The sequence below is a fragment of the Alnus glutinosa genome, chromosome 7, assembly GCF_958979055.1.
Source record: "Alnus glutinosa chromosome 7, dhAlnGlut1.1, whole genome shotgun sequence".
Classification (NCBI taxonomy): Eukaryota; Viridiplantae; Streptophyta; class Magnoliopsida; order Fagales; family Betulaceae; genus Alnus; species Alnus glutinosa.
In genome coordinates this window covers 23193901-23265305 of record NC_084892.1, presented here as the reverse complement: position 1 = coordinate 23265305, position 71405 = coordinate 23193901, and the positions used below count along the sequence as shown (strand labels likewise).

The 71405-nt window shown below is 35.7% G+C and overlaps 5 protein-coding genes and 1 long non-coding RNA gene across 8 annotated transcripts; 4 read left to right on the top strand and 2 right to left on the bottom strand.

Annotated features, from left to right (window-relative positions):
• The first annotated feature begins 15944 nt into the window (after positions 1-15944).
• On the top strand, positions 15945-17336 carry LOC133874224 (uncharacterized). The gene is made up of 3 exons (XR_009901224.1): positions 15945-16248; positions 16849-16978; positions 17090-17336. It is a non-coding gene; the product is annotated as an uncharacterized LOC133874224 (long non-coding RNA).
• Positions 17337-21948: 4612 nt separating this feature from the next.
• Positions 21949-31306, top strand: LOC133872539 (serine/arginine-rich splicing factor RS2Z32-like). 3 transcript variants are annotated; one of them, XM_062310085.1, is made up of 7 exons: positions 21949-22038; positions 28236-28355; positions 29054-29093; positions 29229-29324; positions 30147-30337; positions 30464-30559; positions 30690-31306. In XM_062310085.1, the coding sequence occupies exons 2-7, from the start codon at positions 28243-28245 to the stop codon at positions 31090-31092; spliced, it is 939 nt and encodes a 312-aa protein (XP_062166069.1). In that variant the 5' UTR covers positions 21949-22038; positions 28236-28242; the 3' UTR covers positions 31093-31306. The 3 variants fall into 3 exon arrangements, with proteins under 3 accessions (XP_062166069.1, XP_062166070.1, XP_062166068.1); XM_062310086.1 differs by having other exon boundaries at positions 21958-22038; positions 28233-28355; positions 30150-30337; XM_062310084.1 differs by having other exon boundaries at positions 21958-22038; positions 28233-28355.
• Positions 31307-33062: 1756 nt separating this feature from the next.
• Positions 33063-41772, top strand: LOC133872934 (uncharacterized). The gene is made up of 5 exons (XM_062310600.1): positions 33063-33438; positions 39455-39533; positions 39635-39722; positions 39859-39986; positions 40080-41772. Exons 1-4 carry the CDS (start codon positions 33199-33201, stop codon positions 39950-39952), a joined length of 501 nt encoding a protein of 166 aa, XP_062166584.1. The 5' UTR covers positions 33063-33198; the 3' UTR covers positions 39953-39986; positions 40080-41772.
• Positions 40905-45296, bottom strand: LOC133872933 (uncharacterized). The gene is made up of 4 exons (XM_062310599.1): positions 45156-45296; positions 44833-45008; positions 42577-42775; positions 40905-42038 (listed from the first exon to the last, which is right to left on the bottom strand). The coding sequence occupies exons 1-4, from the start codon at positions 45232-45234 to the stop codon at positions 41815-41817; spliced, it is 678 nt and encodes a 225-aa protein (XP_062166583.1). The 5' UTR covers positions 45235-45296; the 3' UTR covers positions 40905-41814.
• Positions 45297-48193: 2897 nt separating this feature from the next.
• On the top strand, positions 48194-48847 carry LOC133873335 (pathogenesis-related protein 1C). Its single transcript, XM_062311054.1, has one exon. The coding sequence runs from the start codon at positions 48194-48196 to the stop codon at positions 48845-48847; it is 654 nt and encodes a 217-aa protein (XP_062167038.1).
• A 1829-nt stretch (positions 48848-50676) lies between these two features.
• Positions 50677-53416, bottom strand: LOC133872277 (protein ALUMINUM SENSITIVE 3). Its single transcript, XM_062309754.1, has 3 exons — positions 52985-53416; positions 51362-51607; positions 50677-51238 (listed from the first exon to the last, which is right to left on the bottom strand). The coding sequence occupies exons 1-3, from the start codon at positions 53216-53218 to the stop codon at positions 50924-50926; spliced, it is 795 nt and encodes a 264-aa protein (XP_062165738.1). The 5' UTR covers positions 53219-53416; the 3' UTR covers positions 50677-50923.
• Between the last annotated feature and the right edge of the window lie 17989 nt (positions 53417-71405).

The window sequence follows — 71405 nt, the reverse complement described above, 5'->3', positions numbered from 1 at the left end:
CAATGGTTTATTTTCTGAACCAAACGAAGACTTAATGTTTTAATATTATTAGGTCGAAATAGTAAAATTTTGTGAATTTAGGTTGTTTCATGCATCGAACGGTATGAAAAATGTTACATATTAAAAATATGACATGTTTACAATGAGAATTGAACATATTTTTATTAGGTTCTTACATTTTATATCGTATAAAAGCTCTGAGTAAAAAATTATTTTTTGGTTTACATCGAGGGTTGGCGTATCCAACGAGATCCACGGCAAATCTTTGTCTTTGTTGTCGTCGGTGACATTGCCAAGAACCTACGAGATCCAGACTGGACCTTCGCCCAACTCCTCGTTGACGACATTGTCGAGAACTGGCAAGGGCCAGTGAGTTGAAGGCCTGTTTTGAGCTTCCCCGGGGACGAAAAAAAAAAAAAAAAGCATAGGCTAGACAACGACAATGAGTTTCGTTCTTCATCACCAATGACGAAAAAGAGCTTCTCCAGGTGGTGGCGATCGAGTCGTGCAGCTGGGTAGGAGTGAGTCGTCGTCTTCTGGGAAAAAAAAAAACACAAAAAACAAAAGAAGAAAGATTAGTGAGAGTGAGATAGAGAGAGACGAGAGACGAGAGAGTTGAGAAATTTTTTGGGGGAAATAACGAGTAGAGAGTTTGAGAGAGACGAGAGAGTTGAGAGAGAGAGTCACATGCATTAAATGCATGTGACAGGCCAGGCGACAGGCTTTTAGAAAGAAAAAAAAAAATATGAAAAAATTAATAAAAAAGACATTTGAAATTGGGAGAGATGAGCGCGCGGGACACGAAACACGGCGCCTTTAAAGGCTCTAAGCCTTTTTTGTTTTTTAATATATATATATATATATATATATATTTATATAGGCAAATTGACTACGTGCCAAATCTGCACATCGCCAATTAGTGAAATGCCACATTTGACATGTCATTAAATAGCGACGTGGCAAATATTTCATGTCAATAAATGTTTTTAATTTTGAAAAAGTTTAAATAAATTTTTGGATCCTCAAAAAAATTAGAAATTTTTTTAAAAAAGTAGGGACGTGGTTTATTTGCCACGTTACTAATTGACGACGTGTCAATAATCCTCGTCACAAAATAGAGACACGTCAAATTTACACATCATGATTTACTGACATGGCTTATTGACATGTCACTAATTAGCGATGTGGAGCATTTAGCGACATTCCACTTTTGTACACATCGTTAATTAGCGACGTGGCAATTAAACCATGTCACTAAATTGTGTGACATGCAAATTATACACGTTGTTAAAGTTCATGTTTTTTGTAGTGAGATCCATGCCTCGGTAGAAGGAGGTTGAAATGAGTGTCGGCCAGTGATGACGGAAAGCTGGATTGCCGGTGAATGCAGTACGGTGGAAAGGCGCGCGCGTGAGTGAGTGTGTCCGTCGGAGGAAAATAGATCTAAATTTCAAGAAATCTACAGCTGTCTTTCGCAAGAACCAGATTTCCTTGCTGTTCTTACACGTAATTCATTACCTGTCCAAGCTTTCAAGCTAAGGTTCATGCATATTGACACACCAAAACTGCAAGAACTCTCTGTAATGTATTTTCTTGTTTATAGGATATTTTCTATGATTTTCTATGATAAAGATGAAAATGGATATGAAATTTGGATGGATAATGGTTATTGAATGTAAAAGATAGATGATGAATAAGGTAGGGCGATTCGAGAAGCCCAAGAACTCCGATAGCTGATTCGAGAACAGCTAATCTCCAAGAAACATTTCACTGCATAATTCTTTTGATACCAATACAATCTTTCCTGATGCCTAATATAGATTCAACTAACTATAGGCCTAACTATTATTATTCAGCCCAACTAACTATTCAATTATAAACCCAAGCCCAGAGGCCCTAACTCAATATCCCTTACATCTTGTCAAGTTTGTAAACCAATACCCATGCAATTTCATCCTTCCCTTAGACACGTACGGCCACCTCATTTAATTTCTGCAGCCTCAAAGGATCTCATGGTTATAAGCTACATGTGGTAATTTCAGCACGTTTAATCGTCAAAGGTGTCAAAATTTCAGTAAACATTTCAAAAACATACATGCATGATTCTTTTTAATTTGCAGCTCACGTTGCCTATTAGCTCTATAACATGTACCTGGTTAATTATCAACTCAAAACCACAGCTTATGCTAGTAATTAGTTGTCGCCAAATTTTAGGAGAAACTTTGCTTATTCTCTTCTACTTTCATTATTCTTGTAATTTATTTCTTAAAATTAAAAAACTCTCAATTTAATTTATTAAACTTTCAATTTTTTGTAATATTATACAGTCAAAATTGTTTTAAAATAACCCTTATACCCAAGGGCGGAACTACAATTTGTCTTTGGGGGTGTCGAGGTCAGGGACGGAGGGAGGGGGGGTTGGCAGGGCCATGCCCCCCCCCCCCCCCCCCCCCCCCAAAATTTCCTTAAAAAAAAAAATTTAAGGTGGGAAAAAAAAATCTAAAAAATAAAAAAATATAAGGTAAAAATAAAAATTTAGCTTATTAGGCCCCTACCAAAAAAAATTTCGGCCATTGGCCCCTGCCCATAATAACTTCTAGCTCCGTCCCTGGTCGGGGTCCATGGCAACCCTAATTTTTTTTTTTTTGTGATTGTATAAAATTACTGTAAAATGGTAGATTGTATGAAGTGGACCCCCCAATTGCAACTCCGTTGCTCCCCTCTCATCATAAAGGCTTTGGAGTTGTGTTATTTGCATGCACACACATTGTAAATTAACATGCACTCACAATGGGTGTGAGACCCATTTACGTAGCTAGGTTGGCCCTTCCACACACAAAATCCTAGGTCCGCCCCGTTAACTCCCTTGTAAACCTTTTTTTTAATTTTTTTTTGGAGCTATTGTACCATAATCCATTCACACGGCCATACTTGAGCCTATTATAATGTTATTATTTCAAATCCAGCAACTCCAATGGCCGGCCATATTCGTCAATATTTCTCTTCACTTGAACAAAATTCTAGCATGTGTAATTTATCCTTAATTAATCTTTTAAAAAATTTCCCTTCACTTTAGGTGCTTTTTTCTTCTTCTTTTTTTCCTCGAATTTAAATGGTTTTTTTCTTTTTAAAAAGAAGAAGAAGAAGAAGAAAAAGAGTAGAAGCATTTATGTCTTTTTGGAGAACAAAAAAGTTAAAAAAGTTGCAATTTTGTAACAATTTGGAAAGGAAACATTGCTTCAATTGAAAATTTGAGAGAATATTACAAATTACATGGTAGTTTGAAAGGGAGGATTTGTGTACTTCTTCCAATATATTATCACATCATTTAAAATGAAATATAATGGAAATAATCCTTATATATCTCTATTTATTAGGAGATATGCAACAGTCCATGACAACTTACATAGATTTATTGCCAATTAAATGTTGTCTTAAATGGTAGTTGTTGAATGATATATACATGTCGAAACCAATTTAGTAGACTCTTGAAAAGAAATGAAAGTGATTAATTGGAGGGATATCAACAGAACATGCAGCCCCATAATCAATGCAAAATATAAAGAGCGTTATAATGCATGTGACAAGTATTGTATTTATCGAAGGGATATCAATTACGGATACTACCCGTTAACTCAATTGGAACTTAACACTAAATTAAATGTTATGGGCTGATCTATAAAATCTTATATACACGCCATACTTTGACACAATCAAACCAAACACATAAACACGAATTGTCACTCCTAATATAAATCAATTGAACAGCCCCATAATAAAGAATTAAGGCACATAATTAACTTACCAAAAAAAAAAAAAGGGCATCTCTGTTGTATGTTTCCATCTATATAAAGGGTAACGAAGGAGAGCCTGCTACAATGAGATTGAGAGAAGCACGGAGAGACAACATGGTGTTCACTGCTCGAAAACTCTTATGGGTGGCTTCTATGCTGGTGCTGCTTTTGGGCATTCCCTCCTTCTCTGCAGAGGCTAGAAAACTAGCAACGTTCGGAGAAGAGGTTGTTTTCTCTGCCTCTTCACACTACAAGAACGGTGAGTTGACTGTGTCGGAATACGACAGGAGAATTCCATCTGGGCCCTCTCATAGCCACCCACCGTGGGATCCGCCACCGCGACCAAGGAGTATTGAGAGGGCGATTCCAACCTCTGGGCCCTCTCCAATCGAGCCCACCCCACAATGAGCTGCCACCACCACCACTCCAATAAACTGTCTTTGTCTTTGAGTTGTACGTAGGCTAGCATCATGTATGGCATTTTGAATTTAAGCTTATAAATTAAATAAGGACTGGTGCGTCCAAATCTTGCTAGTCTAAAATATCTACTTGCTATCTATATAAGAAAAAATATGCATATTTACATTGGAGAATAAACGTATAAATGTGAGCAAATGAATCCTATCATCTTATCTTCCGTTTGTTTCGATGTAAAATGCTTTTCATCGTAAAATATTTTCAACAAAAAATTTTTTCAGGAAAAAATGATTTTTCTGAAAATATTTTACGACATTTGGCTTGTACGAAAAAATCACCGGTGACGAGATTCCATCATTAGCCAGTAGGATTCTAACCACTTTCATCGGATTCCGCCTAACGTTGCAGGATTCCGGCGATGAAGGCCGGAATTCGGCGACAATGGCCAAATTCCGGCCAAGGTTGTCAAAATCTAGCAATTTGTGCTGGATTTTAGCCAAATTGGCCAGAATCTGGCACAGTACAGTCGGACTCTGGCTATACTTGCTAGATTCCGACCAATTAAGGTAGAATCTGGTCGCCGAAATCTGGCAACGGTGCCGGATGTCACCAGATTCAGGCGACGGTGCCGAATATCACCAGATTCTGGTGGACTAGTGTTAGATTTCGGCACCAATCAAATTCCAGACTGTTTTGTAGAAATCCAATAGAGGTTGCTGGCACCGAAATCCAACGATCGGATATAACAATACATATACTTTAATTGAAATTAAATCAAAATTAATAAAAAAAAAATTCCACATTATTTCTTTTATTTTTTAGAAAAAAAGAAAACGCAAATACTTGTGGATGGCCATCTATGGGTGGTCGGCCAGCCACACTATTCAAGTAGGTTTTTTAGATTTTAAAAAAAGTTTGAGAAAAAATAAAAAATAATATGAGTAGTTTTGTTTTTTGTTTGTTTTTTTTTTTGGGAAAATAAAGTCTATTCTTAAAGTATTCCTCTTAATTATTTCAACTATTCCAATTAATAGACCCATACTAAATAAAAGAATAACTATTTCATAAGAATAGTGATTATATTTCAATGGTTTATTTTCTGAACCAAACGAAGCCTTAATATTTTAATATTATTAGGTCGAAATAGTAAAATTATGTGAATTTAGGTTGTTTCATGCATCGAACGGTATGAAAAATGTTACATATTAAAAATATGACTTGTTTACAATGAGAATTGAACATATTTTTATTAGGTTCTTACATTTTATATCGTATAAAAGCTCTGAGTAAAAAATTATTTTTTGGTTTACATTGAGGGTTGGCGTATCCAACGAGATCCACGGCAGATCTTTGTCTTTGTCGTCGTCGGCGACATTGTCAAGAACCGACGAGATCCAGACTGGACCTTCGCCCAACTCTTCGTTGACGACATCGTCGAGAACTGGCAAGGGCCAGTGAGTTGAAGGCCTAGTTTGAGCTTCCCTGGGGAACAAAAAAAAAAAAAAAAGCATCGGCTAGACAACGACAATGAGTTTCGTTCTTCATCACCAACGACGAAAAAGAGCTTCTCTAGGTGGTGGCGATCGAGTCATACAGCTGGGTAGGAGTGAGTCGTCGTCTTCTGGGAAAACAAAAAAAAACACAAAAAACAAAAGAAGAAAGATTAGTGAGAGTGAGATAGAGAGAGACGAGAGACGAGAGAGTTGAGAAATTTTTGGGGGGAAATAACGAGTAGAGAGTTTGAGAGAGACGAGAGAGTTGAGAGAGAGAGAGAGTCGCATGCATTAAATGCATGTGACAGGCCAGGCGACAGGCTTTTAGAAAGAAAAAAAAATATGAAAAAATTAATAAAAAAGACATTTGAAATTGGGAGAGGTGAGCGCGCGGGACATGAAACACAATGCCTTTAAAGGCTCTAAGCCTTTTTTGTTTTTTAATATATATATATATAGGCAAATTGACGACGTGCCAAATCTGCACATCGCCAATTAGTGAAATGCCATATTTGACATGTCATTAAATAGCGACGTGGCAAATATTCCATGTCAATAAATGTTTTTAATTTTGAAAAAGTTTAAATAAATTTTTGGATCCTCAAAAAAATTAGAAATTTTTTTTAAAAAGTAGGGATGTGGTTTATTTGTCACGTTACTAATTGACGACGTGTCAATAATCCTCGTCACAAAATAGAGGCGCATCAAATTGACACATCATGATTACTGACATGGCTTATTGACATGTCACTAATTAGCGATGTGGAGCATTTAGCGACATTCCACTTTTGTACACATCGTTAATTAGCGACGTGGCAAATAAACCATGTCACTAAATTGTGTGACATGCAAATTATACACGTTGTTAAAGTTCATGTTTTTTGTAGTGAGATCCATGCCCCGATAGAAGGAGGTTGAAATGAGTGTCGGCCAGTGATGACGGAAAGTTGGATTGCCGGTGAATGCAGTACGGTGGAAAGGCGCGTGCGTGAGTGAGTGTGTCCGTCGGAGGAAAATAGATCTAAATTTCAAGAAATCTACCAGCTGTCTTTCGTAAGAACCAGATTTCCATGCTGTTCTTACACGTAATTCATTACCTGTCCAAGCTTTCAAGCTAAGGTTCATGCATATTGACACACCAGAACTGCAAGAACTCTCGTTGTCAAGTTTGTAAACCAGTACCCATGCAATTTCATCCTTCCCTTAGACACGTACGGCCACCTCATTTCTACAGCCTTAAAGGATCTCTTGGTTGTAAGCTACATGTCGTAATTTTTTCTTGTTTCGTTGTTTAAGTTTTGTTCTCATGAAAATCAATAAAATTGTGTAAATAAAAGTATCTAATTATAGACAATAGAATTATGGAAATAATTTTTTTAATGTGGAAAATGTAAAAGTCTAAGAGATAATGTTATGCATTTTGTATAGCACACATCAAGTAATTTTCTTCAAACAAAATGATATATTGCTAGTGCATTGTAATTCATCTTCTTCTTAAGATTTGAACAGAGCTTCACACCGAGACTGTATTAGGCTGCATTTATATTGGTATTTTTTTTCCACTTTATCTTATTTATGCTATTCCTATAATCCTATGTCTCTTTCATGATAAACAAAAAAAGACAGTGATTCTATGATTGTTTATATTGTTGTTTTATTAACTTTGATCGTCTCTTATGGGGTTATAATTTAACTTAGAAAATTTAGGTTCATTAAACACTTTATATTTCTGTCTTTTTGTACCAGTGACAACATGTTTTTGTTGCTAATATATTAATTTTGGCACAAATTTTTAAACTTTTATAATATATTTTTGTGATACACATTGTGTGACAAATTACTCAATTTCTATTTTAAATTATTTTTATCGGCCCCTCCAATCACAATTATCTGGGTCTGCCACTGCACGGTTCCTTTAAAGGCTCTAAGCCTTTTTTGTTTTTTAATTAATCTTTTTAATATATATCTAGGCAAATCGGCGAGGTGCCAAATCTGCCACCTTTGACATGTCATTAAATAGTGACGTGGCAAATATTCTATGTTACTAAATGTTTTTAATTTTGAAATTGTTTAAATAAATTTTCGAATCCTAAAATAAATTGGAAATTTTTTTTAAATAGTAGGGACGTGGTTTATTTGCAACATCACTAATGGGCGACTTGTCAATAATTCATGTCACAAAATAGAGACGCGTCAACTTGACACATCACGATTTACTGACATGGCTTATTGTCATGTCACTAATTAGCGACATGCCACTTTTGTTCACGTTGTTATTTAGCGACGTGGCAAATAAGCCATGTCACGAAATTGTGTGACATGCAAATTATACATGTTGAAGTTCATGTTTTTTGTAGTGAGATCCATGCGCCGGCACAAGGAGGTCGAAATGAGTGTCGGCCAGTGACAACGAAAAGCTGGAATGCTGATGAATGCAGTACAGTGAAAAGGCGCGTGAGTGGCTGTGTCCGTCAGAGGAAAATAGATCTAAATTTCAATAAATCTACCATCTGTCGTTCGTAAGAACCAGATTTCCATGCGGTTCTCACACGTAATTCATTACCTGTCCAAGCTTTCAAGCTACGGTTCATGCATATTGACACACCAAAACTGCAAGAACTCTCTGTAATGTATTTTCTTGTTTATAGGATATTTTCTATGATTTTCTATAATAAAGATGGAAATGGATATGAAATTTGGATGGATAATGATTATTGAATGTAAAAGATAGATGATGAATAAGGTAGGGCGATTCGAGAAGCCCAAGAACTCCGATAGCTGATTCGAGAACAGCTAATCTCCAAGAAACATTTCACTGCATAATTCTTTTGATACCAATACAATCTTTCCTGATACCTAATATAGACTCAACTAACTATAGGCCTAATTATTATTATTCAGCCCAACTAACTATTCAATTATAAACCCAAACCCAAAGGCCCTAACCAAATATCCCTTACATTTTGTCAAGTTTGTAAACCAATACCCATGCAATTTCATCCTTCCCTTAGACACGTACGGCCACCTCATTTAATTTCTGCAGCCTCAAAGGATCTCATGGTTATAAGCTACATGTGGTAATTTCAGCACGTTTAATCGTCAAAGGTGTCAAAATTTCAGTAAACATTTCAAAAACATACATGCATGATTCTTTTTAATTTGCAGCTCACGTTGCCTATTAGCTCTATAACATGTACCTGGTTAATTATCAACTCAAAACCACAGCTTATGCTAGTAATTAGTTGTCGCCAAATTTTAGGAGAAACTTTGCTTATTCTCTTCTACTTTCATTATTTTTGTAATTTATTTCTTAAAATTAAAAAACTCTCAATTTAATTTATTAAACTTTCAATTTTTTTGTAATATTATACAGTCAAAATTGTTGTAAAATAACCCTTATACCCAAGGGCAGAACTACAGTTTGTATTTGGGGGTGTCGGGGTCAGGGACGAAGGGAGGGGGGGCTGGCAGGGCCATGCCAACCACCCCCCCCCCCCCCCCCCTCCCCACCAAATTTCCTAAAAAAAAAAAAATTTAAGGTGGGAAAAAAAAAATCTAAAAAATAAAAAAATATAAGGTAAAAATAAAAATTTAGCTTACTAGGCCCCTACCAAAAAAAAAAAATCAGCCATTGGCCCTTGCCCATAATAATTTCTGGCTCCGTCCCTTGTCGGGGTCCATGGCAACCCTAATTTTTTTTTTGTGATTGTATAAAATTACTGTGAAATGGTAGATTGTATGAAGTGGACCCCCCAATTGCAACTCCGTTGCTCCCCTCTCATCATAAAGGCTTTGGAGTTGTGTTATTTGCACGCGCTCACATTGTAAATTAACATGCACTCACAATGGGTGTGAGACCCATTTACGTAGCTAGGTTGGCCCTTCCACACACAAAAACCTAGGTCCACCCCGTTTACTTCCTTGTAAACCTTTTTTTTAATTTTTTTTTGGAGCTATTGTACCATAATCCATTCACACGGCCATACTTGAGCCTATTATAATGTTATTATTTCAAATCCAGCAACTCCTATGGCCATATTAATTCGTCAATATTTCCCTTCACTTGAACAAAATTCTAGCATGTGTAATTTATCTTTAATCAATCTTTTAAAAAATTTCCCTTCACTTTAGGTGCTTCTTTTTTTTTATTATTTCTCGAATTAATAAGGTTATTTTTTATTTTTTATTTAAAAAAGAAAAAAAGTAGAAGCATTTATGTCTTTTTGCAGAACAAAAAAGGTCTATTACAATTTGTAATAATTTGGAAAGGAAACATTGCTTCAATTGAAAATTTGAGAGAATATTGCAAATTACATGGTAGTTTGAAAGGGAGGATTTGTGTACTTCTTCCAATATATTATCACATCATTTAAAATGAAATGGAAATATTCCTTATATATCTCTATTTATTAGGAGATATGCATCAGTCCACGACAACTAATTACATAGATTTATTGCCAGTTAAATGTTGTCTTAAATGGTAGTTGTTGAGTGATATATACATGTCGAAACCAATTTAGTAGGCTCTTGAAAAGAAATGAAAGTGATTAATTGGAGGGATATCAACTGAAAATGCAGCCCATAATCAATGCACAATATAAAGAGAGCTAGAATGCGACAAGTATTGTATTTATCGAAGGGATATCAATTACAGCTTTCAATTTTTGATACTACCCGTTAACTCGATAGGAACCTAACACTAAATTAAGTGTTATGGGTTGATCTATATAATTTTATACACACACCATGCTTTAACACGACCAAACCAGATACGTGAATACAAATTATCACTCCTAATATATATCAACTGAACAGCCACATAATAAAGAATTAAGGCACATAATTAACTTACCAAAAAAAAAAGGGGTGGAGGGGAGGGGGCATCTCCTATGCATGTTTCCATCTACAAAGGGTAACAAAGGAGAGCATGCTACAATGAGATTGAGAGAAGTACAGAGAGACAACATGGTGTTCACTGCTCGAAAACTCTTATGCGTGGCCTCTGTGCTATTGCTGCTTTTGGGCATTCCCTCCTTCTCTGTAGAGGCTAGAAAACTAGCAACGTTCGGAGAAGAGGTTGTTTTCTCTGCCTCATCACACTACAAGAACGGCGAGTTGACTGTGTCGGAATACGACAGGAGCAATCCATCGGGCCCTCTCATGGCCACCCACAATACGATCCGCCACCGCGGCCAAGGAGTACTGAGAGGGCGATTCTGAACCTCTGGGCCCTCTCCGATCGAGCCCACCCCAAGATGAGCTGCCACCACCACCACTCCAATAAACTCTCTTCGTCTTGGAGTTGTAGCATCATGTATGGCATGTTTGAATCCAAGCTTATAAATTAAATAAGGACCGGTGCATCCAAATCTCGCAAGACTAAAATATCTACTTGCTATCTATGAAAAAAATATGCAAATTTACATTGGAGTGTAAACGAATGAATGTGAGCGAATGAATCCCATAATCTTATGTTCTGTTTGTTTCGATATTATTTTGGCATATCCTGAAGACATTTGAATTATTTTTTATTCCATACGGAGTGATTTATAATTTAGGCCAACCACATGGAATGATTTTGCATTTATCTTTTTTTTTAAAAAATATATATATAGTTTAGTTTAGTTTAGTTTAGTTTAGTTTTTTATTTTATTAATTTTTTATTTTAGTTTTTAAGAGAATAAGGGTATTATAGGAATATAATAAAAAGTGGCATTTTTGGAACACCTTGATAGTTTGATGTATCACTTTAGCACACTTGTCATTTTATGATGCTATTTAAAAAACGGTTGTTAGTTCATGACGCTTTTTTTTATAATTTTCCCTTGAATTGAAGTGTATATAATTCTTATATACTTATATTTTTTATTGAGTGATGCGTAATATCGCCTTCCCATAGGAAGGTTGTCTTACACCTATTGGGATCATATTTTTTCAAACGAGTTATGAGTTCTTTGGGAAGTTTTGATTTGTTTTAATAGGGCTGTAAGCGAGCAAATTAAGCTACTCGTAAAAATGTTCGAGTTCAGCTCGGATTAGCTCTACTTGGGATCGGTTCATTTATTAAACATAAAAAATTCAGGCTCATATACATTTAGGCTCGGCTCATATAAGCTTAGTTCGACTCGTATAAGCTTGAATAACTTCATTTTTGTAATATTATTTTTAACTTTGTAATGAGAACATGTTAAGTACTTACAAAAAAAAAAAAGGAGAAGAAGAAGAAATGTTATTTGTAATGTAATAAATATAAGTTAAATTATTGTAATTGTGAGTCTAAATATAAATATAAGTGCCTTCGTGTGTATATAAGTGAGCTTGTGTATATAAATATATGTGTTTGTACATATGAATGTATATATATACTATCAAATAAACATATAAAAATAAGATTGGAGTATTTAAGAACTGAGTTAATTTCTCTAATTATTCAAATAATAAATCTTAACCATAATTAAATAACTAATAATTAGTATTAATTTTTTAAAAAAATATTAAAAAATTACTTTATATATGGAATGACTAAATTAATTGAATAACTTGTGAACAAGTTCGAGTTTGTTCAAAAAATAAATGAACAGAGTTTGAACAGATTATCTCATATGTATGTTTCTATCTATATAAAGGGTAATGAAGGAGAGCCTGCTACAATGAGATTGAGAGAAGCACGGAGAGATAACATAGTGTTCACTGCTCGAAAACTCTTATGGGTGGCCTCTATGCTGGGGCTGCTTTTGGGGATTCCCTCCTTCTCTACAAAGGCTAGAAAACTAGCAATGTTTGGAGAAGAGGTTGTTTTCTCTGCTTCGTCACACTACAAGAACGGTGAGTTGACTGTGTCGGAATACGATAGAAGCAATCCATCTGGGCCCTCTCATGGCCAACCACCGTACGATCCGCGACCAAGGAGTATTGAGAGGGCGATTCCGACCTCTAGGCCCTCTCCGATAGAGCCCACCCCACGATGAGCTGCCACCGCCACCAATACTCCAATAAACTCTCTTCGTCTTTGAGTTGTAGCATCATGTATGGCATGTTGAATCCAAGCTAATAAATTAAATAAGGACTGGTGTGTCCAAATCTCACAAGACTAAAATATCTACTTGCTATTTATGAAAAAATATGCAAATTTACATTGGAGTATAAACGTATGAATGTGAGCGAGTGAATCCCATAATCTTATGCTCAGTTTGTTTTGATGTAAAATGTTTTTTGTCATAAAATATTTTCAACGAAATCATTTTTCAAAAAGAATGATTTCCCTGAAAATATTTTCCGGCGTTTGGCTCATATGAAAAAATCACCGATGACGGGATTCTGTCACTAGTCGGCAGGATTCAGGCCACTTTCACCGGATTCAGGCGATGAAGGCCTAAATCTGGCACAGTACAGCTGGATTTCGGCCGTGCTTGCTAGATTTCGGCCAATTTAGGTGGAATTTGGTCACCGGAATCCGACAATGGTGCTGGACGTCGCCAGATTCTAGCATACCAGTGTCAGATTTCGGCACCGACCGAATTCCGGACGGTTTTACTGGAATCCGGCAGCCGTTGTCGGCACCGAAATCCAACAATCGAATACCAAAATTCGGGGGCTTTCGGCAATAGGTTCGGGCTACCAACAAACTCCAATGTCCGGCGGTGGCAAATTCCCACAAACATGCCTGGAAGAATTAAGAGTTTAAATCCAGAAAACGAATTACGGTTTTTAAAACCGTAAATTATTTTTCAAAAATTAAAGAGGCTTTTACGGTCAAACTGAAAATGATTTTCGTTGACCATCATTTTCGATTGCACCAAACACCGAAAAATACATAAAATATTTTCCATAAAATATTTTACGTCTAAACAAACGTAGCATTAATTCGTTGTTGGATTACGTTGACACTAACGAAATCTGTAAAGTGTTTGGACTTTAATAACTAAATTATTATTTTGGCCTATCCTGAAGATATCTGAATAATTTTTTATTCCACACAGAGCGATTTATAATTTAGGCTAACCACATTAAATTATTTTGCATTTATCTTTTTTTTTTTTTAAAAAAAAAAAAATTAGTTTAGTTTTTAAGAGAATAAGGGTATTATAAGAATATAATAAAAAGTGACTTTTTTGGAACACCTTGATAGTTTGATGTATCACTTTAGTACACTTGTCATTTATGGGGCTATTTAAGAAACGGTTGTCAGTTCATGAAGAAATTTGTTTGTTTGTTTTTTTTAATTAATTAATTAATTTTTTTTAAATTCCCTATATAATTCTTATATCCTTATGTTTTTTATTGAGGGCTATCCGGACACATACTTCGTGACATGGCTCATGCATGTTTGTTGCCCGAGGTAACAAGATCAAGTTGGTAAGGATTAAAATATCTCTTCGTTTTTTCTATTCATTTCTATGATCATTGATCATAGAGGCACTAAAAAAAATTTGGCTTTTTGAGCCGTTTTTGTTGGAACCGTTTTAAAAAAGCGGCTCTAATTAATTTTGAACCGTTTTAGTTAAAATGGCTCTAATTTGAGTCGTTTGAACGGCTCAAATTACTTTGAGTCGTTTGAACAAAACGACTCTTATTAGAGCCGTTTTAATAAAAACAGTTCGAAATGGAGCCGGTTTGATCAAAACGGCTCTAATTGTAGCCGTTTAAAAAAAAAAAAAAAAAAAAAGGTCTCAAATTAGAGCCGTTTTTGTTAAAACGATTCCAATTGGAGCAGTTTAAAAAAATAAAAAACGACATATATATATTGTACTTAGGGTTGTAATTAAGACGAGGCGAGCTTTAAGATTTTAAGACTAGCTTATTTATGATTTGAGCTTAATTAAATAGTTGATCTCAAATTAAAGCCGATTATAACAGGGTCGTAGAATCAATAGAAGATCTGATACGAATGTTCTTTCAAACTTGACACAGTGAATATTTGATCTAACGTGTGATTGATCATATCTAATTGATCCAAGTGTATTACTCTGATCGATCGAACATCCAATCAATCCTATTCCATTAGTCTGATCGATCATGATATGATCACATGATCGATAGAAGATCTGATCGATCCAAGTATATTTCTTTGATCGATCGAACATCCAATCAATCTTAGTGCATTAGTTTGATTGATCGTGGTACGATCGATCACATGATCGTACCGCGACCTATCGCATAGATCGTACCACGATCGATCACATAGATTGTACCACGATCGATCACACTTAGATTGTACCACGATTGAATATATTGATCGTACCACGATCAATCATACTTAGATCATACGTACCACGATTGATCACATAGATCGTACCACGACCTATCACACATAATCGTACCACGATCGATCACATAGATCTTACCACGACCTATCACACGTGATCGTACCACGATCGATCACATAGATCGTACCACGATCGACCACATTGATCGTACTACGATTGATCACACTTAGATCGTATCGCGATCCATCACATAGACCGTACCACGATCCATCACAAATATCGTACCATGATCGATCACACATGATCATGTGATGGATCGTGGTATGATCATGTGTGATAGATCGTGGTACGATCATGTGATGGATCGTGGTACGATCTATATGTTCACCTCAAATTACCATTCAATTGTCAATGTCCCCTCCCCCACCAAACTACCAATTGTGCCAATGTTTTCCCTCACACTATCAAAAATTATCAATGTTTCCTCTAATGACAAAACTACCCTTCATAAAATTGTTAAAATTAAAAAAAAATAAAAAAATAACAAAAAAATTATAGAAAAATAAATAAATTGGTTTAATTTTTTTTGTTTGTTTGTTTATTTATATTTATAATTTCTTTTTTTTTTAAAACAAAAATTTGTTTTTTATTTGTTTTTTCCTTTTTTTCTTTAATTTTTTTTTTAAAATATTTTTTATGTTTACTTTTTCCTATAATTAATATGTAATACTATATTTAATTAGCTAGTATACAGACTATATGTTTACTTACCAAAAAATTAATTCCCTTCAAAAAAAAAATTAATTAATTAAAAAAAAAAAGAAGAAGCAATTGGAGCCATTTTTTTTTGCAAAAAGGACTCCAGTTTTGGAGCCGTTTTGGAAGAAAACGACTCCAGTTGGAGTCGTTTTCTTTCAAAACGTCTCTAAATTTTGGGGCCCTGTGGCGGGACCCGAAATCCCGCTCGCGCACAGCCCAAAAAATTCAAGTTTGTGAATTTGAATTTGATTTTTTTTTCCTTTCACACCCCATGATCTCCATCGTCTTCCTTTCTCCCTTTCTTTCTTCCTTCTTGTTCTTCTTCTCCCTTCTCTCTCTCCGACCACCATCGTGGGTCTCAGGAGAACCACCATCGTGGGTCTCAAGAGACCCACATCCACCATCTCTTGAGACCCAGCTGTGGGTTTCTTTGGAGAGGGCCTTTCCTTTGACTCACCAGGTCGAGCTCGACCGGCTCAGATCCCGGGACAGAGCCAGGCACGCCAGGTTCTTGAGAGGCGCGGTGGGCGGCGTTGTTGACTTCTCGGTCCAAGGCTCCTCCGATCCTTACTTTGTTGGGTACGATTGGTAAATTTACCATTCATTCGTGGGTTTTAATTTTTTGTGCTGCTTAGCGTGCTTGCATTGATGGGATTGTTTTGAATTGGTAAAGTTTTTGGGTCTCTGTTAGTCATTGCTGTTGTTCTTTTTCGTGTTAGTATTTTCTATTCACTGTATGTAATATGTATTCGTTAAGTTTTTTCGTCTTGGATTTTGTGATGCTCCTTTTGGCTCTTGAGAAAATGGAAAAGAGAAAGAAATGAAGAGGAATAAGAAAATTAAAGAAAGAATGTGTCTTGCGGGTCCTCTTGGTGTTGATTCTTGAAAATGAGTACATGTTCTCATACCTAGCAACCAAACTAAAACTGACTAATTGAGAATTTGATTGGGTTTGGAGTATTTTTTACCTGATATTGATTGGTTTACAATGCTGACTAGGGATGGATCTTTGGTGTTTTTGATATTTGTCTTCGCTTTGGTTCCCTTCAGTTTTAGGATTTTGTTCTGTTTCATGCTATTTTCATGATTGACTTTGATGGGTCTCTTGTAAATATATCCCCCCCTCCCCCTTTTGGATACGCTTTGATGGTTATTACTTGGGCCCTTGATTTCATGTAGGCTTTATTTTACAAAAGTTAAATTGGGCTCTCCTCCAAGAGAATTCAATGTACAGATTGATACTGGAAGTGACATCTTGTGGGTTACCTGTAATTCTTGCAGTGATTGCCCCCAATCTAGTGGACTTGGAGTAAGATTCTGTCTCTTTTTTAACTTGTTCTTGTCATTATTCTTCATTTTTAGAAGTTTTGTTGAATAAAGAGTTGAATTTCATCATTTTTCCACTTTCATGTTTTTGCAGGTTCAGCTCAATTCTTTCGATGCTGCCAGTTCATCAACTGCTTGGGCTGGTCCCCTGCTTAGATCCAATTTGCAGTCTCTGTTATAAGCTGCTGATGTGGGCTGTTGTAGTTATATTTTTTATGTTTAGTTTTCTGTTTTTGATGCTTTGTTGTTGTGGTATCGGGTGTTTCTGTTGTAAAGGTTTTAGTGTTTTGTGTTGTATACTGCTTTGTTGTTGCAGTAATGTGATAAAATATTTTTTTCTCCTCGTTGGAGGTGCTCCGGTGTTTACTGGAAAAGTTGTAACCATTGTGTTTTTGTTCTATAAAGCTTTTGATTCATCTAAAAAAAAATAAGGTCTTTTTTAATTCTATGAACTATTGTGGATGTGAATGTTTATGAGTTCATATATGTGGACAATATTCTTGTTATCAGGTATTAAAATAATAATAATAATATTTTGGGGTAATTATCTTTTTTCTTCATGAAGTACCAAAAAATGCACGATGCTCCCATGAACTACCAATTCGACCAAAAAAGAGCATCCAATTATTACAGTTACATGTTTTGCCTATTTCTGTCAGCTTAACTTGTGAAAATACTTAAATACTCTCACTCAATTTAAAAAATAACCTAGATGCCCTCAACTTAAACAAACAAAAAAAAAAAAGAAGAAAAAGAAGAAAAAATGGGTGCTGCTGTGCGGCCACCCCCTCCGGCAGCCACCTCCTTTTCTTTTTCTTTTTTCTTTTTTTTTTTTTGCTTTTTTCTTTTTAAATTAAATATATTAGTTTTAATATTTTTTATAAATAAATTTAAACCTAATTAATAAACCAAAATTTTTATTTTTTTTTGATTAATTGAGGGCATTTTTGTCTTTTAATCAAAATTAACGTTCAAAACTAGCATATTTCGTTCATGTTAACGGGTCTGACTGACAGAATGGGGCAAAATATGTAAAGTTAGTAGTTCATGGGGCATCACGAATTTTTTAGTAGTTCATGGGGGAAAAGGTAATTACTCGTAATATTTTATTTTATTCATTTTTTAATTTAGAGCCGTTTTAAAAATTAAAACGACTCCAAACATATATTTAATTTATTTTATATTTTAGAGCCGTTTTAACAATTAAAACGACTCCAAAATTATATATATTTTTTATTTTATAATTTATAGCCGTTTTAAGTATTAAAATGACTCTAAAATTTCTGAGCCGTTTTTATAAAGCGGCTCAAACCGTTTAGAGCCGCTTTATAAAAATGGTACAACACGGTTTGAACCGTTTTAAAAAGCGGCTCAAACCGGTTGGAGGAACTTTTACAAAAGCGGCTCCAACCGGTTTGAGCCACTTTTCATATAGCCAAAAGGGTGTGATAAAAGCTGTCTTGTACTTATTCTTCTTCTGAATTTGGATTTGCCAAAATCCATTTTTCATGTCAAACTTAAAAAAGATAACAGATCTACTTAACCTATTGATTAGGTCTCTTTTGTTTGGGATTGAATATCTAATCCATTCCAAGACTTTGTTAAGGGGCTTATAATTGATGACTAATCTTGGGGCTCCTCTTTATAGTTTAGCATTTTTTTGAACATAAAAAGCTGAGCATGACTAAGAGGACTTACTTTTACGAATTATGCCTTTGCACAATAAAAACGGCTCAAGTTATAACTGTTTTATGGAAAAACGGATCAATCTGAGTCTTTAATACTTGATGTCTTAACCCATTGTCAAAACGATTCAAAAAAAGGGCTCAAAATGTTTATAGTTGTTTTTAAGGCTTAAAACAGCTCAAAACATTTGTTTTTTTGGTAGTGAGGGGTCCCTTTACCATTCTGGATAAATAAGCTATTCTATTTATGCCAATATGGTAGAGGGGTGTAAGGGGGTGTTACAACTATTGGGACCATATTTTTACAAACAAGTTTATGGATTCTTAGGGAAATTTTGATTTGTTTCAATAGGGTTGTAAGCGAGTAGAGTTACTTGTGAAAATGTTGGAGCTCGGCTTGGATTAGCTTTGTTTGAGATCGGTTCGTTTATTAAATGAGCAGAGCTTGAACAAAAAATTCAAGCTCGTATACATTTAGACTCGGCTCATATAAGCCCGGCTCTACTCATATAAGCTCATATAACTTCATTTTTATAATATTATTTTTAACTTTTTAATGAGAACATGTTAAGTACTTACACAAAACAAAACAAAAAGAAAAAAGAAAAAAAAAAATGTTCTTCGTAATGCAACAGATATAAGTTGAATTATTGTAATTGTGAGTCTGTATATAGATTTAAGTGCCTTTGTGTGTATGTAAATATATGTGTTTGTACATATGAATGTATATATATACTATAAGATAAACATACATAAATGAGATTAGAGTATTTAAGAATTGAGTTAATTTATCTAATTATTCAAATAATAAATCTTAACCATAATTAAATAACTAATAATTAGTATTAATTTTTTTAAAATATTAAACAATTCCTTTATATATGGAATGACTAAATTAATTGAATAGTCTGTAAACAAGTTCGAGTTCGTTCAAAAAATCAATGAACAGAGTTTAAACAGATTATTTAGTTCGGGAATAATTAAGCTCGAGTTCGGCTCGTGTTCAAAAAATATTGAACGAACCGAACTTAAACATTCAATACTCAGCCCAACCCGGCTCAATTAAAGCCCTATGTTTTAGCAAGCACATGATGTCCAACTTATAATTGTTATGAACACTGGTTTTTAGAAAACTAAATTGTAACCTAAGACAATAATAACAAAGAGCTTGAAACTATGCACCTCCTTCTTGGAGATTTTTAACCGTTTATGGGAATTCAGGATAATTTTTATCCAATGGGTAATTTTGATACGAGGGGCCAAGAAGAATGCCTCCATATAATCTGAACAATATCGCAACCCAAAAATAAATGTTCAACATATTTGGTTTTGTAGATTTAGATAAAATTTGGTTTGGTTATACGAGGAAGCCAAAACATAATAATTATTAGGGAGAATTTTACTTAAGGGTATCGAATTTTTACTATTTTTTAAAGAAGGTACCTGAAATTCAAAATGTCTTAATTTATGGTATTAATTTATCGGAAAATCTCAATTAAGGGTTATTCGTTAGGATTTTCTGTTAAATCTCATCAAAATTCTCAAAAAATACCCCTAATTTTTTTGAGAAAAAAAGAAAAAAAATTGTTAGGATTTAGGTGTTAGTTATAATTTAATGGAATTTGTAAAAATATCTATGCTTGAATCTTTGAAATTTTTTATAATTTTTTTTAAAAATAAATACAGGGGTATGTTAGGAATTTCGTCCTAACGGAGAACTTCTAATTAAGACTTTTCGAAAAATAAATACCATAAATTGAGACGTTTTGAAGTTCAGGAACATTCTTTCAAAAATGATAAAAGTTCTGTTTAAGTAAAGTTATCTCTAATTTTTACGATTTATCTTGTTTTTATTTTTTTTGTTCTATTTTGTTTGTTTGTTTGTTGTTTCTTCGTTCCCGCACTGCTATTAGCCTATTAACCCAATTCTTTGTTTTGAACCCAACACCAATTGTTTTGCCTGTTTGTTAAGACTACTTTGATCCCAACAACATCATTTGTGTAAAATAAAAAATGCATGATTCGTTTGATAAAACTTTGTTGAGGGTGTTTTTTATTTTTAATTTTTGATTAAAAATATATTTTGATATGACATAAATGTTAAAATAATTTTGCGTTTAAAATTATTTGTCAATGTTTTTACTAAAATAGTATTATTATTTTTTTAAAAAAATATTGTTGTCAAACTAGATTTAAGCCTTGATTAGTTTACAAAATTCGCATTCTATTGAGAAAGGAAGTACTTATAACTAAAAGATAGTTAAAATAGAATAGTTATTCATACTTTTTAGTTTAATGACAATACATATACTTTAATTGGAATTGAATCAAAATTAATAATAAAAAAAATCTCACATTTTTTCTTTTTTCTTTTTTTTTTAAAAAAACTCAATTTTTTGTTTTTTTAAAAAAGAAAATGCGAATACTAGTGGGTGGCCATATGTGGGTAGTCGGCCAGCCACACTATTCACGCAGGTTTTTTTATTTTTAAAAAAAGTTTGAGAAAAAATAAAAAATAATATCAGTAGTTTTTTTTTTAATTTTTTAATTTTTTATTTTTGTGTGTTTTTGGAAAAATGAAGTCTATTTTTAAAGTATTCATCTTAATTATTTCAACTATTCTAATGAATAGACCCCTGCTAAATAAAAGAATAATTATTTCATAAGAACAATGATTATATTTCAAGGGTCTATTATTCGAACCAAACGAGGCCTTAGTGTTTGAATATTGACAAGTCGAAATAGTTAAATTATGTGAATTTAGGTCGTTTCATGCATCGAATGGCATGAAAAATGCTACATATTAAAAATATGAAATGTTTACAATAAGAATTGAGTATATTTTTATTAGGTTTTCACACTTTATGTCGTATAAAAACTTTGGGTAAAAAATTGTCTTTTGATTTAGTAAAGAAGAAACGCTTTTTTAAAAGTAATAAAAAATGTATTTTGAAATAATTTTTTTTTTATTGCCTTAATAACATATTATATCATTCGATATAAAAAAATACATGAACTCATATAATTTGAAAATTTAAAATTTATTTGACATTGTAGAACATCCTAATCGGACAAAAGGGAGACAGTGAGGCAAGCCGAATCCAAAGTAAAAGACGAGGACCACTAACTTTGGTCGACCTCACACGCTTGAAGCCAAGATTTCATTGGCCGGGGAGGCACGCGAACCGCGTGAGCAAATGTCGTTTTTCCATTTGATCTGAACCGTTCGATTAATAGAAAGGAGGCATCCTGGCCGTAGGAAGTGACGGTTCGTTCTATAAATAAAAAATATCCGCAGCAGCCAAGTCTCTGTTCGAAAGCGCTAGGGTTAACGAATTCTTGTTCATCACCTTCTAAGGTACGAATTGTGAAGAATTACATGCCTTGCCTGTCAATTAGCTTTTAAAGGGGTCCTAAAATTTCTTTATTTCTTCTTCTTTTTCTTTTCCTCCATTTGTTATTCAATTTACCTTTGTATTTTTTATACGACACATGTTTGGCATGAAGTACTGTGATGTGAGATTTTTTTGATTTTTTTTCCTGGTTTTGGATGAGATTTTTTTATGCAACCGTGCTTTAAAGCTGTCGATTTTTTTTTTTCCTAGCCAGTACATGGGAGAAAGGTTAGGGAGGTGGATCTTTGCCATTAAAGCTGTTGAATTTATCTCTTTTATCAGGGCTTTATTAATCCTAGTTTTTTTTAGCTGAATTTGATATATGTATGATCGTGTGCGTAACTATGTACATAGAAACTGAGCGATGAGATCATTGGTTTCGGTTATATAGGGTTTGATTTTGATGGTTGTGTAAGAATATGTAGCTTCACTGCTTAAGGCTTTTGAGCAAAGCGATTTGAGGGTGTGCTATCTGGTTTTTGAGCTTTGGTGGTGATGGGTGGAGTTATGTTGTCTTCAACATTAGTGTCTGTTTTATCTATGTGATATCATGTGGGCAGAAATTTGAGTTTGTGTAGATTCCCACCCTCCCACCAAAAAATCGTCCACATAATTCATGGAGAACCTCATTTTTTTTAATGGGCAATTAGCAAACAAACAACAACAAACAGAAAGCAAGAAAAAAAAAACAAACAACAAAGCAAAGAAAACAAAGGAAAAGGGAGGAGAGCGGGGGATAAGGGAGCTTGCGGTCACTCAGAGGTACAACAGGGGGCAGGGACTCTATGGTAATGCTTCTACTTTGACAAGTGAAGGTGGCCCATATAGCAAGGTTATCTGCATGCTAATTAGCATTGTGATAAGTTTTACGGAAGGACCAGACAAGAATAGCATGTAGAAGCTACTGAGCTTCAGAGATAAAAGGGCCCAGTTGCTAGTCCAACGGTTGCTTGTGGTTGAGGAATGCCAAGATCACCACGTGTGAGTCACCATGTACTATGATATATTGACCCCTTCCTCCACAATAGATCTAATGGCAAGTAAAGCATCTCTAGCTTCACACATGATTGGATCTCCAGGATGGAATTAGTGTAATATTCAAGGGGAGGTACCCAGTTTTCAATCTTTACACCCTTGTTTGGGACTAAGCTCTAGGCTGCCAAGTGTTCTCTATGAAGTTTCTTTGCTTGCTCTCTCAAGAGGATCGAGTTGGGGGTTGTAGCACCATGGATCACATTATAACTTAGCATCCAAGTTAGATCCAGGCTATTGCTGCAAACAACATAAAGGAGTGAGGATCTCTATGAGTAAGACTTAACAAAGAATGAGGGAAAATAATCTCTCTTACCCACTCTGCTATATTGAAAGATGCAAAGAGGTTAGAATTAAGCGGCCATGGGGATTCTCTCTAGGGAACTCTTGAGAAGTGGCAATCAAGGAATAGATGTCTCTCTCTCTCTAAAAATATGCTCTCTTCTCTCTCCTCTACTCTCTGTTCTCATTTCCTCTTTCTACTGTAGCGGTGGCACATGTAGGCACGTCATGCTAGGGTTCTGCTTAGTTTTATCATATCGATGCTCGGCCGATTTGCGGGGTTTGAGCTTTTGTAGTGGAGGAGCGTCTTTGGTCCGTTTTGTTTAGATTGTGAAGGTTTCTTTGCCGCTGGGATTGGATCTGGGTGTTCATCTTCTCCGGCAATGAAACGTTATTCTTCTGTGTAGGCCGTGTGAGGTTTGGTTGGAGAACTGCTTCATTGTGGAGGCCAATTCTTTCTCCTATTCGTTGGAAATAGGTAAGCCGGAGCTCTGGCTTGAGGAAAGGAGGAAAGGTTTTGCTGGGGTTTTCTCCTTGGGCCCGAGGTGTGTGGCCTAGTTGATTGAGACAATTGAAGATGTGTTGCGGAGTTTTGGAGTCGAAGAGTTCATTGGAACAACTCGGGAGGCTTCTAATGCTGTCACCGTCAAGAGGGGAGGCAACAAGTCCGAGAGATTTTTGGAGGTGGCAACTCAAGTTGTGGGATGTTGGAGAGGGTTCATTTTGTTGCCAGAAGGTCGTGAAAGGCGAGGATGGAGTAGATACTTTAGGGAGCTGAGCAAGGTTATGGCTTTCTTCTTCCTCCTTCCATTCCTGGTCCTTGGCTGGGGATGTTTCTCCGCTCTGTATCTTAACTTGGATGAAATGCAATCTACTTCAATGTGCCTTGGTCCTCTCATGGAACACAAGATTGGAGGCAATGTGTGGAGCAACTTGATTATCATAAGATAGTGGAATAGGAGTAGGTGTTTGAAAGTTCATCTTTTGAAGGAAGTGTTTGTATTCAAGTTAGCTCACTAGCAGTATGAGCCATTGCTCTATACTCGGCTTCTGCACTCAATCAGACAACTACATTTTGCTTCTTACTTTTCCATGGTACAAGATTTCCCCTTTTGTTCGATGGTGATTCTGCCCAGATTGCATTAGTTAACCATTCTTCTTAGACAATATGCCTTGGCCTAGGGCTTTCTTCATGTATTGAATAATATGAATAACAACATCCCAATGTGAGTCTTGGAGCCTCTTAGAACTAACTCACCACACTAATTCTTTATGAGATATTTGACCTTTTGATAGTGAGATAATTAATTAAGTTTCCCAACTAGTTGACCGTTTCTGCTAGGATCTTGAAACAAGCCTTCATCATCTTTCAAGAGTTTTTTTATTTGGATCCATGTGAGTATTAACAAGTTGAGCACCCAGAAATCCAGTATGCTTAAGGATGTCAAGTACATATCTCCTCTAAGATAACTTGAGGGGGCGCTTTGCACGGGTTCGGGTTTGCCCAACAGGTTATGTACAAGAAATGGGGTTATGTACAAGAAAGTCCCTTGTCTTGGAGGGGTTTCCCGTAAATAAAAATAAAAATTGATATAGATCTTGCGACCTCAATTGCAAGAAGTATCGAAGTTTACCCAAATCTTTGGTGTGAAAGCGCTAATGTAAAAACTACTTTAATGTAGTGATTCATCTAGAATCACTTCTAGTAATTACAATTTCATTTACATAAACAACCAGTTGGATTTATTGAACAACAATATGCGAGTGAAAAACCGATTGATATGTTTGACAACGATGAAGGCCAAATTCCATTTCAACTTTGAAGAATTTCCTTAACCATGCTCTCAGTAATTGCTTGAACCTATATATTGCCTTCGTCAATTTTCAAACATTACCTTGATACTCCCCATGAGCAACAAACCCAGGTGGTTGATGTATATAGACCTCCTCAAGTACATCACCATGAAAGTAGGCATTCTTAACATCCAATTGATAGTGAGGCCAATCATGTGGTGATGAAGAGAAGTCAATACATGAATAGAAGAGATCTTGGCTACAGGAGAGGATGTTTAGTTAATGCCATAAGTTTGTGTGTAGCCCTTTGCAACCAACTGAGCCTTGAGGCAATTAACATAATCATCATGATGAAACTTGCCAGTAAAAACCTATTTACTACAAACAAGATGTTTGCCAGCTGGTAAGGGAACAAGATCCCAAGTCCCACTCTGATGTAAAGCTCACATTTCCAATTCCATGGATCTCCATAAGCATGGGTTAGACTTCACAGAGTACATCCTAGATGGTCTTTGGAAGGGAAACACCAAAAAGGGTTGAAATATAACAGGACAAGGACGGATACAAAGATTGACAAGAGACAAGTTTCCAATGGGATGCTAAGTAACAAAGAAGTGAGTACCTTTTCGGAGAGCAATGAGAAGGGAATCAAAAGCAATATATGGTGCAAGATTTGTAGATGACAAGGATGATGGAGGAGACACGGGAGTGGTCGGCTGTGGACTTTTGGAATATACTTCTATCAGAGTTGGGGCTTTTGGAGTAAAGGGACGGTGTAAGGTACATGAATAGAGGAGGAAGGGTTTAAGGACTAGGGGTTGGACAAGTTTCCAATGGGATGCTAAGTAACAAAGAAGTGAGTACCTTTTCGGAGAGCAATGAGAAGGGAATCAAAAGCAATATATGGTGCAAGATTTGTAGATGACAAGGATGATGGAGGAGACATGGGAGTGGTCGGCCGTGGACTTTTGGAATATACTTCTATTAGAGTTGGGGATGTTGGAGTAAAGGGACGGTGTATGGTACATGAATAGAGGAGGAAGGGTTTAAGGACTAGGGGTTGGAAACAAGATAGAATAGGTTGGAAATTCAAACCCATATTCCTCGGAAGAACCTACAAAAGGAAAATATGACTTAGACTCATCAAAGTTATCTACACTTGTAAAGTAGACTGCAAGGTCTTAGACTAGCATTGATATCCCTTCTGAGTCTGCGAATAACCAAGGAAGACACTTGGTGGAACCAGGATCAAGTTTATCAAAACTTGGGCCAAGATTATTGCCATAACAAACACACAAAAACTAGTCAAATGGAACAGAATCGGTACACCTTTAGTGTTTCTAATATTTTAAGAGCGAGATGTCTAAATTTGAAAATTTTTCGGCACACCAAAATTCGATTCACTAACTTACGATGCAGAACGTGAGTGCGAGTCTGATTGGAAGAAACCTTGAACATATAACTTTTATCAACAAATTTTTATGTGTCAAACGGAACAGAATCAGTACACGCTCGGTGTTTTCTAATATTTTAAGATCAAGAGATTTGAATTAGAAATCTTTTGGTACACCAAAATTCGATTCACTAACGTACGATGCAGAACGTGAGTGTGAGTCCGATCGGAAGAAACCTTGAAGATACAACTTTTATCAACTAGCAAATAGAAGACTAGAGAAGAAGGGAATAAGGTGGAGTAAGGTGACACTCCATCAAGAATAGAGGAGGGCATTATGTTGATGAGGTAGCATGTAGTAAGTAATTGTATCACTCCAAAAACGTTTTAGTACATACATATGGAAACAAGAGGGCCTAGACAACATCATGTAGGTCGACTCTTTCGTTCTGCAACACCAATATGTTATGGTGTGTGTGAGGACAAGTGGTCTGGTGTATAATGTCTTTGTTAGATAGATTGGATGTAAATGAATGTGAAACGTATTCTTTGGCATTATCAGACCTCAACATTTGAATTTTCTAACCAAATTCAATTTGATTTCCTTACGAAAACCCTAAAAGATTGACATCAACTCTGAACAATTTTTCATTAAAAATAACCAAGTTATGTGGGAGTAGTCATCAACAAAGTATTGAAATTTATTGGAGTGGATTAACTCAAACGGATTAAGAACTCGACCAACAACCATGACAGGAAAGACACGACAGTGTTTACTGAATTGACATGTTTCACAAGCAAAGAGGATATATGACCAAGTCTACCTACTTGATGTTTTAAAATGGAAAGAGATGGATGACCAAGTTGATAATGCGGCCATGAGAATATATTTTTCATCATGAAATCAAGAACCATGCAGCCATGAACTTGGTTCTGCTAGTCTACCACAGGACCTCCAAGGACAACATTGGTGATGGAGACAACAAGAAGAAAGGGAGAAGGGGAGAGAAAAAGCCCCCAGCAGTCAGGACGTAGGAAGTAAACATGGTCCTTATTCTGGCCCAGAAGAGCAGCACGCAATACCTTTGGGCTGTGGACAGTGACTTCCCTTGTATTAAGTTTCTTAGGATTATTCCACTTTTATAGGGTTTGATAATGTTTGTCCGCTTAGGCATTTTTTTCAAATCCTACTACTGTGATTGTTTATTGCAAAATGATAGAAATGAGAAGCGAGAAATTTACTTGTTTCATTGTATTTATTGGAATTGTTCAAAACTTGAGTGTATTCACTTCATTGTTAGTTATTAAAAACAATCTTGAACTTCATTTTTGTCTCTGTGGAAAGTAGCCATACTGTTTTATCTTATTGCCTTATGTGGACAATATGCAGAGAAAGAGGAAAAATGATTGCCACGTTTAATGGCATCAAGTTGTCTATTCTGGAGCTTATATTTTTATTTTTGTAGTAATTGTACGAGTGTGTGCTCATTTTGACGGTTTTCATATCCCTTCGGTTGTAGACTTATTGTTTTTGCTTGAACCTTGCGGTGTATTTTTTAAGGGACTCCCTATGTATAGGTTTCAGCTCTAATAATATATATTTTTTTTGCATTATTTGGGTTTGTTGTGGTTGCTAATGTTATGCTTTTCTTGTAGTAGTGTGAAAATGCCTCGTTATGATGATCGATATGGTGGTAGTAAGACACGTCTGTATGTCGGTCGCTTGTCTTCCCGGACACGTTCACGTGATCTGGAACGCCTTTTCAGCAGATATGGGAGGTAATTACTTTTCAGCCATGCTTAGTCTCTCTCTTATCACTCTTTCAAAATTTATGTCCATTTTATGATCAATGTAGATAATAATCTTGCCTTATTTTGGTAATGATGCTATCAACGTAGTTTGACTCATATATATAATGTTATTTAAGAATGTGTTATGAAGGTGGCTGTGTTTTGGATGATGAAGTCATAATTCGTGCTATATATTTGAAAGAACAATAATTACTCCTATCTATTTATTATCCTTAATATCAGGTTAAGTTGTTATGTGAATTGCATAGTAAGTCCTTAAACTAGCAAGCGATTGGTGTGAGATGTGGAGTATGTCTTCGAAGTGTAGGGGAAATTTAGGTCTTTGCCAAGTTTTTTTTTTGCGTGTGGATGACCTTTAACTATTCATCATGTTCTGTGTGGGAACAATTTCCCCCAGGTGTCCTTGTAATTTAACTTGAATGATCTTGTTGAAGGTTTCTGGGGGTTTTGCCCTAACCAGGAGGGTCTTTTGGTGGGAGGGTGGCCTTGGTGGAAATTCTTGTCTAAGGAACTTGGCGATTCTTTCTGTTATGTTATAGCATGTTTTTATGCAAATGGCAACAATCTCAAACTGGTGTTTAGTTCGTCTGTGAGGGGCGAAGTATCATACACTTGCAGTAGTTAAGTAATGATGGCCTTACTGTTTCTGGCAACCATTTCCGCAGAGTACGAGATGTGGATATGAAGCGCGATTATGCCTTTGTTGTAAGTTCTACTCATTCCATTTTCTATATTAGTCAAGGCAGTGCTTTGCTCTTATTTTCTTGTGAGAACTCAATTATAGATTTCACAAATATGGATGTCCCTTTGTTGGTTTCTGCTCTCACTTCTTGTTAACAGGAATTTAGTGATCCCCGAGATGCTGATGATGCTCAATATAGCCTAAATGGACGGGATTTTGATGGAAGCCGTGTTATTGTGGAATTTGCAAAGGGGGTGAGCTCTTTGAACCTCATGATTCTCATGAGTCAAACATTTTATCAAACTTTAATGCATATTTGCAATCATATGGTGTGCCTGGCCAAAGCATCTGTTTACTGTACCAGCATAGACAGCTGAACTACTCATGGCCTGAACAAGACAATTTTTTGACATTACAAGTTTATTGCATGTAGAATGCTATAGCTTTTGCAAAAATTAGTTCCTTACATTTTACAAAATTAAATAATTGTTTGGCTGCTTATTATCATCTGATAGATTTAATGTATCTCCTCTGTTTTTACTCTCTCATCCTTTTCATGACTACTTTAGTGCCTGGCTAATTGGGAACCTTGGGGTCTAATTTTTAAAGATCCTTATCTCCTATACGGAAGTCTTAAATTATGCATTAGTTGTGTTATTCTGCCTAATTTCATATGGATTTTGTTCATTTATATTAGCTTATGATTGCATGATTTATCATTTTTAGGTTTCCCATGTTAAAGTTTTTCATGATCCTAACCCCAAGGGTGAAGGTCTTGGACTTGGTAGCATTCCCATTAGATTTTAAGGTTTGAATCCCCTTGGTTGCAAATAATTCATTAAGGTCACGAAGCCGAGTTTTACCAGATCTGCGTTGGGGGGACGCCTTGCACGGTTCTGGGTTTTGTCCTTTAGGGGTGGGTATACGAAGTGGCCTTGCCCTGCTTTGGGGAGTTTCCCGTCAAAAAATTGTTCTCTCTGTCTCATTCTTTCTTATTTTGGGTTAAACTGGGTTCTATATACAAAATCTTATTGAGTTTTTTTTTTTTTTCCCTCTTTTGTTGCTTTGACATGTAGCAGGGGCCACGTGGATCCCGAGAACTTTTGGGTAGAGGTCCCCCTCCTGGATCTGGACGCTGCTTTAATTGTGGCATTGATGGCCATTGGGCCCGTGATTGCAAAGCTGGAGACTGGAAGAACAAGTGTTATCGTTGTGGAGAAAGAGGTCATATAGAAAAGAACTGCAAGAACAGTCCCAAGAAGATAAAGTAAAACTTTTTTTTGCTAAGACTCGCTGACTTCATTGCTTCTGCTTGCACATGTGTTCCTGTGTAAACTGCCTATTGCAAAAACATGGAGCACATTCCATTTCTTATGGTCTACTTTTATTGCAGGCGTGGAAGAAGTTATTCATTATCACCGGGTAGATCACTCTCCCCTCGTCGTGGCAGAAGCCGTAGCCGAAGTTACAGCAGAGGCCGCAGCTACAGGTGAGCTATGGATTGTTCATTTTCTTGATGTGGGTAAATACTAAATAGTTCGAACATACCTCAAGCCCGTATGAAAATGATGAGGTGGGCAGATTTCAGCGAATTAACTTGGTAATTGTATTCTTGCCAGCCGGTCAAGATCCCCATTAAGGAGAGAGAGAAGCCTCGAGCGTGAAGAGCGATCACGGAGCCCTCGCAACAGAAGCCCTGAGCCGAGGAAAAGTCCACCTCCCTCAAAGGGGAGAAAACGGAGCCTAAGTCCTGATGAAGGTAGCCCCCAGGAGGCGAGACGCACCCCATCTCCAAAAAATGGTAGATTGGCTGCTGAGCAAGATGGGTCCATTTACAGTGAGAGCCCTAGGAGAAAGAGCAGAAGTCCTTTTAGCCCTGAAGGAGAGTCTCCTGTCGGCAGGAGCTATCCAAGTCCTGAAGCTAATGGCCATGGCCGCAGTGTCAGCCCTAATGATGATAGGAGCCCTATTGATGAAGATGGTGACAACCGCCGGTCTCCGAGAGCCAGTATGTCACCCTGAAATATGTTTGCTGGAGAAAGTTAAAGTCTCTTTGCATATACATGGGGATCTATTAGAAGAACAAATACCTGCTTGTATTCATGTGCATTTGCCATAGTAATTCAACTTCAAACTGGGTAAACATTATTGGGATGAATGAGCAAGTTGAAATTTGTGATGCTGAGATTTGGGTTTTCGTCAATTCTAAGAATCTTTCTTTTTCTTTTTCTTTTTCTTTTTCGTTTTTCCCCTTTATGGGAGTGGAAGTAATTAATGGAAATGCCTAGCGACTTTGCTGTTAGATATTCTCTTCTTATCTATTTTTATACTACTAAGATTTAATTTTTTCATTGAATTTTTAGGATTTACGTTGAATTTCACAAATTTAATAATGAATTATTATTAAATTTTTTTTCAATTTTTAAGATTTATATTGAATTCTATAAATTTAATGATGAATTATTATTATTTTTTTTTTAAAAAAGAGAGATGAATAGTAAATGAATTTGTATAATTTTCTATATGAGATCTTCGCTACATTACTATTTTCGTAATCGTGTATTTAATGGTCCTCGATTTGATCAAAATCTTTAATTAAGTTAAGGGGATTCATTTCAGAACTGAAATTTTGTTTTATTCAATCAATGTCTTTTAAAAATTTTGAATGATATAACAATATATTAACTATATTAAATTTAATTTTAACTATAAAATAGAAAGGATTCTAATTCGTTTTTTGATACTACAACAATCAAGGGTAACTTTTGTGGTGGGCGTAGTTATATATGCAAGACTTTTATTCTTTTTTTATTCTCATAAATGTGGCATGACTTTTAAAAGTTCACATTTTTGAGTTTTGAATGTGGAACAAGAGTTTTGCCTATATCATTATTCATATATATATATATATAAAATAAAATTTAAGGAATAAGATAAAGAAAGAAAATGTTACAACTTTCACTGAAATTGGATGGTCAGAGATGAATTTAGTTGAAAATGAAAAGGGTTTAAATGATTTGCAATTAGCTTATTGGAGTTTAAAAAGTGACTTAAAACTTATTGTAGTAAGTATAAACGACAAATAACTCTCCAGTTTGAACTTTTGTTTAAAATTTTGATGAAAAACCGTCAAAATGTCACATTGGCACTAATAATGATGCGATGTGTCCCTAAAACAAACATAAAAAGTAAAAAAAATTAACAAATATAAATATATAAGAGAAAACTTTACTTATAACCCATGATCTTTCATCACTTTTGTAATTAACTATTTAAAACTTAAAAAATTGTCAATTTAGGGTGTTTATCTTTCATTTTTTTTTTCAATTTCAATCCCCTGTTAAAATTTTTCGTTAAATCCTATCAAATTTTCATAACACCCGTTTTTTTTTTTTTTTAAAAAAAAATTATAAAAAATTTCAAAAAAGATTCAAGCATGGGTATTTTTGCAAATTCCTTTAAATTATGACCGACACCTAAATCCTTGTAATTTTTTTGGAGGGGCATTTTGAAAATTTTGATAGAATTTAACAGAAAATTCTAATAGAGGATTGAAATTGAAAAAAAAAAAAAATGAAAGATGAATATTCTAAATTGACACTTTTTAAAGTTTGAGTACTTAATTGTAAAAATGATGAAAATTCAGAGATTATAAGTAAGATTTATTCAATATATAAATATTAAAAAAAAAATTCTAGGTGGCTTGACCACCCCAAAATTGGCCACATAGAGTAGCCAAAACATCCGCAATGCCTTGGGGTTGGTTCGCCTGCGGTTTCCATTAAAATTTCAAACACAAGTTTAATATCATTTTTGTTTACCACATGAAGTTTTGTTTACACAGAGTCTTATTTCAACATTTCTCTCCTAAGTTTACTCTTGAATTTTGAATTCAAACAGTAATTTTCAGTAGCACTGTAAACAGTACACTTCAAGAATATATAAAAGTAATAGTGTGTGCAGCAGATTTTTCCCTTTTAAGTGCAGTCTTGAGTCTTCCTACAAGAGATAGAGAAAACCTTAAACATCATAATATCCCAGTTCCGCTAAAAGCTTACAATAAACTAGCAAAGAAAAACATATCTTTAAAACGACCACCAAACTATTCGGTCCTCACCCAAGGCCAGAATGGCTAACGCTATATCACTGTCCCCTTGGAGCACCGTGTGCTTGGTGGCACGCCGAACACAGAAGACGGCGAGGACGAAAGCCGAGGCAAAGCAAAGCCCGAGCAGTGTCGGCTTCGGCCGCCGCAGGAACGAGCCGTTGTGGCGATGCGTGGAGGGCTGTGGGGCCTGCTGCAAACTGGACAAAGGTCCCTCCTTTATCACCCCTGAAGAAGTATTCAGTGACCCTCGTGACATTGAGGTAAGTTGGTTTTGCTCTGAATATATCTGACATAATGAAAATATGAACCCGGCTTATTGATAGGAAGTGGTTCTGTGAATGTAGATTTACTGAAGTTAGAATTCTAGTTTTCCGCAAATGTATGAGATATTTTGTTTAACAACATACATATTCGACTAATTTAAACATTGTACGTTTCTTCGTTTCGAATCGAGAGGTCTCCCGAATGATCGATTGAGATACTGACATGTGCTTTCCGCCTTAACTTTTAACTGCATTCAGTCAATACTATTATGACCCTTTTCTTTCTCTTTTTTTATTTTAATGTCAGAATTTCATGATATTACTAAAAAAGAGAGCCAAGTATTTGATAGGAACTCTTGATAATTTGAACAGAATTAAAGATATTTGATAGATAATTCGGCTTATTAGTCTTGTAAGTGGTGTGTACAAGATCATTGCCAAAGTTCTTGCTAATAGGCTCAGAAAGGTTGTGGAGAAGATTATTTCGAATCTCCAAAATGCTTTTGTGAAAGGAAGGCAAATTCTTGATTCTGTTCTTATAGCTAATGAGTGCCTGGATAGTCGCATCAAATCTGGTGAACCAGGGTTGCTCTGTAAACTGGATATTGAGAAGGCTTATGATCATGTTAATTGGGATTTCTTATTGTATATGTTGAGAAGATGTGGTTTCGGGGAGAGATGGTGTTCTTGGATAGCGCATTGTATTTCTTCGGTGCGCTTCTCGGTTTTGGTGAATGGCACCCCTGCTGGTTTTTTTGGCAGCTCTCGTGGTCTTAGACAGGGTGATCCTCTGTCGCCTCTTTTGTTTGTCATTGTGATGGAGGCCTTCAGCAAGTTGTTCTTTGTTACTGTTCAAAGGGGCTTTCTCTCTGGGTTCTCTGTGGGCTCTAGTAGCAATGGAGTGATTAATATTTCTCATTTGCTTTTTGCAGACGATGCTTTAGTCTTTTGCGGGGCTAGTCCTGAACATCTTCTCTATCTTCGTATGTTTTTACTGTCCTTTGAAGCTGTTTCAGGATTGAAGATTAATTTGGATAAGTCAGTTTTGGTTCCTGTGGGTCTTGTGGATAACATGGATGAACTTGCTGGCATTTTGGGTTGTGGAGTTTCTTCTCTTCCGTTAAAGTTCCTTGGTCTTCCGTTGGGGGCCCCTTTTAAGAATAAGTCTAGCTGGGATGAGGTAGTTGGCAAGATTGAGAGGCGGTTGGCTAGCTAGAAGCGGTTGTATTTGTCAAAGGGTGGCAAAGTAACTTTTATAAAAAGCACTCTTTCTAATCTTCCTACGTACTTTCTATCCCTTTTCCCTATTCCTTCCAGTGTTGCTAATCGTATTGAGAAGTTGCATCGGGATTTCTTGTGGGGTGGCATAGGTGAAGAATTTAAGTTTCATTTGGTTAATTGGGCCAAGGTTTGCTCTCCTATTTCTAGTGGTGGTCTGGGTATCAGAAATTTGAGGATTTTCAATATGGCTCTGTTAGGGAAGTGGCTGTGGCGCTATGCCCATGAGAGAGAGGCTTGGTGGAAATCTGTTGTGGATGCAAAGTTCGGATCTACTTGGGATGGTTGGTGTTCTTTAGACCCCCCTGGGTCTCATGGAGTGGGGTTATGGAAGAATATTAGGAAGGGGTGGAAGTTGTTTTGCAGCTATTCTAGACTTATTATGGGAAATGGATATAGGATTCGTTTTTGGGATGATGTGTGGTGTGGTGAGGTGCCTCTTAAGGAAGCCTTCCCAGTTTTGTACGACATTGCGTGTGACAAGGACGCACATGTTGCAGACCATTTAGTTGTGGTGAGCGGGTCCTATCAGTGGGACGTTAGCTTCTTCCGAGCGGCCCACGACTGGGAGGTGGATGTTTTGGCTTCTTTTTTCTCCTTGTTGTACTCAACCAGAGTGAATTGTGATGGGGTAGATTAGCTCTGGTGGGCTCCTTTTCACAAATGGAATTTTGATGTTAGATCTTTCTATAAGGCTCTTGTTTGCAAAGAGGCTATTCATTTTTCCTGGAAAAGTATTTGGCGGACCAAGGTTCCCTTGAAAGTGGCTTTCTTTGCTTGGATGGCAGTGCAAGGGAAGATCCTCACTTTGGACAATCTCAGAAAGAAGCGTGTCATTGTGATTGATAGATGTTGCATATGCAAAATGAATGGGGAGTCGGTGGATCACCTTCTTCTCCATTGCGAGGTTGCACGCGCTCTATGGAATGCCATCTTTAGTCGCTTCAGTTTGTCTTGGGTTATGCCTCTTCGGGTGGTAGATTTATTCGCTTGCTGGTGGACGGGTGGTCGTTCTCAGAGTGCAGCTGTGTGGAAGATGGTCCCTTGTTGCCTTTTGTGGTGCTTGTGGAGGGAACGCAATGATAGGCAGTTTGAGGACAAAGAAAGATCTATTGAGGAACTCATTTCCTTTTTCTTTCATTCTTTGTACTCTTGGGCGGCGGCGTTCCTCGCACCTTTATCGTTTAGTTTTAATGATTTCCTTGTATTGTTTTCTTTTTCTTCCTAGATGCCTTTCTTGTATACTTCCTGTGTACTTGATTGCGCTTTGCGCTTTTTAATGATATTTCTCTTACTTATCAAAAAATATATATATATATATATAATGAACTCCTTTCGGGTAGGAGAGACCACAAATGAATCCACTTAGGGTTGGATACAAACCACAAATGACAAATGTCAATACAATATTCAATTCTCCATTCTCTACAATCTAGACCTTGTTTTATACTAGAGCTACTAACACACGACCACTATATGAAATATAACTACCCATTAAGTTAATGCATGTAACTGCCCATTACTACTGAATATAACTTATACTACAATATAACTTCTATTAACCCACTAACACTAACTTTCCTCAACCTCCTCCACGTGAAGATCATGGGCCATGGGCCGCTTTGCTGCCACTACTAATAGCAGTTGAGACAAGTTGCTGCCACTACAACAATCAACTACGTGGGTTAGCTTGGGACTCCATCATTCGCCCTCCCTTGAGGAGGAACTTTGTCCTCAAGGTTCATGTGTGGAAATTGATGAGGGGAATTTAAGAGCTTTATATTAGAGAAATATCTCTCTCTCCATTTACGAATGCCCCTGTAAAGAAGCCTTTAAAGTAAGCAATCTTAGAAGCTTCTGGATCCACAACATATCTTCTACGGTTGGCTCAGTGATGCAATGGGTGGGGGGCTCATGGTTTTCGGTACAACCCACTCTTCTTTGTCTTCTCGTATGTTGACCCAATGACTTCTTCTCAAACCAATTTTCTTTTGTTTTCTTTGAACCACAAGACAAACTCCTTTGAACGGGGTTGCTGAGAACATGCTCTTTGGAACTGGGTCGCGGAGAAGAAACAATTCTTTTGTTTGTTTGCTCTTGATTTAAGGGTTGAGAAAATCTACGCTGGAATTCACAGAACCTTTCTTCTAGCTTATCAAAGAACGCTTCAATTTCTTCGTACATGGCCATGGGCTGGTTGCGTTGGTTTTGATACCAAGTTGATAGGAACTCTTGATAATTTGAACAGAATTAAAGATATTTGATAGATAATGAACTCCTTTCGGGTAAGAGAGACCACAAATGAATCCACTTAGGGTTGGATACAAACCACAAATGACAAATGTCAATACAATATTCAATTCTCTATTCTCTACAATCTAGACCTTGTTTTATACTAGAGCTACTAACACACGACCACTATATGAAATATAATTACCCATTAAGTTAATGCATGTAACTGCCCATTACTACTGAATATAACTTATACTAACCTATTACAATATAACTTCTATTAACCCACTAACACTAACTTTCCTCAACCTCCTCCACGTGAAGATCATGGGCCATGGGCTGCTTTGCTGCCACTACTAATAGCAGTTGAGACAAGTTGCTGCCACTACAACAATCAAGTACGTGGGTTAGCTTGGGACTCCATCAGTATTCGAACAGGACCACATAGATAGACAGACATTGGTACTGTGTTGGTTAAATGATTGTTCAAAGCTAAAGCCCTCCAGGCAGAAAGAAGGGGGGTACAATTATGTATATCGAGCTTACACGCTAATACATTTATCCAAATCTGTACTTAGTTCAGTGTTGACATTGAGTGTGTAACAGCATAACTACAATGCTATTGGTTAATCCTATAGTACAATGTTAGAATCCTGATAGTTTCAGGATTAGAAATTCTAATGCATATTTTGGTAGGATTATGAGTAATTCGTTCTTTATTGTAAATCTTAGTTTTCATAGGAGAGGATTATCTTTGCCTATAAATAAGCTTATGTCAACAGGTTTACATACACATATGGTATCCTAGAGGTAGTTTGAGATTTCATAAGAAGAGAGAGGAAGGAAGGCTCATTGTATTTTTCCTTGATACTAGTGATAAAGAAACATCATTGTTGCTGCTTGTGGACTTCGGCAATCTTGCCAAACCACATTAAATTCTTGTGTCTTGATTTTTCCTTGTTCTTCTTTTCCTTCTTTGATGATATTTTTCTTGTGCATGTGCTACAAATTCTAATAGTGGTATTAGAACTTAAGGTTGTGTTGTTGCTTTTCGCACAAGAAAATTATCTTGATCTTCAATTTGCGCATTTTTAATGGCTAGTTCAAGTTCTACAAAATTTCATTTTTTGGCAGTAAATGATTTAGTTATGTTCAACATGGCTGAGAAAAAGACTGCTAAAGGCATCTGGTATAAGCTGCACTCTATTTATGAAGGAAAATCAATGTTAAACCGGATCCATCTCTGGAGAAACCTGTACAATCTGAGAATGAAAGAGAGTTCCTCATTTCAGGAGCACTTGAATGAGTTCAATGCCCTTGTCAGTAAATTGATTACTATTGGAGTCAATTTGGATTAAGAAGAGCGAATTACAATTCTAATTTGTTTTATGCTAGACTCGTGGGATGGTATAATTATGTTTGTGAGTAACACGATTGATCTCAACTTTGATTCTACAATTAACCGATTGCTTGTTAATGAATCTCGTAGAATCAATAGTGGAAATTCTTCTAGTGATGTAATGACAGTTAGAGGCAGATCTGCTTACAGAGATTAGTGTTAGCAGATTAGTGAGAGTGGGAGAAAGTTTTCCAAGTTAAATTCAAGAGGGAAGAAAAAGAGAGTGTGCTGGAACTGTGGTGAAAAAGGGATACTTCCGTTAAGATTGTAAACTTCAAGATACAAATCAGGAGAAACCCAGAATTGATGTGCCAAAGAGTTCAAAATACCATGGTAATTTGGGGGAAGAAGGAAAATCATTTGAAGATGGTGAAGTAATGTCTGTGATTTCTTATGAAAAATTGAAACACCATTGGATTTTACACACTGCTACAACTTTTTATATGGCACCATATAGAGATTATTTTTACACTTATCGCCCATGTAGTGGTGTGTCTATATGGAATTAGTGATGTCAGAATTACTATGTTTCGTGTACCTGTATTATTATGAGTGTTCAACACGTGTCTAATTTATGAAAAAACTTTCTGACGTTGGGAAAATTTAATGAAGATAGTTACAAATTTTCTGGAGAAAACTACAAATTAAAAGTTGTTAAAGGAGCATTGGTTGTAGCAAAAGGAGAATTGTTTGTTAGTCTGTATCGGTTGATTGGAGACACTAGTGAAGAAGAAGAGAGGGAGAGAGTTCATTGTATTTTTCCTTGATACTAGCTAAAAAGAAACATTTTTGTTACTACCTATGGACGTATGCAATCTTGCCAAACCACGTTAAATTCTTGGGTCTTGATTTTTGCTTCTTCTTCTCTTCCTTGTTAATAATTTTTTATGTGTGCGCTGCCAATTCTAAGATCAAAAAATCATTAGAATCCTAGGTTGAGATGATGGTTGCTGTGTAAGTATGCTGTCCACTGTGCATAAGACATCCACCCAGTCTTGAGAAGCATGCTTTATGCGTCTTCTTCTGATTGTTTTATTTTGTGCAATTGGTTCTGAATCTAACGAGTTTTTTTTCATCCTTGGTATTAATGTTTGTAAATATCAGCTCTATAGGAGCTTAATAGGTCCTGATGGATGGTGTATACACTTTGATAAAGGCACACGAACGTGCTCCATTTACAATGGTGAGCATCTTCTTGGGCAAGATCTTCAGCAGTTCCTGTCTTCGAATTCTTACTCGATATGGTCCCTGTGAACTATCATTTTCTGTTTTTTCCTCTGGCAGATCGTCCATACTTTTGTCGTGTGGAGCCAGATGTATTCGAATCATTGTTTGGAATTAACAAGAAGAAGTTTAACAAAGAGGCTTGCAGGTTTACTAATAATCTCCTTCTCACCCATTAAGCATTGTGGAATTTAATATTTCTCTGTCCTAGATAAATAATATCATGAAACTCCATTATTTGTACTGCCTCTTGTAACAGCCTGCCTAAGTTGTCTTGGATGCAGTTTTTGTAGGGACACCATTAAAGCAATTTATGGTTCCCATTCAAAGGAGTTGGATAACTTCAAGCGTTCAACGAGCTCCTCTGGTTTTACTTAGAATATATTGCACTTCACTGCTTAAAATGCTTAAGGTAACCCTCCACCTTTATCTTCCTTTGTATATAATTATTAGTCTAATGTAATTAAGATTTGTAGTAGTAAATGATGAGGACTCTGTGTGTCAGCCAATGGATCAATATACTTTATTATAGCAGCAGGGGTTGAACATCCTGGTCCCCTTTGATGAGGAGAAGTCTTGCAATCAAGAAAAGAAAGTTTGGAAGGCTTTTGATGCTCCAATGCATAGAAGGCAAACTGCTTGGTATTGCTGGTCTAGTAGCTTTTGGCGAGAGGAAAACCATTTGCTTCTTCCTCAATTCCTTTGCTGGCAGATTCGCATGATATTTAAAAGAATTCTCAAATATCAGAATCAAGTTAAATTGTTTGCTCTCTCGCGATCACTAAAACTACTAATCATAATCTTGTACAAAACTTCAGAGCAGTATACCTGCTTGTTCTAATGTTTTCCTGTATTGTATCTCACAGAATAATTCAATGAGGTTTTTTTTTTCCTGAGCGATTCAATGAGTTCATTAGTATAGAAAGACTCTCTCTCTCTCTCTCTCTCTCTCTCATCCACGGAGGACTGTGAGGCCGAAAGCTTCAAACTTTTCCAAAGTGGAAGCTGTTACTTCTGGGTGACCTAGTGAAAGAACTTGCATATGATGCTCTGGCAACCCATTTTCTGATGCCCATCTTTTTTGCTGCTTTTCTTCCCAAAAGAGATTCGAATTCAAGAAGCCTCTCTAGGTAGGTGATCGAATTAATGGTCATTTTGTGAATGGAATCTCTCATCAATGGTGGAAAGTGATAGATTTTGAGCCACCTCTACTTTGTCACTGCAGAAAGTGAATTCACTTTCCTACCTCTTTCCACAGCATATAAGTGGTTTTAACATCCCCCTGCCCTTCCCAAATCTACAACACTTCTAATTCAAAAGAACATTTCAATGAAGGGGAATGCTTAAGTTGCAAAAGGAGAGTGTATAACTGAGTTTGAAGAAAGAGTTGGAAAGAAGATACATTTGCAATGACGGACACGTACGACCAAGAACTTGCCGAATATCGACGTGCTCTGTTTGGTGGCAGCCCTGGTACTCCTGGCAATTATGAAGATCTCTATCGCTGTCCTGTTTTCGACCCCAATGATCCTTTCCAAGAGGGAATTTGTGATCTCATGTCTTCACTATATGGGATGGACGAGGTTGATTTTGCAAGCAGACCCTGGGAAGAGAATGAACCAACTGAGGAGGTTTATGAGGAAGAGCAGCTGGCTTACAACGGCAATTGGAATTGGCCGAGTCGCTTTAGCGACTGTCTGGGAGAGAATTTTTTCTCCCTCGAGGATGATACTCAGGACATTGGATGTGGCAGTAGTTTGGGGAAGATGGAAGACTTCTCTCATGGTGAAGAACAGCATCACACTTATTTCAGTTATCATGAAGATGGAGAAAACCGGTCCGTTTGTGATTATTGTCCTTGGGATGCATATGGAGAAGAGGAAGAGTTCCATGATTTCTGTAGGCAAGAGCCCAGAATACAGTATGGTTACAATCTGGATGAGATGAGACTCTTTGAAAGTATCTTCGGCTACTGGCCTTGCCTGTTTCGGGAAAATCAAAAAAACACATGGTGAGTAGAAAACTAGAGAGCAAAAGCATGTAAATCCGTGGAAGGGAGATTGCTGATTATTTTTACAATGGGATACATCTCTCACTTAAGAATAAACTCTCTTTTTTTTTTTTTCTCATTTGAACTGTAAGACTGGCACGAAGTCCACAATTTTTGTTTTTCCTTTCAATATGCAAAATTGATGTAAGATCAACGCGCTGTACAAGTGGTAGCCAAGTTATATTATTTATCATATTACAGTGCCAAGGCCCAATTCATCCTCAATGTCGTCCCCGTCTTCAAACAACTTCAGAAACCGAGCCTGATCTTGTTCCCTCTTCTTCTTTTGCCAGTATTTATATGCAGCCACTACTCCGAGAATAGATACAGTTGAGACCACAACACAGATCAATATGATTACAGCAACATGCATTCCCTTTCCTCCCTCATGCGAGTCAGATGCAGAATTGGAAGCTGCAAAAATGTAGAAAATGTAGATAACAAATTTGTAACTATTATTTGGACTAAATATAACGTAATCCGGTCCTAGTTACAGACATGTCAAGCAGACAGGTGCTTATGCAAACACATTGAAATAATAAGTTTTACTTATTACAATGAAAAAAGTAGCATTCAGGAGATCAACGAACAATTAATTTGATTTCCCAAAACACTCCCTCGATCCCTACCTATCCAATGTTATGACTTGTATCCAAATAGTCATTTTAGCCCCGTAATGGTACTGACTGGAACTTGTATGGATGTCCAAGAAATTGCAGGGTCATTCCATTTTATTTACATAACATTTGAAGGCATAAAACCCTCTTCTAGAATGAAGTCACAAACAAAAAGGGCAAAAAAAAAAAAAAGAAGACATAAAATGGGATGATAATTTCCATAAAATGTCCAAAGGTACCAAATACTCCTAAACTAACCCTTAACATAAGGTGTAGAGCAATAGCAAGAAATACAGCAAAAGGGATTTCAAGAATGAAAGTAAGAAGGCACTCACCATTTGCAAAAGGAAGGCACTCCGGACACAAAAAAGTAGCATTAAATTCCTTGTCCTTGATTCGGACATATTTCCCATCAGGAATACTGAAGTCACTAGGACAAAATTCCCACTCTTCAAATATGTCATCTGAGCTTAAGTTATCCTCCTCGTAAAACCCACATCGCTTGCACTTTTTAATTGGAAAATCTGTCAGAGGCTGGGGCAAAAAGAATATAATTTCATTAGCAGCACTAAAGACTCTCACACTTGGTCAATCAAATGGAATTGATGATCCAAGAAACTATTTGAGGGAAGCTAAAGTTCCATGTGTTTTTAGTTACAAAGAAATAGCATATTACTCAAAGAACCAACTAAAGTGAAGCTCACATGGGCAGATTCACTTAGAGCATTCCCAGCAGCTTCCCTAGAGGGGGTCTGTTCTCTAAATTTTGGGGAAAATTTTAAGAAAGTCACAAAAAGCCACTCACATCAGCTTCCCTAAAATTTTATGTTCCATGGGAAATGAACAGGGCTTCCCAACACATTATTATAATCATAAAAAAACTAAATCTCTCTCCTCACACATCTTTTCACGCTCATTTCTTCTTCTTCGTTGACGTTCCTTTCCTTTTCTTCATCCATTCTTCTTCTTCTTCGTCCATGGCCATCCGTTCTTCTTCCTGGTCCATGGCCATCCTGCTTCTTTTTCATCCTTTTTTCTACTTCTTCTTCTTCACTGAAGATGGATTCGGATGAGAGTTCTTGCTGGAGGGTTGGGATGAGAGTTCTTGCTGGAGGGTTGTGATGAGAGAGGACAGATCCAGAGTGGGTTCTTCTTCCTCTGCCTCCAGCAGAGAGAGAACTCGAACCAGACCCCAAAAAAAATGCTTTGAATGAAGTTTACTAGTGAAGCTCCGACAATAAAAACATTATACTCCATAGACTCCTGATTCAATTCACTAGTGAAGCTCCTCAATCTACCTACAAAACCTTGAAACCTTACAAACCCGCATCCATTATCCTCACAACTCCTGAAATTCTCGTAATTCAGCCTATACCCAAATGAAAAATCCTTTCCAAAACCAATCTCTCAACCAATTTGAGAGCAGAAGGAACTGAAACTTTGACCCCAACAGCTGGAAAACAAATACCTGTTTGGAGTTTTGGTTGGATATATGAAATTGCAATGGTGTATTGGAGACCGCGGGTTTGAAGAGATATGAGAAGAGGATTGAGGGGAAAGAAGTGGCTAAGAGTGTTGATTTCCTCTGAGCTTGAACCAGCAGTTGAGACCGGTTGATTGCTCCGGTCGACAAAAGCTCATTTTTCTTTTTGACTCACACCAGCAGTTGAGATCGAAAAATCATAAGTAACGATCTAACATTCCCAAACCCCGAAACCGAAATCTCTGCAACACTCACCATGGCCACCATGACGGAGAAGACGAGAGAGCAAGAAGACGGAGACAACGAGAGAGAGAAGAAAATAAATGAAGAAAAAAAATTAAAAATAATATTTTAATGTTATTGGGAAAAGTATTGGAAAGTTGCGGTGGGATATTTTTTGAGAGGGAAGAAAAAAGTGGTTTTGTTTCCTATATTTAGGGAAAATGGTTGGGAAGCTGATGGAAATGCTCTTACATGTGTTTTATCAATATCTAAATTTTGAGTAGTTCTCAAACTGTCCAAGTTGAAAGAACTTCACACGCACACACCTTTCGTTTTCTCTTTTTTCTCAATAGAGCACACGCAAACAAGAATCAGTTCAAATGCAGTCAACCTGAATTACTAAAAATATGATAGCTGTGAAGGTTTTAGTCATCACAAAACATAAAAAACCATCTCTGTTGCTAGCAATTATCCATCTAATGAAAATTTCAAGAGCAGTTGTCCCTCGTTTCCATAAAACCAGAATCAGACCATTTTTCAGCAGACATATCCCTGCTTTACTCCAATTTTCAGAGTGCATGAAGCAACAAAAGGCACCCATCGTGTGAGTTATGTAGAACATTAAATTGAACTGTAACAGCTCCTAGACAAGCAAAATTTAACTTTCTTAACTAGGTTCCTTCCATTGCCTACATAATTTCCCAAATCTACAACAACAACTAGGTTGTTCGAAACTATATCATTAAACTGCTAGCATCATTTCACAATAACACATCAAAACCCTTTTGAAAAGCATTCCAAGACAACCCATACACGTTCATCAACAAGGATCATATTTGACTCAAAAAGGAACAGCTTTTACCCACACAAAAAACAAGGTTCAAACCTGCCAAGACTCTTCACCCTTGAAATTATACAAGACACGCACTTCCTTCACATCTGGCAGTACCGTCTTGTTCTCCCCTTGACACCTGAAATAAACCGTTGGTTTTTCGTGGAGCCACTCGTGGGTTTTGAAAATCTCCATGGATTTCAGTGTAACAGCCCCCGATATAACCAATCCTGAGAAAACGACGCCGTCACCGAGCAGCCATAATTAGACAAGTTAAATATAACTTCCCGTAGCTCCTGATTGGAACTATATCTCATCTTGTAAATTCAATAAATAATATTAATTAGCTCTCTGTTTGGTTGCCGAGAAAGTTTTACCTGGAAAGCAGCTGAGGAAGACGGAGCAGACGAGAAAAACAGAACAAACCCTAGAACTCAGCAGGTACCTAATCGACATAGCGAGATTAGTTTGTTCTTGATTTGACTTGAGTGGTTTAATTCTTGGGAATCCGAAAAGCACTTGGGAATCCGTTCTCGCTGGGCGTTTTTGGACGGGGGTGGCGTCTATGGTACGCGGGATGCGCATTGCGCAACACTGAAGGATTCTGCCACGTGGGCTGGGACACAATCCCAAGTGGTTTCGTGGCTTGATTTGGTTGGTATTCTGGACGAGTGGAGTCAACGTGCTGGCCCGGACCGGTCCGGAACCATCCCGAGTCAGGAAGTTAACTTGGGACCCATTGGCAGTTGCCAGTTGAAGACGGAAAAGCTTTGGTATCATCGTCCTCAACTCCTCGTGTGTACGTGCTCCTTGCATCTGGACCATTTATGCATGGACTAACAGCAATCTTGCCCAAAAAGGGGGAGATTGGAATCCACGCTACTCAAAATCGAGAGAGTTTGCATGGAATTCACCGGTTTGATAGATGGTCGGGCAGGTCAAAATTTATTTAAGCACGTGAGTTTAATACGAGCTTTCTCACATAAAATTACTAGCAATTTAAACAACTAATTACTGTAACTCTCGATCCAAAATGAAAATGAAAAAATAAAAACGTGTACAAAAATTGTGAAAGAAAAACTATCCGACCATAAAGGCCTTTTGGATGGGCCCTCTATTCGGGCCGGGAGCATCTCACTAAGCCCTACTTAAAAAAAGAGGGCATGAGTTTCCAATTATGGAGAATCTCACTCAAACAAAGACATTGCCTGTTTTTTCACGATTTGCTTTCTTGTCATACCAAAGTATCAATAATCTTTGTGGGATATGAAGAAATAAATAAGGTGGAAAAGATTATTCCATTTTGTAGTTTAATATTCAGGGATGTGAAGATAGATTTTGAAGCCTAATGTAATAAATTTAAAGTGTGATATTTTATTATATTTAAATATTAATTAAATAACATTTATTTAAATTTCTATATTATAATTTTTTTTTATTTAAAATCATTTTTCTCACTTTTTGGGATGCAAAATTACTAATTAATTTTTTATATTCAAGTTTTTTAAATATCTCATTTTGAATTAATTATATGGCAAATCCACTTAATCTTTCTCGTAAAATTGTCAATCTTAGCTTCTTAAGTAGGATTTTATCAATTATACTTTTGAAAATCTTATTTGTGCAAGTACTGTCAATAAAATTATGTAAGAGATACATTTGAAAAAGATTTTTTTTTTTTTTTCTATATATATAGTTTAGTACATCATTTGGAGTACTTTTTTCTATTTGTAAAACTTAAGTTAAGACTTTTTTTTTTTTTTTTTGAAAATAAATTTAAACCATCAATATCAGAATAAATATCTTCATTTTAGAAAACTTTCAAGATTACCACTACTTTTTTTTTTTTCTTTTTTCTTTTGCAAACTATCATCGTCTAGTGATTTTAATTTCTTGAAATTAAATTATTATTTTTTTTATTTAAAGTTTTGTATATTTAAAATGGTTCAAACCTACTCTAAATTGAAGAAATAATTTGATGTACTATATAATAAAATAATCAATTCTAAAATATTCTTCAGCAAATTGTAATTGCCTCGTTATTGACATACTCATTAAATTATTATTATTATTTTTTTTTACGAATTATACGTTTTTCACAAAGTATAGGTTCCATTAACATTTTAATAGCAATCTCTAGCTAATTGATGTAGAACAATGATCCATGTCTTTGGATTGTAAACTTTTATTCACATAATTAACGATAAATAATATCTTACACTAAATAGTTATGCATAATTATAATTCCATCTCATTTTTGTTATGATTCTTACTATTATTATTTCTTGAATTACCTGTGGACGACCAAAAACTGCGGCACCCTTGTGAGTGGTCTTCCCTCTTTAAGCAACTTCAAATTTAGCCTTTACCCTTTTTTATTTCTCGGTCAAAATTACAGAAATGCCCATGCATTTACAGTGAATGAAATTGTCACCATCTTAATTTGATGAATTTGCATTACAACAATACCTTAATTTTATGATAAGATATTATCTTATCATGCTAATGTGGCAGACCCTGATGTGGCAGACCTTTGAATGAGATGGAGGTAAGAGTTTTAGCATTACTCTCTAAATAAATTGGAGAAAAACTATAATGGACAACTAAATTTGATTATTTTTAGATATATGGAAAATATAAATATATATTTTTTTTGTTTATTTCATATTTAGTTAATATTGAAATATTCTTTATTTACAGGTTAATTGTAATCAAATATGGAATATACAAAAAATATAATATATTTTTCATATATTCTAACAATTATTAAGGAAATTTTTTGAAATATAATATAGTATCTACAAAAAAAAAAAAAAAAAAAAAAAAGGTAGAGGGAGGATTTTTTTTTTTTTTTAATAAAGTTATAATATTTTTATTTATTAATCAGAGAAATAGAGCAGATTTCTCTAACAAAACAGTTTCACATTATACTGTAAGAAATTTTTTTCATCCAAACTTGATTTATGATATGTTTAGTGACAGCTAATATGATAAATTTACCAATACGAGGTAAACGGTAAACCTAATTCTGAGCAGAAAAAAGTGGCTTGGAATGGTAGATTTTGTTTGAGTAATTCTAAACGTCATACCCATGTTCCTCTTGTGTCCCTCTAAAAGTGATGTGGCTTTTAAAATCACCATGTGATCAAAATTGAATTTTGATCAATCACAAGCTCAATGGTAATTTTAAAAGCCACCTCATTTTTAGAGGGATACAAGAGGGACATGGGTATGATATGTAGCATTACTCATTTTGTTTAATAATAGGGTTATTTTAGAAGGTAAATCAAATAAAAGACTTTTTCCTTCCTCATCCCCTCCTTGCCGCTGCTCTCGGATAACGAGAGCAGCCAAAAGAAAGCAGGCAAGAACGCCACCAGAAACAAAGAAACCCAACAAAGGAAAAACAACACCAATGCCGGAAGCACGAGTCCTCCTCGCCATAATTCTGTCCACCTCCCTTCTCTTCCTGGCCGCCTCGGCGCAACAACGTTCACAATGGAAGAAACCCAACACCCAACAACATGAAACCAGCCGATTCAATCCAGCACGCAGCAATGCACCTGTCAATGCCAACATAACAACAACAACAACACCACCCAACAAACGGTTCCTAGCGCAGAGGCACCACCTCTCGGTACGGCGGGAGTTCCTCCACGCCCACAACAATGTGAGGAGGCATTTCAACGAGCCAATCCTGAAGTGGAGCAGAAAGCTTGCCCGCTACGCGCGCCGCTGGGCCAACAAGCGCTTCCTGGACTGCCAGATGATCCACTCCTACGGCCCGTACGGCGAGAACCTGTTCTGGGGAAAGTACGACCACTGGACGGCGACGGAGGCGGTTCAGTCGTGGATTAGGGAGCACAGGTACTATAATCCACACACCAACGAATGCGCTCCGGGCCAAATGTGCGGCCATTACACGCAGATTGTGTGGAGGGACACGTCGCGGATAGGATGCGCGCGCAAGAAGTGTTTGAACGGAGGATTGTTTGTTATTTGTGTGTATGATCCGCCTGGGAATTACATTAACGAGAGCCCATTTGGAACTGCTGCGCCATCTGGTTAAGATTAGTGGATTTCTTACGAGTTAAAACAGAGTATACAGGTTGGGTGGCCAAATTATGGTGTTATTATATAATTTCCAGACTTTTTTTCTTTTCTTTTTTTTTCATGCTTATAGAATTTTCATATGTAATATAAAAACCAATTAAGATGGTTTACTGATTCCCTCTTAATCATAAGGCTAATCAGACTTATTTTACTAATCAAAAGAAGGAAAAAAAGAAAAGAAAAGAAGGATAATATAAATTGTTGGTGTCAGTATATATGACAGTATCTATTGAATTTAGCCGGATTAACTCCAAGTTAGGCAGGATGAAACTCGGATCAGGAAGAAATATTGTTTATGTAATGGTTCCTTTGCTGTATGTTTGTTAGGGGTGAAAATGCGGTCGGTTAATAACCGTATTCACATTTTCTTTAGGGGATGAAATGTAGTTGTTCAGGTTTAATTTAGGGATAACTTGTGGTTGTCCGGTTGAATCAGGGGAAAAATGATGGGGGCTCGGGCGAAGGGAACTGGGGGAGGAGAAGATGTAATTAAAAATCTAAATATAACTCCTGTGCCAGTTGACAAAGCAGGGGAAGAGAAAGAAAGAAAAAGGATTTTCACTAACCCGGGGATGGAGATTTTAGTAATTTTATAGCCTGAATTCGGACAGTAAATGTGAGAGAGCTTTTATGGAACTTACATGTTTAAGCAAGTTCGGACGGCTTGTCCACCTAATTAGGTAGGTAGCCGTCATAAAAACTCTCTCACATTTATTACTCAGATTAATATTAATTTTGGTAGCAAATTGCTCCAAATCCGGATCCACACTGCATAGACCTCATGTGGGCCAACAACTACGAGACGGAACCATAAATTTGCAATCATACCCTTAAAGTTTAAGAAGTTGCAATGTCGAATTCTCGTATTTAAAAATCCTAATAGAGGACCCAAAAATACCCAAGATACCCCTTTTTTTTTTAAAAAAAAATTGCTCCACGACTAACCCACGACGAGCCGTGGGTCAAGCTGTTCCATTTTTTTTTAATTATTTAATTAGGGTAATTTTATTTTATTTTTATAAGTTTTACGAGAGTATATAAGGAACATTTCAACTATTAACCGTTTGATTTAATTCTAAATTCTACCGGTAGAAGTGACATTGCAAACTTTTAAAACATGAAAACTTAATATTACAACTTTTTAAACTTAAAGGATATGATTGTAAAAGTTTCGAAACACCGTGAATAAATAAAGTTCTCCTTTAATTTTTTAGGGTCCATCTTATAAACACTACATATTTTAAGGACATTTTTTAAAATTCTGTGGGGCTGTAGCCCCAAAGGCCACAGCTAATGCCTGGTTCCGCCTCTGCCAACAATCAATTGCATCATCAACTCTGTACCTTTACCACTTGGAATCTTTTGCCAAATGGCCTTCCCTGGAGAATGGAGTACAGAAACAGAGCAAAAATCCCAATACAAGATCACTAGACAAGATTGTGTTGAATCGAAGTGAATATATTCTCTTCCCAATTGTTCTAAAAGGAGGCAAATGCAATAAAAAATATGCAACTTTGAGCGTGTTTGTTTCTGTTAAGGATGAAGAATCATTCGATAAATAAGAGTTTTCTGGACTATCTACATAATTGGATAAAGAAGAGAATGATTGCTGATACAGATAAAAAATAACGGCTTTATATGTTGATGTGTTTTGAGAAGTGTTTTTTTTTTTTTTTGGTTTGAAAACGTGTTTTGATATTACATAAAGGTGATAAACGTTTTTTTTTTCTTCGTATTTATGTTGTTTGATAATATTTTTGTTTTGAGGAGAGAAAACACAAAACAGAAAACAAACCACCCTGCAATTCAGCCTGGAAAAGTGCTAAAAAAATTTACATTTGAACATTCATGGAAAATTAATTATCACAAAACAGAGTAACTTAATACATATCATACACTTATCGTATTTGATGGAACCTAGCTAGTAGAAACCTCAGTGGTCGATGCTTGCTTCTCCCACAATTCACACATCATTTCTGTTCAAATCTAGAGGGTACTGGCGCTGAGCATTCAGAGAAAAACTAAACGAAACTCATTCGGCATAGAAGACCTTGGCTTCTAACTGGAAAGCTTTGGTGAAGAAGGCAGGCCAACAAAGGTATGTAGACATGATGCTGCTAATGGTTGATGCACCAATAAGCATGTTCATTACCACAATCTGTAGCTGAATGGCCTCCAGAGGGGAAGCTCCTCCCATTATAAGTCCAGTCATTGCACCAGGAAGTGAGATGAGACCTACAGTTTTGGCATTGTCCAACACTGGAGAGAGTGAAATAACCAGAGCCCTTTTTACTTGCTGAAGTGTTGCTTGACGCGGGGTTGCACCAAGAGCCAATGCTGTCTCCACCTGCAAAAAGACCACACAACAATCCAAATGAAAAATGGAAATTTATTTACAGCTTATTGGAAAATCTAAATGAGAAGGGGGAAAATATGGTGGAATTTATTTCTCATCGACCCAGTGACTAACCAGGTTCATTTGTGTTCTGATGTCATCTCGAAGTCTTTTCATGGTTACCCCAGTCACTGTCATTGCATTCCCAACCATCATACCTGCGACAGGGATGATGTAGCGTGGAGTGAAAGGGAATACATTTAGTGCAAGCAGCAGGAACATAGTCACTGCAGTTCCAGCCAGAATGGAAGCTCCGGCGACATACTTCCCTCGAGGGACATGTTTAGCTCGCTGACCGGCAGTATAACCGGCAACAGAGACCTGCAAAGGGAACAACATAATAGTATCACTAACAATGGCTTTTGAGTGACTCAAACCATATTCAGCTAGTTATGGCAGTGGAGAAATCAGCACCAACAGAAACAATAAGTCCCACATTAGAAACATATCATAAGAAAATTGGGTGCAAATCTATTAGCCTAAGCATTTTGGTTACGTGGTGTCCTAATATGTTATATTATAGTCTCATCTAAAGAACTCCCTAAAGAGTAAATCTCCCCAGCAATAGTATCAGCTCTGATGGTTCGACAAGGCGAGTGGTAGCTAAGCTTAAACTTGTGGATTGAGTTGATGGATTTATTCTAGAAGTAAGATAATATGGGTAAAGTACACTTTATCTGCTCCCTTCCCCCAAACTATTCCTCAGTTATCATAAATTATAAATTGAAGCCAATAGAGGTAGGACTTTATAAATGTTAAATTATCACTTGTCTCAAAAGCTTAAGTTGATAGGAAGAGGTAAATTTAATCACTTAATCAATACTTTAACACTCTCCCTCACGTGTGGGCTCAGACTTCCTTTTAATAAGTGAGGCTCGACACATGAAATATCTATGGGCCCATTGACACTCTCAGAAAACACTTTGAGAGATGAGGGGATACCATGAATTATAAAGTGTTCAATTGAAGGAAATCTAGGAGATGCGGGACTCACGCTCCCTCACGTGTGACAACTAATAGCCAAACACGTGGACAACAACGGGAAGGAAAGACCAATCATCGCAAGAAACCTGAAACTCCAATTAAATCACCATTTATCCTAAAAGCTTAAACTGATAGGAAGATATAAATTTATTCAGATCCAGATAACCCTGACCAGAATTACACGGGAAGGAAGAAAACAAATGTTAGGTGAAGAATCCACTTCAATGGGTGTCATCGTTATCCACAAAAGGATGTCCAGATTAAGATTTACAACATTTTCAGCAAAGAATCCAAGAATAGTATGTGAATCATTCAATGAATTTGTGGAAATTGAACAAACAACTATCAGGAAAACAAAAACAGAACAGAACAACAATAAAAATAGGACCCGTTCATATCCGGCTAAAACTTGGCGAACTTTCAGAATTCTACATTTGACTAGGTGGGAAATTAGTAATAAAAAAACAAAAAAAAAACCCCACAAACTTTTATTTCAACCAATCAATCCTCTGCCAAAAGAAGTCTGTAAAGATGGGAAAATGATTTCAGCGCACCCCCCAGAAATCTTTTTTCTAGAGGAGTTATCCAAGAAAAAGATTTGTTCAAGATAGAAATCAAGTAATCATTCTCAAAAAGCAAACACAGATGATAGAATGAAACGTGATTAACTGATTAGTTAATTATAAAACAAAAAAGTGGAGAAGAAAGACGAACCATGAAAAGGTACGCCAGAATGATCCACCCAATATTCTCCTGACTGAAAATGAACTGTAGAACAAACCCAATAACAGAGAGCTGAAGAAAGGCCCTGAGAATCGAGTAAACCATCTCTCCCTCCAACCCCAACTTCTGCAAGTACGACAGGAGCACGGCCAAGAGCACCACCGCGGTGGCGGCCACCGGCTTTACCATGCCCCTGGAAAAGTCCAGCAACCATGAAAAATCCATTGTGAAAGCGCCCCAGAAAGCAAGTTGCTGAGCTCCTACGCTCGGTGGCAATGGATTGGTGCTTCTGCGTATACGCGTGGTGGTTATAAGAGAGGTAAGTTGGTTAACAAAAACGGTGCTTCTGAGACTGAACCATCTCGTGGAGTTTCTTACTATTTGAGGAAGGAATTGAAGAATTTGTGCCGTACTGCTATGCACATGATATTTCAGCAGCTGCTGATTAAGTAATTTATATTTTAATATCTAATTTAAAATTTAATTGCTATATTTAAAATTTTTTAATTTTGAGTTGGTGTAAAAAATTGATAATTTTACAGTCATTGGATCCTTTTTGTGATGACATGCTCATTAATTTGCACAGAAACAAAATTAACTGACTCCATCAGCCCACATGGCTCCTAATGAATTCTGCTCAAATTTTGGCATTTCTTAAAATCTATATTAAAAGTTTTTAGTGTTATTTAATACATTGTTATATACAATCATATAATTGAGATGATGTAAAGTAAAAAATTGATTTTTTAATCAATAAAAGTTTGTAAAAATAATAATAATAATAAGGGTTGATTCATGCAATTAATTCTTTCGCTCACGTGTTTCTTTTTGCCTAAATTGACGTCGCCCGAGTCGTAAAATCATCCTCTAAATTGGATTCTCCTTTGTTCGTAAATTTTTGCTTGAGGCGAGGGAATTCCGTGTGCTTCTGAAACAGCACAACATTGTGGTTTGAGGAAACAAAAAAAAATAAAAAATAAAAGATTTCTTTGGTTACATTTGGGCCGTTTAATATTTTTACAGTATTTGTACACACAACTCGGATGCGATAAATAATACAACTAACAGAATTAATCCCATGAAACATCATATAAAACCAAAACAAATTACGGGTGTTTATTGTTTAATACACTTTTAGGTTATTTACTTGTTGATATATATTTTTTTTTGGTTTGAAAAATAGTTTTAAGGTAATAAAAAGATGAAAAAGAATTTTTTTTAAGTATTATGTGTTTTAAGTAATTTATTAATATTTGAAATTTAAAATGAAAAAGCGTAATCAGACAATGAGTTAAAAACCGACCACCAAGTTGTGTACTACTTGTCCTTATTTTGGGACGGATGAGGTTCCGTCCTACCCCAGATGAGAAACTCAGCGGTACGGTACTTTCCTTTCGGTGGCCCCTCCTCGAATAATTTCCACCTCCTTTAGAATTCGTTCTCGTCTGAATAAAACCTCCCCCACACACGTACTCCCCCCTTTCGTATCGTTCGTACGTACGTCCCGTCACTTTCGGTTGCGGATTTGAATATTTTATTCATTATTTATTATTAATTTTTAGTGACTCATTCTGTAATTCCATGATTAATCAAACCGCAAATCTGTCTTTTCCAACAACTAGGTTCCGCTCTAAACGAAGATTTTCGCTGAAGATTTTCGCCGTGATGGCATGCAGAGGATGCAGTGCAGTTTTTCGCTGTTGCGCCGGTGACCCTTGGCACCGACGGTTATGCTTGCAAGTTCTTAGGCGGTTCCCGTAATTTTAGCATGAAGATGCGTTATTGGAAGGAACTTTTAATCAAAAATAAATTCCGCTCTAAACGAAGATTTTAATAAAATAAGCAACTAAAATATTCGACAGAAAACGATATTGATCATGTGCTTCTTATCAAACTTGTCGAAAAAATTAATTTAATTTTGCTTTGAGTTTTTCTTTGGAAGAATTTTCTTCATCATTTTATAATTTTCATATGTTTCTTGACGACATGTGATAAATAAATACTTTTTTAATAACACCTAATAAATACTTCTTCTTCTTTTTTTTTTTGTTATTTTTATATAAAATTTCTCACAAATCTATTAATATATTAAAAAGGAAAAATGATACAGCTACATATTATACCAGTATCTCATTATGCGGATGTTCCTTTACCAATCCATTACTAGATCTCTCTTTGTTAAAAATAAATAAAAAATTAAAAGTAAGTTGATGGTATTACGTCAACATAATTGGATAGTATTGTGGTATTTAGTATTAATTATAAAAAAAATATATATATACTTTTTACGTGCTGAAAAGATAAATGACGATTTTTATAAATTGAATTTGAAAAAATTTCTTTAACCCAATTTGAAAGAAACATACTATCGCTTATCTTCTTATCTCATTTTAAATATATATATATATATTTTTTTTTTTTAAATATTTACAACCATATATTCATTTTTTAAAATGAAAGGTTTTACTTTTTCAAATTGTTGGACATAAAAAGAAGATTTTTATTGGAATCGATCATGTCATCTTTAATATAAATAAGTGAAGATGTATGTGCTATAAGAATTGGATAAATCTTAATCTTTTCTATTGGCTTTCAGCTATTAATTAATGATTAAATGTGTTTGTTCTGTTCCAAAAGCTTTTGAAAACAAAAAAGTAACAACATTCTGCTAGAGGGCATTGACGAGTTCCTTCTTTTTCCCCTCAAATGATGGAGTACTTATTGATTCAATAGAATTGTATGTGAATGATGAGATAAACCCAGTGAATCTTATTTTCTTATTAGATAAATTTGCAATCAATAATATACATACAACAGCCTTTAAGACTAATTAATTGTTATTTAGTTATTGGACAACATGTTGGAAAGGTGGCAACAACTATGTTTGATCATAGGGCTGGTTTGACCATCTCTAATGGTTGGTTTGAGAATTGGGATGATCAACCACATTCAAAGACGAAACTAAAAATTTAACTTTACAGTGGCTATAATGCATTTAATTTTTTTTAAGGGGCCAAAGAAAAAAGGACCTAATTTAGAGGGTTAAAGTAAAAAACTAAAATAAAAACATAAAAAAAAAAAAATTAAAGAAAGAAAAAACCCTAGTTTGACACGCAGTGCTAGTATCAAGGTCCAATGTCACTTTTAAAAATTTGTAGGCGTAAATAAAAATGTTGTGGCAGTTTATAAGATTAAAGTTTTGTATTTTATCCTTCATTTTAAATAAACTATCCAAATTAAAAATATTACATGCGATCTCAATCTTTGTTACAAAAATTATCCTACTTGCGTGCATTAATGCAAAGAGAAATGTTATTTAGTAGACTGCTATATGTCTGTTATGACTGAGATGATGTGTCAGTAAGAATCAACCCTAATTATTATTATTTTATTTTTTGTACAAAGCCTTATTGATTCAAAGAACGATTTTTACTATCACATCATCTCAATTGTATGACAGATATAACAATCTATTAAATAACATTAAAAGCTTTTAATATAGATTCCAAGAAATGCAAAAATTTGAGCAGATTTCATTAAGAGTCATGTGGCCTGATGGAGTCAATTAATTTTGTTTTTGTGCAAATTAATGAGCATGTCATCACAAAAATGATCCAATGAATGTAAAATTATCAATTTTTTACACCAACTCAAAATTAAAAAATTTTAAATATAGCAATTAAATTATAAATTAGAGATTAAAATATAGTCCCTAGTAAATTAATTAATCAGCAGCTGCTGAAATATCATGTGCATAGCAGTACAGCACAAATTCTTCAATTCCTTCCTCAAATTGTAAGAGCTTGTTTGGCAAATGGTTGTTTGGTTACATCGAAACTGTTAAGTAATTTTACACCATTTCAATTATTGAATAATTTGGGCACAAAATCCAATTCTTGTTTATAAAAAGTCGAATTCTTGTTTATATTCTCTTCTTAATAAATTTTTATTCATTCAAGAAGAATTATAATGATGGGTGCTCCAAATTTTCACACACTAACTACCCTGTCGGCTGCCCTTTCTTTTTCATTTTTCTTGGAAGAAAAATAATGAGATATAAAAATTTATTTTTAACTATAAAATTTAACAATTAATCTCTGAAGGTACCTTTGTTTTATACGAGTAAAATGCTCTATTTTAATATTGGCAATAGAAGTTTAAAGAATGATTAAAGAAATAATAATAATCATTACGTGTTAAAGTGAACGATTCAGGATAAATGAATCGGATGCACATCCATTGCATGTGATTGTGATTATTAAAGTGTTATTTTTGGAGCCAATTTGAACTACAATAGGAGAATATATATATGAGTAATGATTCACTACCACCTAAATATACAATTTTCTACCACCTTGTCTATGTGGCAAGGTGGTCCCCCAAATAGTAGGGGACCACCTTGCCACATAGACAAGGTGGTAGAAAGTTGTATATTTAGGTGGTAGTGAATCATTACTCTATATATATATATATACTGCATACTTTATTTAAGGGAAAATTTACTTATTTGACCTTTAAATTTATAGTCGTACCAAACTGATCCCCATTGTCTTAGGCATTAAGACTTCTCCCTATGGCTTATTTATATTTTAATTTAAAATCCACTTTATCTAGTTTAGTTAAAGGATTTTAAAATGCATCATTCATCTGATTACCTATTTTTAACTCTATATTGTTTTTTATTAACAAGTTGAAATGTAAAATAAATGTGAAATGTGAAAGGTGAAATAAAAAACAATAAAATAATTATAGATGTGTGGACATTGCACTGTTTACAATAAAATAATCTCTTCCTCAAAGTTTAAAAGCTCTTAATTTAGTATTTAATTTTTTACAATCTTATCCCCCTCTAAGTACGGATTTATGAGATGTCGGTATATGTCATGTCCTCCTCAATTCTTAAAAACCAAAAAAGAAGAAGCTTACTAGCTCCTACCAACAAAATTTTATAATACCTGGTCCATGGCCATAAGTGTTTTTAATTCCATCTTTGCCCCTTCATGTTAGGTTTTGAGGTTAAATAAGTCCATCAAAGGGTAATATCCCTGTAAACTTTATATAATTACAAGATTATCAAATCATTTCCAATTTTTTTTTTTTTTTTCTAAAAAAATTGAGAGTATTTTGATAAAATTACAAAATTAAGGGCAGCCATGTCTACCTTGCAGGAGTTAAATAACCTAACTCATCTTTTATATAAAAAAAGGTAGAGAAACACAAACTGGGAAAGCATGTCCCCAGATTCACTCACTGGACTTTTATCTAAAATAATAAGGTAGAATATAACGTTAAACTAATTATATACGTAAACCAGAAGATGTTGTACCTGTCGATCCTACTAGTACTAGGTAGTTGTAATTTATAGTTGTAACCGGTCCAATTTTATACCTACCTCTGAGTCTCTGACTAATACAACTTTCTTCCTTATTGTTTTACTTAGGCCTCGTTTGGTTTGCGGATTAGACCCATGGAAAGGAATAACTATTCCTACTGAATAGCTATTCCTTTGTTTGGTTGTATATTATTTAAGGGAATAGTTATTCCAACGGAATAGCTATTCCCTTACGAAGAGGAATAGGTATTCCACTCAAAAAGGAGTGGAATACCTATTCCTTTCCTGTGGGAATAAATAAAATTCGTCTTTTGCCCAAAAACCCCAACTCTCTCAACATCCAAGTCTCTTATCCCTCTCTCTCTCTGTTTTTCGATACGAAATTTTGAAAATAAAATATAATTCTAATTCTACTTTTTTCAAAAATAAATCATATTTTATTCAAGTTTTTCAAAAACAAATCATATTTTATTCAACTTTTTATAAACAAATCATATTTTATTCAATTTTTTTTTCTTCTAAAAAGTCAAATCTCAAAATTCGCAAACAGAGTAAGAATTTAATTCTGATTTCAAAAATTCATTACTCAAATGCATCATCAATATCTCTCTCCATCTCTGCAATTATATTCTCATCCCCCTCTCTCTGTTTCTCAATCCAACTTAATTTGTTGTGGGTTAGTCTTCTTTTTTCTTTTTCTTTTTTTCTCCTATGATTTAGCCTACAGAATGCACTTAGACGTAGCAAAACGAGTATCTCTTAATATCGGGAGGACTCCAATTGCCTGGCGGATGTTTGAGAAAAACTTTGTAAGCAATGAACGAATGTTTGTTGCTGAAAAATAAATAAAAAATAATAAAATAAAAAGGGCTTTGCAGATGATTTATTTTTTTATGCTGATTATGTTTTTTTTTTTTTTTCTTATAAATCATTTTACTTTGTAAGCAAAGAATGAATGTTTGTTGCTGGAAAACAAATAAAAAAGAATAAAATAAAAAGGGCTTTGCAGATGATCTTTTTTTTTTCTTTTTATTTTTTTATGATGGTGATATGATGATTATGTGTATGTGTGTGTGTGTATTTTTTTTTTCTCCTTACAAATCATTTTGTAGCGTAATTGTATATGAAAAAAAAAAAAAAAAAAAAAAAGCCATGAACTCTATGAAATTAAAAAAACAAAAAAAAAAGGTCATAGTATGATTGTTTATGTTTCTAAAATAAAGAAAAAAAATGTCCTTAAGAATATAAATTATATTTTTATTATAAGGGTGTTTTAGGAAATTTGATTATAATATGATTCCATTTACCAATGTATTGCACTGTACCAAACAAAAGAATACATATGCAATGTTCTATTCCACCGTTACAACCAAACAAAAGAATATGAATAGTTATTCCATTCCACCTTCATCTATTCCCAGGAATAGTTATTCCTTTTCCTAATGGAATAGACATTCCGCAAACCAAACGAGGCCTTAATTCTCTGAACAAGCTCGGGACGGCATCACGAGGGCCAGCCTGGCCCCCTCCCCCAAGTTTTTTTTTTTTAAAAAAAGAAAATTAATAAATAGCAGGACTTTAAGTTCTTAACACCGGCAATAACTTCTTTTAGATATTTTTTAAATAAAAAAAAAAATTAAATTATTGTTTGTTTTCCTATTTAAAAAAACTTTTAAATATTTTTTCAAATAAATAATGGATGTATTGATGTCTACGGATCTTGACATTGCTTCATTCAACCCCATTCACTATTCATGATGACAGGACTCCCTCGACCAAGGAACCGACCAAAAAGGAGCGATTCCTATCCCTAGAAGAAAGAAAAATCACCTTTATTATATTCTTGGTAGTTGCCTATCAATAAGCCAAAAAAAATAAAAATAAAATAAAATATTCGTTTAAATTCCAAAGAATTATTTTATTCTAAATACTATCTCTACCAAAATTGAAACTTTGAACATTTACTCATAAACAATATAACCATGGCTGCTTTCATCTTCTTCTCTTTTTTAATACTTTCTTTTTTCTTTTTTCTTTTTTTTAATGTTTTTAACATTTTCAGTGTTTTGTGAGGATGAAAATAATTTTCATTTTACCAAAAATCTTACTAAATTTCAAAAAATGATTTACACATTTTAATTTCATAAATCATTTTCTCCGTACGCATTCTACCCTTGTTTTTTTCCCCTCGTAAACCCAAGAATTTTGCTTTCGTTGCACATATCCAACGCAGTCGACGTCCTCCTCTCGTCTTCTCCTTCACGCTCAACCGAACAACTCCTCTCACCTCTCTATCTCTTTGTTCGATCGTCTACAACTTTTTCATTCTCCAAAGAAAGAAAAGCTTTAGAAAATTAGATCTGTGGATTTGTCTATGTACGTAGATTTGGTAGATCTCTTTTTGTTGGATCGTTTGAAGCTTTCTCTATTTGGATTCAAAAAAAAAAAAAAAGTTTTTTTGGCCAGCTCTTCGTTTGGTAGCTGTAGAATTTTTTTGGTTTCATTTTTCGTTTTGAGCGTTCATTTCTGTTTGGTTTTTGAGAATTGAGATAAGAGTTACATACACTCAAGAGACAAGAGTTTTTTTTTGAATAGAAACGATAATCTATCATTGATGTGGTGAATAGTCCAAGGCTTACAACTTGAAAATAAGGGACAAGCCTTCCATTCTCTAAATCAGAAAGATCTGGCTTAATAAACAGCTGTCTAAGCAGAAATACAACTTTTACAAGAAAGACATTTGAGCCTCTTTTACATTAACGCTCATATTCTAAAGAAAATAGACTAGATCTAGCAATTAGCCAACAAATATTCCCGTAAAAATTAAACCTAACACAAGCAGACTGTGACCCAAGAAAAGAGAAAAAAACACACGACACTGAAGCAGAGACCACCCAAAAACAAGCTGCCGACAGTGGAGGCTCAAGAGACAAGAGTTACATGCATTTAAGAGACAAGAGTTACAAAATGATAAATTATTGTTAGGGTAAAAGTAGAAAAAATTTGTAACGTTCAGATTCTTTCTCTATAAATAGAATCTTGTATACAATCAAATGTATTAAGGAATAAGAGTAATAATGTAGCTCTTTGAACTTCACCTTGTAGACATAAATTATAGACCAAACCACCAAAAATTTGTGTTCTTTTATTTTCTTTATTTCTCTTTAAATTATTATTAGCTCGTACATCGAGTACATAGGTATCAATTTAGGCTGTAAATGGAGTTTGAGTTGTGTTAATGCTTCTGCTATTTGTGCTATCGACTTCCAATATTGAGTAGTGATTAAAATAAATAAATAAATATATCCTAAAGAAGCGGCGAGAAGAGTGTATTCATGTATAATCCAGTTTGACTTTTGTCCATTTGGGGCTTGGCTTTTGTAAAAACGGAGGTCCCGTTTAATTTGCGAAATAGATTCTTTATTATTTTGTTTGGTAACGGTCTATTCTTATTCCAATGGATTTTTTTATTTTTTTATTTTTAAGAACAATGGGAATAATTATTCTCTTACAATAAGGAATACCTATTCTTCTAAAAAATGAGAAGAATAACTATTCCTAAGAGAACTAGTAGCAGATGCCCTATAATGGTTCCCTTCCCTAAATATAGGGAAAATTTCAGAAAAAAGTACAAAATAGCACCCACATCAGATGTCCTAAATATACATGTTTCCCTTGCGTAGCTACAGTGCTTCCTTATATATTGGGTAGCACTGTAGATACCCAATATACTCTATAATAATAAAAAAAAAAAAAAATTGACAAAAAGTAAGAAAGAGATAAAAAAAAGAAGAAGTTGGTTGATAGAATAAAATGACAAAAAGTACGAAAGAGAAAAAAGAATAAAATAAGAGTAAAAGATAGTATTTAATTGATATAGGGAAAGATGACATAATCTATTGTGAAGTTTTTTTTATAGGGAAGCAAAAAGTAATTTTGTTCCCTAAATTTATGGAAAATTGTTGGTTAACTACTGCTAGTGCTCTAAAGGAATAGACTATATTTTCAAAAAAAAAAAAAAAACACTTATTATATTTTATTTTCTCTCAATTTTTTTTTTTTTTGGAAAAAGAAAAAGAAAACAAAAACAAAAACAAAACCCACTTTACAGTGGGGTGGTTGGCCAGCTACTGTATGGAACCGGGGATAGTCGCACCCACGAGGCGTTTCGTGGGTGGTCACACCACCCCCGGAGCATTTGGGGGTAATACATGCCATCCACAATGAGCATCGGGGGTGGCCTGACCACCCATCAAATAGTTGGAGCTGGTTGTGGCCACCCTTGGCTGTTTTGGTGGGTGGCCGACTACTCATTGGGAATATGCTTTCTTAGTTTGTGTTGATGGTTACGGCCACCCTAGTATATGCGCTATTTGTGTTGTTCGATTTTTGTGTATGTATAAATATGTGTACTCGATCAAAAGTGTTTTTCAAAATGTCTCTTTACAAGTTACAATTTTTGTAGGGCTTTTATGTTTTAATTGCTATAATTTTTGTTGGGCTTTTATATAGAAACTAAACATAATTGCAGACTCAATAACCCTAGCAATCATTTATTACCATTATTCTTGAGGCTTGATCCCGTCCCAAGAGGGAGTTTTATAGGCTTCCTTCCCATGAAAGGGATCGACAGAATAAAAAACCAGCAGTGTTAGCTTTTTTGAGATTCAAGTTTTTCAGGTATGGGAAAGTTTAATTGTGTAGAGCAAGTGGTGGACCAAAAGCCATATGATGTGATATATGTGGAAGAAAAGTAGAGTTTGGAGATAGCAATGCATTATGCATCCAAAAGTCAGTGGCTTGGTGGGCAAAGGAAGAGAGCCACAATTATTTATCTCCTGCCACTTCCAGCACAAGCTTTTTGCAAATTTCAAGCCACTTTTTGCCTTGCCTCTGTTTCTTTCCTCCTCCATCATTTGGTCACTTTTTTGGCTTGAGGACAATATCACATTGCCTAACCATATTTAGTTACCTCTTTTATTTTTTGTTTTTTATTTTTGTTTTTCCTTTATGTCGCATTTTCCAATTGATCATTAGCTGGAGCCTTTGATTGAACAAGAAGTTAAATTGGAAAATATAATTAGATTATTTACACTATTCATCTTAAAATTAGGCTTGTGAACTGCCCAATTTTGGTTCCATAATTTCTCCTAATATATAGGACTGTAATTAATTAGCTTTCGGTGGTTCTATATTATTATTATCCATAATTTTAATTTTCTGCCCTAATGACTTAACAATCTTGAGTGTATTCTTTCATGTAATAATCTTTAGGAGTAATTACTTTTTCTCCCCATGAACTACCAAAAAATGCGTGATGCCCTCATGGACTACCAACTCAACCAAAATAGAGCATTCAACTACCAAAGACAACCATTTTTCCCCCTTCCGTCAATTAGAGGGGTTAAAAGAAACAGTTAACGGGTCATGTGCCGTTTTACATGGGGGCATGTTGGAAGATGGTGGTAGTTCATGGGGGAAAAAGATGAAGATGGTAGTAGTTCATGAGGGGAAAAGAGAAAGAAAATGAGGGTAAAACGGCCTGTGACGGTCACGTGACCCGTTGACCGTTTGTTTTAACCCATTTGACTGACGGAAATGGAAAAAATGGTTGTCTTTAGTAGTTGAATGCTCTATTTTGGTCGAGTTGGTAGTTCATGGGAGCATCTCGTATTTTTTGGTAGTTCATGGGGGGAAAAGTAATTACCCCTAATCTTTACATTCTCTGCCAATAGAAGGGATTTTTGTACCATTTATTTGGGTGGAATCCAACACAATTTATGTTTGGTTCGTAAAATTTGATGTTAGCTTTTGCTTTCTTACTTATGCTTCTCTCCCTTAGGATCGGCTCCATTGTTGTGTTATTTGTAGATGGATGAAAAAATTCTAGCTTCTAACAATTATGGTCACACAGGAAAAGAAGCCGTGTTGAGTGAAGATACTTATATTTGATATTTGAATAGTTGAAAAAATTGCATTAACACTTAAATTTCTCAATGAGGGAGTCTATACAGATAATCTTTATATAAGTAATGAAGGTGGAACAATATGATGAGTTTATGTTTGCATCTGCATTTGACCACTTGATGGAAGATGATTGAGAATGTACGTTGCAAGAGCATTTTTGGCAAAGAATGCTAAGCTTAGAAAGTTTTAGTTGGACAACTTCTTCAAAAATCATGGAACTTAGAATTTGCGTATCATCGTAGTAAGATGATAATTAACTTGATTGTAATAACATATATTGAATTTGGATAGCCGTAGTACGTTGGCCAAAACTTTGCAATATTTGTGATTGAACTTGAATGGTAATATTTATGATTAAACTTTTGTCATTAATTTAAATTTATTTTTGGATGTTATTTATGGCTTTCCCAATTTGAAAATATATAATTATTGTTAGTCAATGTATATATCGTAGTTAAACATAATTTTTTCGTTTTTTGTTTTATATTATTTTACATAAATATTTGAATGTTATGAATAAAAATTGACTTTTTAAGTTAATATGATTGAATGAAAATATAAAAAAAAAAAATATTTTTAATTTTTCGTACGTGCCAAACATTGAAAAATGATTTCCCTGAAAATATTATGAAAAACTGATTTTGTGGATATACCCCATTTTTTGGCCTAAATATAATTAAACTTATAAATAATTGTTTCAATAGTTGTACAATTAATTTACATAAAAGTATAAGTATTTGAATATTTAATCACAAATAAATTGTTAGAAAATTTATTTTAAAATTATATTCGGCTGATCAGTTGGACTTTTAACATGTTAATGGAAATCAGACACAACCGCACTACAATTGTCAGTGGAGCACGTGCCTCAATTTTGGCCCAAAAACCGTATAGAGATCTAAGATTAAAAAAAAAAAAATTAAAATGATTTTTTTTTTTAAAAAAAAAAATTAAATAATAATAATATTTTTATATTAAATATTAAAAAACTAATTTAAAAATCATTCTTCGTTTCATGAGATACAAGTTATTAATCAAATTTAAATTTTGCTAATATATTATTCTTAGTAAATAATATGACTAAGCTATTTTATATTTCTATTAACATGGTCCATCGTAAATAAGATCATAAATAGCAAACAAGCCCACTTGCTTTAAGATATTTCTCCAATAGCATGTGCATGTCAAAAGTCATGGGGCCATGGAATGCATCCATAGCGAAAACGTCCAAGCACCTACCTAATAAGAATTATATATGGCCTTTTGCATTCAAATCCAAGAAAAATAATAATAATAATAAATAATAAAGCAGATATCTCTCTGCAAGTACCGCATCAAAATCGATTTTATATCTATTTGGGGCCACTTGTGCAAAATGACAATCCTTGTGGGGCAGATGTGATATTCTCAGGGTTTGATGGTGATATGATAAACCGCAGAACTTATCATATAATAACAGGACAACATTACCACCAGGGGGCGAATCAGGGAGAAAGGTGGGCTCCTCGAAGCTGCCGTAAATAAGAAGCCGGGTCGCATAGCAATGGATGTAGAAATTGAGTAATGCTATATATTAATATTTTGTCTTTTGTTTGTCCTTTTAAAATTAATGTGGCTCTTAAAATTACCATTAAATTTATGATAGATCATTATTGTATTTTAATCTAACGGTGATTTTAAGATTCACATCAATTTTGGGAGGACAAAGAGGAATTAAGATCCCCTCAAATTCTTTGCCCGAATTTGATAGAATTCGGGCAGGTAGTTGTGAGTGAGCATTTATGAGACCCACCTGACCAAATAAAAGTTGGGCTGCCCAACTGCTTATCCGGTCAGGTGAATCTCATAAATGCTTACTCATAACAACCTGCCCGAATTGTATCAAATTCGGACAAAGAATTTGAGGGGATCCTGATCTGACAAAGAAATGATTATAGCGGCCTTGTGTGTAAACGAAAAATTATTATTTTTATTTTATTTATTGTCTTTATTTTTTTCGTTTCATTATCCCTACCTCATCCTCCATATTTGTGTTGTGCTCACTGTATTTTTTCTGCTAAATCTAGCTGGATGCATTATGTGGATTTTGATCCCATCATCCCATGCAATATCAAAAATATTGCAGGGATGCAAATAAATATTTTTTTTTTCTTCTTAAACTGTTCATTTGAAACAAACGATCCAAATTTTACTAGTAAGATTAAAAAAAAATAATAACAAAAAACTTGGAGTATTGCATAGTAGGACGGTTCAGGTTGGCCGAACCACTGTAGCTTAATTAAAGGGAGTGGTTTGCTCTGTCCAAACCGACCTTGGGAAATGGTTCGACTATTCATAAATTGGCCATTAATGAGTGGTCGAACCACCATTTAGCAACCAAAGGGTTATTTGGCTTGCCCACAAAAACCACCACAAACCTATCTTTTTTATTTTTGCCTTGCAGACATGATCTGAATAGTTCATTTTAAAAGAACATGCACACCAAGAAAATATTTTTTAACCCAATGCAATACCCTAAGTATTGCATGGATCTGAATCCACAGGATATCCCTTAGCTCGAGCTTGCATTTGGATACAAGTATTTTGGGCAAAGAAATCATATTTCTATCTTAAGTTATACTTGCTTAAATAAACTTCAGAAATTAATAATTTTTTTTTGGGGTAATTACCTTTTCCCCCCATGAACTACCGGCCAGTGTCATTTTGCCCCCACGAACTACCCCTTAGACCAAAATAGAGCATCCAACTACCAATTTGACACCGTTTGCCCCCTTCCGTCAGTCAGACCCGTTATGTCTGACGGTCAACTGCTCACGTACATGTCAAGTGTCGTCTACCCCATTTTTATTCCGAAAATGCCCTCCGGTACGATTAAAGGCGAGAATACCCTTTTTAGCGTGGAATACCTCAAATGCCCTTGAATTTTGTTTCATTCTACCCTAATCTGCGCCGCACACTTCACTATTTTCGGATTCAAACCACACATCACTTTGAACACTGAAAACCCTAGAACAACATTCAATCCTCACGCAATCTTCGAACATCCAAATCAGCCTATAACAACTACCAATCTGCTACAAGTAACTCTGTTTGTTGGAGATTTTCGGAATTGTAAGTACTTTTTATTTAATTTGTTTGTTTTCATTGTCTCTGATCAGTGACCTGTTGCTTTGTTATTGTTGATTTCTTTTTGTTGTTATTTGTTGGTAGTACCCGATAGATTTGCTACTTGGGATTTGGTTTTATTTGTTTAGGGTTTCCTCTTTGCCCTAAGTGGTCCCGCAGTGGTCGGTCCTTTGTCGGTCAGTGGTTTTTTTTTTTTTTTTTTGTTCGGAAGTGGTCCCCTTTGTTACTTTGTTCCCCTTTGTGTGTTAAAGTTCACCAATTTTCCCCTGAAAGTGGTCCCCTTTGTTCCCCATTTGTTTGTTGTGTGTGTTTTGAAATTGTTTAGGGTTTTTTTTTTCGATGAATAAAAACTTTATAAAGCACAATCTCAACATCCAACAAACACTCTAGTGAAGACTGGAAGCACTCCTGCATAGGGACAAAGAAACCCCTTAGCTAGGATACCAAATACCAAACAACACAGCCTATTACTCCTCAACGAAACACAACTAATAAAGCAACAAGCAAATAAGCTTATTTATCCAGTTCAAATAAGCTTCTCGACATTCTTCAATGGTAGAATGCACTATTTTTCCTGTGACCACATACACCCATCTAGTATCAAATCAAACCGATATTTCAAAGTAACACTTCAATCAAGATATTAGCAAGCCTCAGCATAATATATATATATATATATATATATATATATATATATATATATAGAGAGAGAGAGAGAGAGAGAGAGAGAGAGAGTTCTTTAAAGGACCGACACTGTTCAAAATCTGAAAATTCAACAAAAACATAATAAGCATTCTATTTGTACCAAATGCAGTAAGTTGAGGAAAACACAAGACAAAGACTCATATGCCTTGAAAAACCAAGTAAACTCAAATCCCCTCAGGCTCATCCAACACAAGCACTAGGCATAGGCATATAGGACCATACATGCAAATATTTGCCTTCACTGAAGTGTATGTGTGTGTGTTCTTGTGGCTTCACTTGGCATTAGAGAAAGTACTATTTTCCGAATAATTTCAAGTCACTAATCAACAAAGTAGTTTGACTTCATTGTTCAGAAGTGACCGTGAAACTCTTTGTTAAAAAGTTTATGACCTACAAACTTCTAAGTTTTCGAAATAAAATTTAAAATTTAAAACTCAATTCAGTGTTTGTATGTTTTATGTGCAGTGTCAATCAATCCTATCACTTGAGCAATGGCAAACAACGATGTCATTTTTAGGGTTCATTACGGGGGCCGGTTTGATCGGCGATACAAATGCACCTATGTTGGAGGGCAAATAGGGTTGTATGAAGAGTTGTATGACCTAGATTGTTTGTCTTTTTTTGAGATCGAAAGAGTAGCTGGAAAATTTGGATACGAACCAGGTGACCTGGTGTACTATCGAATACCCGGAAGAGAATTAGATGATGGGTTGGTTTTATTAACATCTGATGAGGATGTCTCCAGAATGGCCGATGTCTTATTAGGCCATACACTTGTATTACTGTACACGGTGTCTTTTGCAGATGCTGGTACTGAAGTAGGGGCAAATGAGGGTGAGGGTGAGGGTGAAGATATTGTGGAAAGTGGTAATGAGGAAAGGAGGTTGAAGGTTGTAAATGATCCATACTGGCATGCATTGATGAGTGACGATGACGATGCATGGGATGGGGCTGATGAACCAGAAGCTGGTGGTTCAAAACGTGATGATGATTATAGTCCTCATTTTGATGATGAGGGTGATACTGATGAGGAGGATGGTGGTCATGGGGAGGGTAGCCATGAAAAGGCAGCTGATGTTGGTGGTTTAAGTGGTTCGGCTACTATGTTGGATGATGAGGAAGAGGATGAGGTATCCTCTAACTTAGCTAGAAGTGATATCCTCGTAACTCCCCCTAAAAGTGATGAGGAGTATGAGGCGAGTAGTTGGCCTAAGTGTGTTACTAGGGTTTCCCAGTTTCAGGATGTGGACATGGAAGACCCACATTTGGATGTTGGCATGTCATTTGAATCTGCTGCTCAATTCAGGAAAGCTGTGAGAGAATACAATTTGTTTAGGGGTAAGGATGTTGTGTTCACAAAAAATGATGGGGATCGGGTTATTGGAGTTTGTAAGAGTAGGCCCAAGGGTTGTCCTTGGAGAGTTTATGGTTCACTGGTTACGGGTGAGAGAACTTTTATGCTTAAGTCACTGAACCCTAAACACCAGTGTACACGATGTTACAAGTCTTCGATTGTAACGTCTAGATGGATTGCAGACAGAATGACCCACAAATTTAGGACACAGCCAAACTATCCAATTGCAGCTCTCTTTGATGATGTAAAAAGGAAATGGAATGTGGATGTTACTCCTAGACAACTGTACAGGGCCAAGGTTAAGGCGAAAGAACAGGTAGAAGGTAAGCACAAGGAACAGTACAAGCGGCTATGGGATTATTGTGCAACAGTAAGACAAATGAATAGAGGGAGTACACTGTTGATGAAAGTTGAAAGGCCTACGTTAGACGTCCCACCTACTTTTCAAAGGTTGTATATGTCTTTGGCAGCATGCAAGGAGGGTTTTAAAAGGGCTTGTAGGCCCGTGATAGGTGTTGACGGCTGCTTCCTTAAGGGACATTTCGGGGGGCAATTGTTGGCTGCTGTGGGAAGAGATCCAAACGACAATATTTATCCGATTGCACTGGCTGTTGTTGAAGCTGAAACCAAGGATAGTTGGACCTGGTTTCTAGAGACTCTAGTGGGGGACCTTGGTCCAAATGGCTGTACTGGGTGGACATTCATTTCTGACAGACAGAAGGTATATTAAAATATTGTCTTTTCATACATTTTTCACTTGTGCATTTACTTTCATTGACTCAAATCTCTCTTTATTTATTTTTAATTTGTCTTCTGTTGTTCTTTGCCTAGGGGTTGATACCAAGCTTCGAGGAGGTCCTACCAAGTGCACCGCATCGCATATGTATCCGACACTTATATGCAAACTTTAGGGGTGATGGGCACAAAGGATTGGTGCTAAAAGACAAGTTGTGGAAAGCAGCTGCTGCATATAATTTTTATGGGTATCAAAGGGAAATGGAGGCGCTGAAGAAATTGAGTCCAGCTGCCCATGCTTATTTGGAGAAGATTGACCCCCGTACCTGGGCTAGGGCTTTCTTTGACACCACCCCAAAGTGCGACTTGATCATGAACAACTTGTGCGAGTGCTTCAACTCGTACATCATCCATGCCCGAGACAAGCCAATCATTACCATGCTGGAGATGATTAGGAAGAAGTTGATGAGGCGATACCAGAAGAAGAGGCAAGGAATAAGGGAGTATGTCGGGGAATGGTGCCCGAAGATATTGGCAAAGTTAGACCAATGTGGAAAGGATGCTGCAGAGTGTACTTCAACTTATGCTGGGGATGGAATCTATGAAGTGTTGTGCAGTTATGGCACATTTGTGGTTAGCTTGACGGACCGTGTTTGTGGGTGCAGGCAGTGGGATATGACTGGCATTCCATGCCCACATGCCATCTCAGCCATTTTATATCATTCTGCCAAACCTGAACAGTACCTGCATCCGTATTACAGTGTTGAGAATTACAAAATGGCTTATGACCCAATGATATACCCAGTGCCAAGTGAGGACCAATGGGTCAGAACCGGGCAAGATGAGGTTCACCCACCCGTTATTAGAGCTACCCCAGGCCGGCCCAAGAAGCTCCGGAGAAGGGGTCCAGATGAGCCAAGAAACCCACATTGCATGAGGAAGGGTGGTGTAAGCATGAGATGCTCGAAGTGCAGGACAGTTGGCCATAATGCTAGGACTTGCCCTAGGAGGAAGAGGAAGTTCACTCCAAGCACTGCAACAGAGTTGAACTTAGATGATGTAAGTACATATATCTTAAATACCACTTTTTATTTTTTTATAACAAAAGACAATTGCCAACTTTGTTAATAATTTTCCTAACCTTGGTTGTTTTGTGTCGCAGATTCCTTCTCACCCAATTGCTGATGATTCAC

Bases quoted from the DNA above. Each gene is read 5' to 3' on its own strand.
- LOC133872539 (XM_062310085.1), top strand. From the start codon at position 28,243: ATGCCTCGTTATGATGATCGATATGGTGGTAGTAAGACACGTCTGTAT. The intron at 29,094-29,228 runs GTAAGTTCTACT...TCTTGTTAACAG, and splicing joins AGCGCGATTATGCCTTTGTT to GAATTTAGTGATCCCCGAGA. The intron at 29,325-30,146 runs GTGAGCTCTTTG...TTTGACATGTAG, and splicing joins TTGTGGAATTTGCAAAGGGG to CAGGGGCCACGTGGATCCCG.
- LOC133872934 (XM_062310600.1), top strand. From the start codon at position 33,199: ATGGCTAACGCTATATCACTGTCCCCTTGGAGCACCGTGTGCTTGGTG. The intron at 39,534-39,634 runs GTGAGCATCTTC...TTCCTCTGGCAG, and splicing joins AACGTGCTCCATTTACAATG to ATCGTCCATACTTTTGTCGT. The intron at 39,723-39,858 runs GTTTACTAATAA...TCTTGGATGCAG, and splicing joins TTTAACAAAGAGGCTTGCAG to TTTTTGTAGGGACACCATTA.
- LOC133872933 (XM_062310599.1), bottom strand. From the start codon at position 45,234: ATGTCGATTAGGTACCTGCTGAGTTCTAGGGTTTGTTCTGTTTTTCTC. The intron at 42,776-44,832 runs GTTTGAACCTTG...TTTTTGCCCCAG, and splicing joins AGGGTGAAGAGTCTTGGCAG to CCTCTGACAGATTTTCCAAT. The intron at 42,039-42,576 runs GTGAGTGCCTTC...ACATTTTTGCAG, and splicing joins GTGCCTTCCTTTTGCAAATG to CTTCCAATTCTGCATCTGAC.
- LOC133873335 (XM_062311054.1), top strand. From the start codon at position 48,194: ATGCCGGAAGCACGAGTCCTCCTCGCCATAATTCTGTCCACCTCCCTT.
- LOC133872277 (XM_062309754.1), bottom strand. From the start codon at position 53,218: ATGGATTTTTCATGGTTGCTGGACTTTTCCAGGGGCATGGTAAAGCCG. The intron at 51,608-52,984 runs GTTCGTCTTTCT...TTCCCTTTGCAG, and splicing joins TTCTGGCGTACCTTTTCATG to GTCTCTGTTGCCGGTTATAC. The intron at 51,239-51,361 runs GTTAGTCACTGG...GTCTTTTTGCAG, and splicing joins TCAGAACACAAATGAACCTG to GTGGAGACAGCATTGGCTCT.